Source organism: Harpia harpyja, chromosome 9, assembly GCF_026419915.1.
Source record: "Harpia harpyja isolate bHarHar1 chromosome 9, bHarHar1 primary haplotype, whole genome shotgun sequence".
NCBI lineage: Eukaryota > Metazoa > Chordata > Aves > Accipitriformes > Accipitridae > Harpia > Harpia harpyja.
In genome coordinates this window covers 31,120,950-31,192,251 of record NC_068948.1, presented here as the reverse complement: position 1 = coordinate 31,192,251, position 71,302 = coordinate 31,120,950, and the positions used below count along the sequence as shown (strand labels likewise).

At 50.3% G+C, this 71,302-nt stretch overlaps 1 long non-coding RNA gene across 2 annotated transcripts; it reads right to left on the bottom strand.

Annotated features, from left to right (window-relative positions):
* Positions 1-22,537: 22,537 nt before the first annotated feature.
* On the bottom strand, positions 22,538-34,567 carry LOC128146181 (uncharacterized). Of its 2 annotated transcripts, none has more exons than XR_008236701.1 (3): positions 34,422-34,567; positions 25,571-25,647; positions 22,538-24,111 (listed from the first exon to the last, which is right to left on the bottom strand). It is a non-coding gene; the product is annotated as an uncharacterized LOC128146181 (long non-coding RNA). The 2 variants fall into 2 exon arrangements; XR_008236702.1 differs by lacking the exon at positions 34,422-34,567 and adding an exon at positions 27,306-27,407.
* Positions 34,568-71,302: the final 36,735 nt, after the last annotated feature.

The following is a 71,302-nucleotide window of genomic DNA, read 5'->3' as shown; positions in this document are numbered from 1 at the left end:
ACACCCCCCTGGCCCTGCTTCCCTGTGTGACGGCAGAAGCCACGCTGAGGGAAATACGCAGGGATGAAACCCATCTCCTCCAGGCTGGGGCTTGTTTTCTTCCTGAGAGGATTGCCCCTCTCCTCCCCCGGCTGTGGGTGCTCCCAGGCACTGGCTGGATGCAGCATGCACCGAGAGGGTGGCTGTGACACCAAGCAGCTGGTTTTGGGGGCATATGTGAGCGATATTATTATCACTTTTGTTGATGCCTCTCTAATCAGCCCACCCTCAGCGGGATCGCCTGGCAAAAACACCACGGCTAGCGGGTGAAACGGGCAGCCCCCACAGCCCACTGGGAGCTTGCTGCCCACATCGCTCTGTCTGAGCCATTGCGCACCAGCTTGGCATTCTCCAGCCCGGCCAGCAAGAGGCGAATACCCTTGATAAGTGATGAGATCTCCAAATGTGTTTTTAAAGTCTTACTGTCTCTGCTGGCAGTCCACACACGTGGGAGTCTGGGTCACCCATGTGGGGGTGAATCCGGGGGAGCTGCAGGGGAGCGGGGCTCGAAAGCACCGGGAGAGCAGGCACGGCACGAGGGATTCACAGTGCTGCAGCAGCTCCAGGCGAGCACAGCATTCAGCATCCAGCCACCGACCTCCCCTGGGAAAAATCACCAGAAACTCCTGCAGCGAGCAAACAGCCTCACTGCAGCCCAGGATGGAGCACCCGGGACTCCAGGAACCCTCCGGCGCTGTTGCTGCGGCTGACATGCCTTTCCTGCAGCAGGAGAGGTGTCGAGGTTGCTGCTGGCCAGGTGGCTGCAGGAGGGGAGCAGGCGGCAGCAGGGTGGGCTGGAGGGCACTGTGGGACCCGTCCCTGCCAGATGTGTGTGCCCAGCTGGGCACAGCCAGCAGCGGGGTCCTGCCTGCACCCCGGGACGCTGCCATTGCACCTCTCAGGCTTGGCCATGACTTCTCAGGCGTATCCCCAAGAGTGGGATTAGCCTGTGAAGCACTGCATTGACCTGAATTTCCTACACCTCCACCCCTTATTAATGGAGCCTTCTGAAAACACTTTTTTAAAAAATGTGAGCCAGGCCCCAGATTCCAAATCTAATTGCATGAAATGAGAGGCTTTCAGCACTTCTCATCCTACACAAATAGTTTCCATTTTGATTCCCAATCTACTTGACAAAGTATTTGAAAGTTGTTGTTTTTACTGCAATATGAGTATAAAAAAAATAGCTCCACTCAGTGAACTTGGAAGTCATGGAATAATAATCCAACAACACAAGCTTTCTTGGAAAACTCTTCTGAGAATAACAGTGCCCTTGGGCATGTCTAGAGCCTTGTTTATTAAAACAATATAGTTTAAGAATTAATGCATTTATAAAGCAGGACTTATTACATAAGAATATTCTGCTGCTTTCATCGTTACAAAGGATCTAGTTACTACATTAACGTAACCCATTTTAAAGGTTTTTCTCTTAATCTTATTTGGATTTAGGTAGCTGGTTTCGAGAAAAATATGGAAGAAGGGATAAAAGGAAACCTCTCCACAAATACTCATGTCAGCCAAACTCTTCACAGGTTCTGCTTCTTAAACTGAAGAATGCAAGAAGAGATCAAAATTAGGGGAAATAAATCACATTTCCAGAAAAATCTGTATTCGTGCTGGAACAGAGAATGTCTGACGGAGTAGGGAGATATTGGGGGACTAGGCAAGTTGGGAAGAATTAAAAGCAAATTAAGGTTCCAATTCTGCAAACAATTATGCACGTGGCTAATTGACGTGTGTGAGCCAGGCTGGCTGTTCCATTGCCTGCTGATGCTGAAAGCTGGGCACATGCGTGTCTGCGGGACTGAGCGCTCTGGTGACGCCGGCCGGGTGATCTCATGGGTGCACCGGCCCTCCGAGCAGCTGGGACTGGGCAAACGGCTGCAGGCAGCTCCCTCGGCACCGCTCCCCCGGTCAGCGGGCGCAGCGGAGGCGCGGGGGGCAGTGGGGTGGGCTTGATGCCGCCTCCTCCATCGCCGCCAGCTCCACCGGCTCCAGGCTCAGCCCCTGGCAGGGGGGATGGAGCGGCAGGAGCGTGATGTGCAGCTCAGGAGCCAAGGTTCAGTGAAATCCTGCATCAGTAACTGATGCCGGCACAGCCGGCCCCGCCACCTAGCCAGGTGTGGCATAGGGAAATGGCATTTTTGCAGAACCACTTTTCTGTTCTCGCCTGCCCTTCAAGCCTGTGGGTAACCAAGGAGCAACAACAACAAAATAATCTTTTGAGTCAAGCAGAGCTGCAGGAGTGGTGCTGAGTGAGAGCCCCGAGTGCTGCAGCTCCGGGCCCTTGCTGGAAGCCCAGGGAGAAAGATGCCCCTCGCGATCTCTGCAGGAAGGGACAGCCACAGCCAGGACTCCCTGCCGTGCCTCTGCCAGCTCCCGAGGGTCCAAGGAGGAGCAGCAGCCCCCTGCCAGCCTGTCTGCTGTGGGGCGAGGGCTCATCCTGCTGCTCTGTGCCAGCCCCACACCGCGCTGGCTCGTTCCCTCCTTCCCAAAGGGCCCCAGGGATCGTCGTGCTGCTCTGGGTTGGGTTGGTTGTCCTCCTTTTCTTCCAGGAACTTGGTGTGATAAATCAAAGGAGAAGAGCCCTGCTGCTGACAGCACCTGTAATGAGCCAGCCGAGCTGATGACAGGCTCTTGTTTATAGGTGTCTCCTGGCTCTTGCGGGGGGTCAAGCACAGAGGAGGGATGGGATGGGATGGGATGGGATGGGATGGGATGGGATGGGATGGGATGGGATGGCTGCTCCCTCTGGCACCCAAACCAGTCTCCTGGCCCGCATCACGCTGCCCCACCAAGAGCAGGTGCCCTTTGCTGTCTCCAGTCCTTATGCCGGGAAGACAGGAAGATGGGCTTATTTTAAAGTCCCTTTTGGCTGGGAAAAGTCTGGATTTCATAAGCCCTTTTTGGTGTGAATTTTTTGCAATTTTTTCACAGTGATATCACTTTAAGGTTTTTCATAGCCTCAGAGTTTCTTCCAATTAATGGAAAAAAACATTAATGTCTGTTTAGGAAAATAACTTTTCCATTGCTAAAGAATCTCTTTGCTTATGCCTTAAGCAGCAGAAGCCTTCGGGTGTGGACGTCCTGGAGAGCCCCAGACCCACAGCCCGGAGGACCCGGGCTCTGCCAGCAAGGTCATCCCAGCTCTGCAGCCAGGGCAGGAGCAGGGACACGGGGATGCTTTCCAGACCCTTCCAGCAGAACAAAACAACCCACCTTTCCCCACTCCAGCTCTGATCCCGGTCCTCGGGAGGAGGGAGCCATCCTGTGCAGTCAAAGCATTTGCCATTCGTTTGAAGCCTGGCCTGGCTACACCTCTGTGTGTGTGTTTGGGGGCCTGACCGTGCCTGCACAGGGGCACAACAGAACCAGCCGAGGGACTGGGACAGCCCTGCCGAGGGACTGCGACAGCCCTGCCGAGCCCAGGGCACTCTGAGCCGTGCCCCGGCCCCGTGCCAGCCCAGCTGTGCCGTGCTGCGCCACGCCGTGCTGTGCAGTGCCGTGCCATGCCACCTGCGCCCGGGTGTGCTCCCCATCACCTCCTGCCCGACATGCTGGGGGCTGTGGGTGCCCGGCAGAACAACCAATGGCACTTTGGTTTCTCTCAAAGAAACCATGCTTGCCCTTTGCAAATGTAGGAGTTAATCCACCAATAAATGTTACAGACACAGTGTATGGATAATAAAGTCTGCATTTAGCATCCCTTTTCTCACATGAAGAGCATTGCTGGATTCTGCGTCACATTAACTACTTCAGATCTGGAAACCCCGTCCCGGCTCCTGCAAGGGGTGCAGGGGGTTACCACCCCTCATCGTGCTCTGGTTTCACCGCTGAGTCCCGCTGAGACTGGCAGAGAGCTCTGCACATCGCAGCTGGGTTATCCATGTGCACCGTGTTAAAGCTCTGGGGCAGCAAGGGATGAGGCTGGCTCCTCTCCCAGCCCCAGCCCCAGCCTCTGCGTGGTGCTGGGAATGTCACACTGCCCCGGCAGAGCATGCACAACCAGCAAGTGAGAGGTAAATACCCAGCCTTCTTATTTACATTAATCTTACTTCAAATAGCTGTGTTTCTTAGGCAATAAACCACAGAAAAAATTTACTTCAGAAATGCTGAAATTAAAATGTTTCAAACTAAATACCTAAAAATCTCCGAGTTGACCATGGTACTGCATAGGAAAACATAGTATATATAGTTGCATGGGCAAGTTTCCAAATATTAGGGAAAAGCCACATCCTATTATTTCTGGAAGTTAAACCAGAATTCATATCTAACATTTCATTAACATTAGTGATACTGAGAAACTGTCACAGCAGCGCTGCTTGGTAAGGAGCACGTTGGGCTTCTCAAAAGAGGAAAACAAGCAAAAAAGACCTTTTGCCCTGCTGGTCCCAGCTGGCCAGGGTGTCCCTGTAAAACGCTGCTTACACCTGCACTGCAGCCACAAGCGTGTTGCTGCCTGGCCATTCTTGTTGCTAATGCTGGGACGATGCTCAGTGGCAGCCCAGGGCAGGGCAGAGGCACACAGAGTATTACACCACTGATATGGCTCTCAGTTATAGACATGCTTGCTCTTTGGTGCATTTGTAAACAACGAATGGAAGGAGACCAATCTTTATTGTTTTGTTTCTGCATAATCCACCCTGATCTGGTAAGGGGTACCAGCATGTTCAGGGATGTTATTCAGGAAAAATAAATACCCTATCTCATATGTGAAGTATTACTTTTATAGGAAACATTGTCATATAAAAGCAATTTGAAGAACTTGCACTTGCTGGAGAGGCTGAAGTGGGCAGCAGACACACAGCTCTTGGAAATTTGAGGTGGTTGTGAGAACATCGTACTGCTCCTCCCCATTCTTCTGAATAAGTTTATTTCAGCCTCTGATAGCTTCAGTCAGTCCCCGGGACAGTTAGCAGACATTGTAAACAGAATATGCTTTAACAGGACTGTAAATAAAATTTATGGCTGCTGTAACTTACAGCATTCAGACCACGGGATTCTTTTAAAAACACATGTGCCTTTTTCTTATTCAGAGATTTCACCATTTGGGAACATTTGATCCCCTTTCAGTTTTGGGGATGCTGAAAATTCTATAATCAATGTTGAAAAGCTGAAGAGCATTTTGGTGATCTGCACCTGCTTCGCTTTCCCGTGCCATGTGCTGTTGTATTCTGCATCCTCGGTTCAAAAATACATCCTTTTTCACAGGGCAGAATTCAAGTCCATAGTTAATTTTCAGCATATGTGTTGCGCAGGACCAGGGTTTGACCTCCCAGGGGCAATATTCCCAAGTTAGGGTTCTACCTAGAAATGAATTCACTTTCTCCACTCACTTGTGTGTTGGCATGCAAGTTCTGTGACCCAGAATCACCCTTTAATACAACAGGACAAAGCACCTGGGTGAAATTGTGGGGGGAAAAAAACAGGAAAAAAAGAGAATGACAACAAACGACCACACGGCACATTGCTGAAGGGTTTCCCTTTATTTTCCTTTCCCAGGGAACCTCCAGCTGTTCCTCTCCAGCCTGTGCTTGGAGCAGAGCTGCAGGTAGGAGAGAAAGCGATGGATGGCCCTGCCACCCACCCCACCAGCCACATCCAGACCCAGGCTGTCCAGCCAGGCTGAGATGGTGGAAATTTTGCTCCTTCCAGCTTTGGTTTTTCAGTTGAAACTCTTGGCGATGTTTCTGTTTTGCTTAAGATCAAGTTCCACCTTCTCCCTGCGGTGCAAGAGCTTGGCCCAGGTCTAAGAGATCTTCAGCGTTGGCAGCAGCCTCCAGAGCAAGTGGAAACTCTCAGAGTTACATGAGAAACTGTATGGTCCTGTCAGCATGTTGGCTCTGCTGGGGGGGGCTGGGGGCAGCTGGCAGCAACCGCCTCAGAATATACGCCGTACCTGGGTTGGGCTGGGGCCGTTCGGCTCCGGGGGGAGAGCAAACCCCCCTCCTTTAAACACTGAAGCTGAGCAAAAAGCTTTTCCTGTTGCTATCGCTTAGCAGGCAGTGAGGATTCCTGGGGAAAAAGAAAAGCACGATAGAGGAGGTGAACTGCTAAGGTAGCCTGGCTCTGCAAAGCGGGGTGCCGGGGCGGTGCTCCCCAGCACGGCCGTGGGTGAAATCCCCCCAGGGAGGGGGATTTTATCCTGAGAGCGAGGAAGGGAGAGGATTGTCCTCCCATACCTGAGAGATGATGCCCATTAAATTCAGTGACAGTGAGGAGAGGGATTTTCTCTCAATAAAGACTTAAAAGGTTTTAAAGACTTAACAAAAATAGCTTTGAACTGTGTCTGAAATGGTGTAGCTCTGGGGTTCCAGGCTTGGAGTAGCATTAGTAGGAAACTTTCTGATGGAGCACTTCCATTGGAAACTGCAGTTTCAGTGACATGAGAACATCTCACAGGAATATATTGATTTCAAGTACATTTTTGCATGGATTTTGTTTTGCTGCTGCTGATGATACTTTTCATTTGGGGTTTGTCTTTGTGTTTCATCAAATATTTAACTAGTAACAAGTAATACTTGCTAAGAATATCATATTTCAGAAAACTTCAAGGCCTGACTTCCTCAATTCAAAATATCATTGTAAAAATCATTTTCTGCATAAGATACATCCTGCTTTCTAACTGGTTTTAGTTTCAAAATTAAAGGCTTTGCTATTATCATTATTGTGAATTACAATGACTCATGATGATGAAAGCAATGGCGATGACATCCTTCCTGCTGTTTTGCTACGGGAAGCTCTTGCCCTCAGTGGCATCAACACATGCAATGACGTGGCTGCATAAACCAAGCCGACAGAAGGGGGACGCACCAGTGCCACATTTATGGCTGTTCATTACTATTTTTCAGGTGATAATCATGCACGGTAAGCCAAATGAGCAGCGGGAAAAGCCAAGGGGAAGCAAAGCTGCTGGGAGCCCACGCAAGCCCTGCAAGGCTGTGCCTGTAAGGGTCCCCATTCCCTCAGGGATGGGCTCTGGCGCAGCCCCAGGAGGACCCGCACTCCAGGGCAGGACAGCCCTTCTTCCCTGGGGGTTTATTTCTGGGACTGCTCCCTTGCCATTGGCTGATGAGCCAGGACCTGAATTGGTGTGAATACGGGCAGTATGACTGAAGGAGTTAGGGAAAGGGAGAAGTTACTTAAGTATGCACTTTTTGCAGGCAAAAGCGGTAGGGAGGACAGTTTAAGAAACTTCTATTTAAGGAGAAGTCCCCTCTGGCAGGGAGCTCATTCTGCTCTTGGCTGTAGGGCCAAGGCACCCATGCACCCGGAGGCACCCACAGCACCTGGGCTCTACAGCAGGGCAGAACCAGGGCAAAGACCCCTGGTGCCAAGGAAAACTTCCACAGACGCACGCAACCACGTTGTTCAACTCCTCCACGGATTTGTAAGCAGGCATGATAACGGCAGCGATAGTGCGCAGCCATCAAAGCTGATGGATATCTGGCGCGGAGACTGAATAGGGCGCGGGCTCCAAGAAGCTTTGAGCTTTCCTTTGGAGCCTGAAGGAAATAAAGCCCTTGGTAAAATAAGCGGATCAGATAAGCTGGGAGAAAAATGGAATTGCATAAAGTAAAAATAACTAATCTATTTGGTTTTCACCACATATGAAAAGCAAAAGCTGATCCTAAAAGATACCTGATGGATGCATGCTCACTGGTTCAGAGGCAAGGTTTCTTCCTTACTTTTAAGAAAAACAGGGAGATCTGTAGCTGGGGCCAGCAAGTCACACTGTGCAGTCCTTTCAACCAGCATTCAAAGGCCGTCAGGCTTGAAAGCATTTAAACCAGGAAATGCTAATACTATATTTTATTACATTTTAAAGAGACAAAAATCCTTTGGACCAAATCCGCTGTGCAAAATAAACAGTATTTTAGTTCTGAACGACGCACATTGGGTCTGTAACGTTCGCTCCGCTGTGCACATGGGCGGCTGAAACATAATGCTTTTCTAAGGGCTCCGAAGCTCCAGTGGGGCCCCTGCTTGACTCAGGGAAGGAATTGGGTTCACATAACCCTCACTTAAAAAATAGACTGGCACATTTTTGCTTTATCAAACTCTATTTGCAAAAGACTAGGGCTAAATGATCTGAAAAGGTTATTTTGAAACAGGGTCACCCTTGCTGCCACAGGTCTAATAAAACAAAACTATAGCCAAATTAGAAACATATTTCATCTAATAGGGGAAAATATAATTGGTGAATCTGTCTGGTGTTTGACCTATAGTATTTATGCTAAATGAAAGTTAAAATATATCACAATGCAGCATGAACAAGAAAAGCTGCATTCACTATACATTCTGTGGTTTGATCCTTTCCCCTTAACCCTTAGCTTTGCACGAAAGCCAACATCAGCATTAGCTTTGGCTGCATTGCACAGATGCTGTGAAATAAAAGTGATGGCCAAGATTTGCAGAAGTGATGAGTGATTCTGGATAAATACACGGGAAACCAAAAGGGGCGTCAGAAAACACTGAGTGCTGTCCCTCTAAAAATTAGGCCTCCCGGGGCAGGGATTTTGACATCCAAGCTCCGATGCTCTCAACATGTCAAGTCAGATTTGAAGCCGGTATTTGAGAGACGCTCGGCAGGAGGAGGATGGGCGTCTGCCGTGCGGGGGGTGCTGGCACTGTTGTCCTCATAGGCACACAGAGCACTGTGGGCATGGAGGAGGTAAAATAAAAATACGGATTCTGCATCATCAGAGCTAATATATCACGCCCAACACAGAGAGCATGGCTGAGCTTCCAGGGCTCCTGAAGACACGGGAGCCCCTCACACAGACCCCAGCCCGGCTGCCCTTCAAGCTGCTCATGGAAACCCGAACTTTTCCAAAGCTGCTCCACACCGCACATGGGTGTCCCAGATGCAGCTACGCACAACAGCCGTGCCACAGGCAGGCTCTGGGGCTGATGGATGGTACCAGCCCAGGAGTGTCCTGGGGCAGCTCTCCTGAGAGCCCTGAGCCTGCCCTTGCCCTGCAGTCCCCAGCCCTGGCGCAGGCGCTCGCAGAGAGCACCCGCTGCTCTCATGTGCATTCGCTGATGATGCAGGAGGTGTAATTTGTGGTCAACCAGCTGTTTATAATTCCCATCGCCTATAGAGTCCCTCCCCCTGCCCCCGATAATTTATGTTCTGCATAAAAGCAGGAGGATCCTTCAGCAGCAGTGATGGATGAAGGAGATTATTAACAAGGATATCATTTTAAGAGAGTCTGTCTTTTGGTTCCTCGCAGTTACATAACATTTCATAAATTTCATAACAAATTGGTTCCCAACTCGTTAGCCTGAGAGCAGGCACCTCGGCCAGCCCTGCCAGTGGATCAGAAGGTACCCGTGCCCCGAAACCCGGGCTGGGCAGAGCTCCTGGGCTCCACCCACGCGGATCTGCTCCCCATGGACCACGCAGGTCCTGTCCCAGGCAGTCCTGGGCCTGACTCGGATGCTGCCGTGAAAATAACTGGCAATAACCGCAAGGGTAACATTCTCATGGGCTCTTGCCGATGCAGAGAGGAAGGATTTTCAGGTAAGGTTTTTAGCAACTCAGCGGAAACAAGCATGGTTTATCCAGGTCTAGACATCGGCTGCAAACCCCAATTTCAGTGTCAGCGCTGCAGAGTCCCCATCCAGCATCTTTCACCAGGATGAGAAGCCAGCCCACCCCTCAGCTCCCCTGCCTGCCCCACGCACCAGAGAAATGCTCCACTCTCCCACACTCCCCGAAGCTGTCCCTGCAGTCCAGCACGGGGGGACGGCTTGGCAAGCGGCAACGCACACTGTCTGCAGCCCCTGTCATGCTGCAGCTAACTCTTGTCTTCCTTCCCCCGCCTGCGGCCCCAACCCAGAGCAGCCTTCGGGGGAGAAGGCCTCCCCTTTGCACGGTGGAAGAGCAGGACGGCCGCAGCTGCCGATCCGGGGAAGCCTCTACGCAGGGATATACGGTACTCATTAGGAGTGCTCTTCTGATGAGGGACACGTGCCAATCCCTGTGTTCCCTAGCATTCATGTGTTTCAGCAAAACCCACGTACACTCAGCCAAACTTATGTAGCTGTGATTCATCTCTCACAGGAGTTCAGACTAAAAACAAAAATCCCAACCAAACAATCCTTTAAACTCCAAGTCCCAGTAAACCGACTCCTCCGGCAGGAGGAGGGATGCACGGCTCCTTCCACTGAAACACTTGGGGACAGTGCGGTGCACAGGCAGGACCAGGCTCTGCTCCCCTGGGCTCGGCTTTGTGAGCTGCAGATACACTAAAATCCTGAATAGAGCAGCAAGGCTACAACAATGAGCTGAGAAGATGGACTTGGAAGACAGGGAGCTTTTTTTTCCTTTTCTCCCGTTTTTTTTTTTAAAAGCTTCATGTGGAAGAGAAAGACGCTAATTAAATTCTTTTGCTGAACATATTTAGCGAGTCTTTCAGAGAAGTGATTGCATTTGGCTGCTGTCCAACAGTGAGGAGATAGGATTGTACTCAGGAAAAAGCGAGAGCAGAGCACTGATTTAGGAGGATCCAGGCAGATGACCAGCTGACAGGGTCTGGCCTGTCTCAGACACCGAGGGAGGAAGGATAAGGTTGGCCAAGGTGGCTTTCTCGAATTCCTAGTGCATGAGGTTAACGTGGATCTTGTCTCCACGACATCCTCCAGCGCTTAATTTACAGTATGCCCTGAGCGTGTGCTCGCAGCCTATGCACCACGCTGCCTCCACCAATACAGGTATTATTATTTATTCAGTACCAAGCATCCCATGCATCCAAAAATAAACTGTTTGTTGCATCAGCAGCCCCGAGGCCCCGCTCAGCACTGCACTGACGCTAACGTGTACTATAATTTCCAGCCTTGTTCATGTTCAACAAGCATCGAATACACCTCTGAATTTAGGTGCTCATCTAAGCTGAATTTCCAGGCCCCCTTGCCCAGCTCCGGCTGTCCTGGCACAGTCAGGACCCTCCACGCAGGACTGTGGAAGGACATGTGCCACCCACTGCAAGTGCTGCCGTCTCGGGGCACAGCACCGTGAGCTCCTCTGGAGTCTCAAGGGCATGCTGCAAGCACTGGTGTGCTCAGGATCCCAGGACCACAGCACGGGCATGGCCATGCAGGGTGCCCTGCCGTGCTGCATGTGAGGACGAGGTGCCAGGCAGCCTGGCCCCTAAGTCCCCGTGCATCCTCGTGGCGGGTGGTCCCCCCATGGCGAGCCCCCGTCCCAGGCACTGCAGGGTACCTGCCCCCGCCGCACCAGCTGCCCAGCAGGACACCGGCTCCTGCAGGATGGCACATTTACATCTCTTCAGCACATTTACATCTCTTCACCTATTTCCAGGGCAAATTGCTTGGTTTTATGATGCCTGACTGGCTCCCTTGGGCATATCATTAGGCGGGCAGTTAGTGAACCACGACATGAGGTTTTGCTTTTCCCACAAGGTTCCTGTGAGAAAGCCCTCCCTCCCTCCTTCCGCATTTATCTTATCTCCAGGGGTGGCTGAGCTCAATCCCCTGACCCCGGGGTGCTGGGGAGCCCTGGGGAGCTCCAGAGCACCCACCAGTGCTGTCCTCATCTGTGGCAGCTGCACCCCGGTGCTCAGCTGCTCTCCTGGGCAGCTCTTCCCTTGGATTTCAGCTCTTAGGTACAAGCAGCCTTTGTGCAGGAGGAATCTGGGAATGGCTTTAAAGCCTGAGACACTCCAGATACGATTTCTGCTTTAGCATCCCAGGGATCTGAGCATCGCCAGCCTCACAGACACGGAGGGCTCTGCCGACGTTTGGGTCCAGCAGCCGGCACCGCGCCATTCCCAGTGCTGCTGTGCGCAAGGAAGGGGCCATGGGACCCCCAGACCAGCCCTGCATGGCTTGAGCTTTGCCCTGGAGCAGCAGTGGTGGTGCCTGTGCCGCCCAGCAGCATTCCCGGGAGCGCTGGAGATCCCACAGAGGTCAGAGCCCCAGCACAGCCGGTCAGACGCACTCAACGGCAGCCAAAGTCCTGGACGGCCAGCCTCCTGCACGCATTCCTCAGCACTGGGGCTCCCACACCGCCTTGCTCATACAAGGCACTTTACTGGGAAAATCTTAACAGAGAGAGTTTCATCCCAAGCAGCTGTTTCAAATTTGTTGCTAACCCGTATTTATTTAGACTGATAATAACAGGCAGCCCTCCAATTGTGCCAGGAGTTTCTACAATAAACTCAAGCTCACACTATCAAAACCAAATCAACTAACAGGCGCTATCAGGCCCCACCCGTCCATGCATGGCCAGGTCCTTCCCGAGATGGGAGCTCCCCGCAGCGCTCGTCCTGAACCCGACCAACCTCCTCAGAGAGTCCCCGCAGCGCTGCGCACTCCCTCGTCCCCTTCCTCATCTGAAGCTCCTTTTTAATTGACTTCAGAGAGAGGAACAGTGATGCACTCTAAGGGGAGAATTGATTTAGACAAGCAGTTTTCTCCACAGACTTTGCAAATGGTTGCAACAAGGTCACAGAGAAAAACAATTTTATCCTCTGATTACTGTAACATGATATGAGCTTGGAATTGCATCCACTTTGCCTATTTATTTAGGCATTGCTTGTCTGGTCCCTGAAGAAAACCCCCCAGTGCAGGAACCACATGTGGACAGGGCCAGGATTGCTCCCCAGTGGCCCCCAGCCACCTGCAAGTGCAGCTCCTGGGTGCTGCAATGGAGCTGCCACAGCTCCCAGCACCAGCTGAGCTCAGCACAGTGCAAGTCCTAACCATTAAAAAAATGGGGTGCATTTTCACTAGATAGTCTCTGGATGAAGAACATCTTTCTGCATCCTTTTTTCTTAGTCCAAAATGGCCTATTTAGAAAGTGCAGCAGGGAAACCACACAGCACATCATCTCTTCTTGATCAAGCTAAATCCATACAGAACAATGAATACAGCAGTTGTACGTACCTCACTTTGTGAGAATATTCATCCAGAGTGAAATATTACAAATATTCAGTGAATTGTCAAAATAATGGGAATATAACAAGGTCAAAATACTAAGCCATCTGATGGTAATCAGCCCTAATTCCAGCAAAGCCATGGTTAAAGGAGATCGTTTTGTCAAAGGTTTTTCATGGCCCAATGGCTTTGTAGCACAAGGTTGTTTGGATCAAGTCATTTCTGATGAACATTTATTATGGTGAGGAAATGTCACATTCATTTTATGCTGTGAAAGTTCATAAACTTTCTCAGATAATTTAAGGACTTCTCAGCCCGTAACCTGTTGCCTTAGGAATGATTTAAATGCAGAGGACAGGCAGAGCATGAGGCTGGGACACCGGTCGTGGCACCCGCTGAGGAGTGCCGGGACCGGAGGACATGGGTGCTGTGGGAAGCCCAGGGATGCCTGCCTGGCACGGCCGGTGCCGACCCCCCCCCACCACCCAGGCACAGACCAGGCAGCCGGTGCAGCCCAGCAGTCAGCGTGGAAAAGCAGCCACTGCTTTCGTCAACGTGGACAACACTGCCCGTGGGCGATGCCGGAGGGAGGAGACGTCCCACAGGTCCCCGGGGTGCCAGCAGAGGAGGGTGGGTGCAAGCGGCTGGGAGCTGCTGGGGGAGCAACGCCCTGAGGCGAGGGCCAAGCCGACCCCTTGCAGGGGAGGAACCAGCACCCCACCATGTCCCTCGCTGCAAGGGTTAACTCTCCAGCGCACAAGTGGTGGGGGTTTTGCTGACTTTCTGCTCTTACATCATGGCTGTGCTATGAGGCCTGGCAGGGGTCCGCATTTCAACGCTGCAGCTCGGCGGAGCGCTGTGTAATTTTTGGCACAGGGGAAGGGAGCCTCATCCGGGGCAGCATGGATGGGGCAGAGGCACCAAGCATAGCCGTCCCCTCGCTGGGGCTGGCAGCAGCTCACCCAGAGCCCCGCGGCCGGGGTTCTCCCCCGGGAGAAGGAAGGTGCCAAAAATGCTTGTGCAGCTCCCAGTTGTTAACTGGGCTGGGAGGCTGGGGAGACGTGCTCTGCGCAGCACGGCTCTGCACGGCAGCGTGGCTTGGCATGGCACAGCATGGCACAGCGTGGCACGGCATGGCATGCTGCAGCATGGCACAGCATGGCATGCTCCCTGGGATGCCCTTGGTCCATAGGGACAAACTGCATATCAGGGCATTTCCGTGGGATCAAGCAGCACCGGAGCCACCCCAGCCTGGCCGGAGGTGCCCAGCTCCGGCCCCGCGCTCTGACAGCAAGGCACCAGCCTCCCAGGTCCAGGCTGTGGGAACGAACTTACAGAGCAAAACCAGGCAGCCTGAGTCAAATACTCCCCCAAAATGATCAATTACGCCACGACAGCCCAGAAGAAGAGGAGGGGAAGTCAGGGACATGCTGTGTAGGGGAGTGTGAGGCCAGAAGGAGAGAGCAGTAGTTAAAAAACACGGCTGTGAGTCAGGAGGCAGCAATGGTATTTCCAGATGCACGAAGCCTTGGGTGGGTGTGTAACAGCTGCACAGCTGCCCCACAGCACCAGCACCGCTCACTGGCGGGGCTGCCAGGCATTTCGGGAGCAGGAGCCGGTCGGTCTGCTCCTCCCGCCCTGCACGGGCTCCACGGGAGCCGAACTGGAGCAGCAGGATGAGCCTCACAGGCGGGGAACGAGGTGGGTGCAGTGCTGGCAGGCACTAGGACTAGCGTTGCTTATAAGCACCATTAATACAATGAAGGAGAGAATAAACACACTATCAATAAAGTTTACAGATGAGACTCAGCTGAGATAAGTTGCAAATACCACTAACAGCAAAAGACACAGGACTCGGAAGAATTAGGAAAATGCAGAATACAACCAAGAGAAACATGGCTGGGACACAGCGCAGCCAATACAGCCAGGACACAAGGGAGTGAGAGGGAGGAAACAGGAAAATCTGGATGCTGTTCTGATGGGAGAGGCAAAAAAGATTCCAGACAGAAAATTTGGGATGAGTCTGCAGTGACAGATGAAAGCAAAGATTGTTTCCAACCCCACTATCATTTTAGTGCATGGAAACATGCCGGTCTCTAACAACGACCGGAGCAAAGCTAGGTGCTGTGCGTCGGTTGGGACTCCTCCATGGCAGGAAGGGGCTCTTGGAGGAAAGCAAGAGCCACCAGACACTAAACCAACAACCAGGCTTGATGCTGTCTTCCAGCTCCTCTGGGCAAGGACAGGAGGAGGGGGGAGGTGGTGTGCGGGCTGCCTGGTGTGCCAGTATTTGATGGGAGGTATAAAGAGTTGGACCCAAGCACAGATTTAGTATTCTTGATTTTCTCTTTTCCTGGCAGAAAGATGTACGAGACACCCAAGGGAAGCAGTAGAAACTTTCATTTTGCATGCTGAAAACAGAACAAAAACAGAAATAAGAAGACAGACTAAGTATTGGGAAATACATCCAGGAGTGCAATCTCATCAGGTGACCCAGCAGATCTTCAGCACCTCTGGGTCTAGAAAACAAGGCCAGTTGTGTATCTACCTCTTATTCAGCACAATAAAGTTAATTGGCACATGGGAAAAATCATCAGCAGCAACTTCCTTTCAAAACTTATTTGTAATAAAAATAGTCCACAGAAAAGTAAAGCACAAGTATGCATAGGCCTAATATTAAATTACCTCGGTTTATCATATCTGAACTGAGAGGGAAAAGTAAGGACATCTGGACAAACCATTAATGGTAACAGGCTTACCATTATGACTGAGGGTCACTGCAGTCCTTTCCAGCGTGGCAGTAAGAACGACTCTTGCTGGTCCAGGCTGGAGCACAGGGATCGTGTTTCCCATGCCGGGGGTTTCCGACCTCCACAGGAGGAGGGGCTGGTTTCAGCAGAGCGCGCTGTGCTGGGGAGAGGAGGAGAAACAGGCCACCAAACTGGAAATAATTCCTAACTGGTTTCTTCTTCTCAAAAAGTAGGTTACTTCCCCATGGCTAACATCACTGTCACCTTTTATGTGCCTTAGAAATCCACATACTTGATGGATAGAGAGCAAAACTGAAACGAAATGCTGGGAGATAATGGTGTTGTGCACTTCTCCCCTTTTCCCCATACCTGAGCTGGGGGCTTTGTAAGGTCTGCAAACCCAGGAGCACCCTGCCCTGCCCACCGAGCAACCTTGGGGACACAGCAGCCCCGTCACTGTGGGTGTGGGAGGTGCCCACAAAGAAGCGGTGCCAGAGCAGGGACCCTCTGCAGCCAGCCGTCCCCAGTGCTGGCCAGGGGACCATGCCCTGGAAGCTGGGAGAAAGCTTTTGTTTTAGAACAAGGAAAGGAAAATCAAGTGTAGTTCATGTTGATGAAAACAACCGCTTTCCACAACAGATGCATGAAAAAAACAACTCTTCCTATTCTCTGCACAGGAGCCAGGAGTCCCTGCACCCAGGAGGATGGAGGGCTCTGTGGGGACACACAGGAGTCCATCCCTTCCTACCAAGACAGGCAGAGATGGCACCATCCCAGGGCTGGTTTCTTACAACCAGAGCAGCGTGGGATACCACCAGCAACACAGCTCCATCACATTTGGCAGCAGCTCCAACTCCCCATTTGATGCCATGAATCCTGCAGAGTTTGCCCACACTCTGGTTTGTCCCAGCACTCTGCCACAGGTGACCCGAGGACCAAAGCAGGTCCGTGCAGGGGCTCTGAGCTCCCCGCTGCCCTGGCACATCCACCAAATCCGTGGCAGCCCCGCATATCCAGCGCTCTGCCCCAGGCTGGAGCTGCACAGCCTCAGCCCCGCCAACGTGGGGCAGGATGCTCGTGTGGGAGGTGAGGCTGGACAAGATCATCGGGTTGCAGAGAAAGGTGAAGGAAACATTTAATGAGCCTGGCATGAGCTTTAAGCAGTGTGCTGAAGTGTAGGGAGATGTATGTCCAGGTGCTCTGCTCTAGACTCCTGCATCTAATAAAACAAATGTATGCAGTGCTAGCGACCAAGTGCGTAATTATAGCAAACAGCAGCTCACGGTGGCTGGCACAGGACAGGGACTGCAGAGCAGGAGCATTGCCAGTGCCATGCCACGCCAGCAGGGATGGCCCCACAGCACCCCGACCAGCACTGCCGGCGCAGCATTTGTCCAGCAGTGCCAGATCCACAAAGGATGCTTTCTTTGCAGCTACACAAGGCTATATGATCATCTTTTTATTTAAAACACAAAAATACCCAAAAAGAACCTGCAAGCGTGTTTACTCAATTTAACATCTGGAACATAAATAAAAGATGGCCAGAGAACGGGAGTTCTTTGGAGAATAGGAAACAAAGTACCTTGCTGCTAACTTATTTTAGTAGTTCTCTGTAATATAATTTCCAGTTCATTTGGTTATCAGAAACACTGATTATTTTCACACTGAAGAGGCGATTTCAATGCCCAGCACAGTACATCCCATGTTTGGGATTCTGTGTTAGTTTTTTGATATCCACTAATTTCTCCATGCTGAGGCAAATTTGTCACACGCATGGGTCTGTTTGATTTCATTAAACAGAATATTTAAGCATAAAAATTGTTTAATCGCCTTGTGTCATTATGAGATGAATTTCATTTTGCATACATTTGCATATTTCATCAAAATTAAGGCTGCTAATATGCAAATGAGAGACAGGTTGCGGCTGAGGTGTTTATTGTAGTAGCTGCAGGCTGTTCCACTTGAAAAGCTTCTCGGCGGTGTAGTGGAAGGGGGTGCAGAGACCCTTCTGAATGCCTTTTAAAGTCAATTTGCTGGTATTTTTCCCACGAACGTCACCTGCAAAAATGCTGGGGGTTCGCGGTGGGCATTCAGTCTCTCTTGCCTCCAGTGCCTCATCTATCAGAGCTGCAAAGTCATTGCCTTTTCCCTCCACCACAGCAAGAATCATTGAAATAAAATAACCCCCAACCTCAAAACTGTGGTGGAAAGCAGGGAGGGAAAGCAGAGCCCCAGGGGTCAGGGCTGCCCCCCAGGAAGGTTCCTGGAGCCAGGATGAGCCCCAGAAATGGAGATTTTCCCCCAAAGCCTGGGGAGCGAGGTGTCTCCCCTCTCTCATTGAACACAGTGAAGGTCAAGCACCAAGTTCCTCCAGACCCATTTGAGCAGCCCAGACAGACAAATCATGAAAATCAATCCACAGTGGCTAATTAATGCAGACTTCATTAGCATGCAGCAGCTGAACGATCCACATCCAACAGTTATTGTGCTTTGTGGTAGGCCCAATAAATCGGGATGAATCCAGCTATCCCAGCCGAGCACCAGGCGCTGCTTAACTTTTATTTTCTGATCAATGCAAAGGCCTCCCCTGGCCTGTCACAGTCAGCACTTTTACTGCTCAGAGTGTGAAACTCCAGCAATTGTATGTGATATGGCATCAGTCCCTTACATTTTATTTTTAAAATATATTCTTTGCTTGTTATTTATGAAGAAAGATATTTCACACTTTTAACCCATTATAGAGCCCAATTTTTTAAAAAAGCCTTCTTGTACATTTAGCAACTATTGTATTTTAGAAGCTGGAGTAACAATGTCTAAAATGGAAAGCCCATGATGAGCGATTGGCTACTTCAACTTGTATAGAGTAATTAAACCAAAATTAACTGGTGAACAGTCACAGCCATCCATCCTGAGCAGGAGGCCGTTCTGCTGACTTTGCACAGAACTCACAATGCAGAGGCACAATGTGAACTCTTGCTAGGGGCTATGGACAATGGCTGAGCAGCACAAAGAAAAGAGCTTATGGGAATTTTTGAAAGCTTTTGGAATTAACATTTGAGGCACAATGGGGTTTTTCAGCACATATTAGTCAAACCAAAAATTATATCATCACTTCTCCAAAGAAAACTCTAGCAGTGTCTTTGCTTTAGTGCTCAAAGTGCTGCCTGTATATTAGAACATGGGTATTCCTAGTTTTTTTAGGGTTTTTTAGTAAATATTAGCCCTGAATGGCCACTCTATAGTGACTAATAAGGGAAGGTAACCCTGCATTCCCCCAGCACAATTGCAAAGGAATGCAAATCCCAGTGCTATTCTGAGTATATCTCTTCACACACAGGAAGGAGAATGGGACCACCTTAAGTCCTTCTGAAAGGCTAAGGCTCAAAGGTATGTATTTGTTTAAAAAAAAAAAAAGTGTAGTGATTGCAGAGAGAAGAGAAACCTGAGAGCTTATTCTTGAACAGTCAGACAGGGTCACCAAAACCAGACTAAATAGTCTGACTGCAGGACAAAGCACTGGGGCTGTCTGAAAAATGATCCTCTGGATGGAGGGAATAGCAAGAAAAAACAGGGAAGGAGGGCTGGGTGGGAACACAGAGCTGCCAAAGGAACTGCAGTGTGACACAGAGCCTAGGGCATGGCAGAGCACACCACAGCCCTTGCAAGTGAAGGTACTCCCTAGGGCCTCATGGGACATCAAGTTAAACATTTTGTATTTCTGAGGCTGCTCTTTTAATAGTTCAAATATTAGAGTAGAATATAAAGAATGGGTGTTCTCCTAATATCACCCACAGAGCAAGACCAGCTCTTGCACCAGCCAGCAGGAACCAACCAACTCTGCAGCAGAAACCTGCCCCAAGTGCTCAACTTTTACACCATCTCATTCCACATGCTTCTGGTCAAGTACCTCAAAGCAGATCTTGACCCTGGCAATGGCAAACTCTAAAACCCTCCAGTGCCTGAGGAAGAGAAACAACTCAGAACTCATAACTCATCCTTATTTCAAAGAGATTAAGCTTAATCTAGGAATCACTCAAAAGCTCACTGCATTAGGACTAAGTAGAAGTCTGTGTTCTCCTTACTGCTCACATCTTACCAGTACACACTGCTATTAATACATGCTTTTTTCCTAAAGGGTTACCTTACTCTCAGTCCAGAAGGATCTTTCCAAAACAGTCTCCCAGAACAGCTGCAGGAAAGGCGCTCCAAAGAGCCACAAGCAGAAACTTCACTCTTCAGATAAAGCTGCGCACCATCCCTGCTGACAGAACAGCACACCAGCATGTCACAGAACACAAGAACTTCCCCTCCCCCCCCCCCCCCAAAAGCCTAAATTAAAACTGTACACTTACTCTTTACCTTAAGCTACAAGACCAAGCCCCACAAAACCCACCCAAACCCCTTTTCTTATGGGGCTGATGCCCTTAGCCTTATATATCCTTCACCTGCCCTAGGTTTCCACCTGTGAGGAGCAGGATTGCAGGAACCACCTCCCAACACACTTCAAAAGCCAGGTGCAAGCACTGAAGTAAGATGACAAGTTGCAGCTAGGCTGTAGTGCTTTTCCTGGGGAGCTGGGGGCTCCCTGCCATCTCCTGCTGGGTGCTGGACCATGACATGCTGTGCCAGCTCCAGTGCCATCATACTCCTGAAAGTACTTGCCCTCTGTGTCTTTGTAGCCTGCTGCCCTTCAGGATTTTTTTTTCTGGCAATTCCTTTTGCTCTTCTGAACTTTTGCAACCTTTTCCTGCTACTCAGCTTGATTTTTCCCTCCTACAGCATGGAAGCCCATTTTCTGATTTTCTCTTTAATACTTGGTATTGGCAGTTGATCCTTGTCTCTCTCCTGCTGTACCCTGCTCCAGGTACCCCTTTCATAGCAGCCTTTGACAAATTCTTAGTCTTTCTGTTAGCTTTTGTTTTCATGTAGAAGTTTGTATTTTTTCAGATTTGGGTCTGAAATCTGTTTATTGTGGTGTTAGCTTGGGAAAGCTAGCTGCACTTGAGAATGCACAAGTGTACCTGTGTGCATGAAGTGGGTGCTGGCGCTGGCTGGTATTTCTTGGAGTACAGGAAACTTTGGGACATAAAGGGCATCCCACAAACTCCTATGTTTCCATGGCCAGGACAAAGGGAGCACACAGCAGGCTAGAAAAACCTTCCAATTCAGCTGAATCCGTGGCAGATGACTGAGTAAACATGAGGCATTTGCCAGCTATTAGGCAAGCAAGAAACACACATTCAAGTCTTTTAACTTATGCATTTAATTACTGCTTTTTGCTCCCTTCATAAGCTACATATGGGATTAATAATAATGCTGAATCAGATATGTTCTCTTATTCACCAAAAAGAACAGGGCAGTAAAAATGAGCAAAGGAAGCTCTGATGAGGTAAACACACATGCTGTGGAGAGAACTGTTTTTTTAAGAAGGGGTGGTGATCCCAGAGAAGTCAAGTTGGCCAGTCTGTGCCTGCATTTCCCCATCTGTAAAGCAGGTACCTGCTCTCAGGTCACCCTGGTGCCACTGCTGGAATGTGTTGTGGGTGCCCTGGGGTCTGTTATCCTGTGTCAAAGCCTACAGCACCCGAGAGCGGGAGCCCTGTGCCCGGAGCTGCAGGCTGGGTGCAAGGAGGACCGTGCTCTCCGTGAAGATTGTTTGAAATGCAGATAAAAAAAATGTGCAGCTTTGTAACCCCTGCAGGATAAAGACATCTAAATGCTGGAGTTATTCAAAATTACCCTGAATATATTCATATAGAGTATCTCCCAGCCTGCAGCTAGAGGCAAACAGATAAGTCACAACATAAAATATCTCCTATGCTGGGTACGTGGCATGGTGCTGGCGCTCATGGCTGGTGCAGGGACGTGGGGAAGGGGCCGAGGTCTTGGCTGTCCCTGGGACGCAGCAGTTTAAGCTGGTGAAATGGTGGTTTAACTGGATGAAGTAATGTGAGAGAGTCAAAACCAAGAAATCAAAGCAGGGTTAAAAGGGGTTTGAGGGATGATGGTCAAAGCTCCAGTGGCCTGTCCGATGGCGGTGTTTGTTCCAGCTGGAGGTGCTGAGCCCCTGCAGGCACCGTGGTGCTGGTGGGTTTGTTTAGCCGGGAACCAGAGGAGGAAGGGGCTCCCTCATGCATTTCACTTCACTCCATTGATTATTATGGGCTATTTATCTGGGCATGCCAGTGGGTGCAGTGCTCAGAGACACTTTAATAGTGGGAAAATTTAATTCAAAAAGCCCAAACTATGTGCTAGGCGGTGTTTGACTGTTTACCTGCTAATGTTTGCCAACTGCTATCTCATTAACTGTACAGAAAATATAATTGATATTTCTGTAGAGACATGACACTTGTGCCTCTGCTGAAACAGGAAGGCTTTCTCAGTGCTTCATATCACTCCCGTTTGCCGCTTTCCATAAGCGATACTGCCTCATTTTGGGAAGGAATCCAAGAAATAAGAGCTTACTAGAGAGGCCTCTTGAAAGTATGGGCAGCTTTATGTCAGCCTGGGAGCTCCCTCGGACACAAATCTTTTGGAGGAAAGAGTGGATTCTCTGCCGTTTGCAAAAGGGCCACAAATGGGAAATAAAATGTTTGTGCAGCTCTTTAATGTGAAAAACATCTATTTTGGAGCACAGATTCTGTGTCCAATCTGGGTGAGACTGAGCAGGCTGTGTCTAAGGGGCTGGCTAGAAGAACGCAAGTGGCTGTTTTCAGAGGGATCTGCAACCCTGACCGCTGAGTCGGGGCATGGACTGCTCTGAGCCCTGGTAACCGGGAAGTTCCTGGTCAATGCAGGGAAGCAGCATTCTTGTCTGCAGTGCACTTCTCCACATCTGACCCCTGATGTGCTGTGACTGAGGGCCTGCATAATGCAGGAGGGTGCAGAAGATCCTCTCCTGCTCTTTGCCTCTCTCCCATCCACCAGCAGGGCACTGGTGAGAAGCAGTGCAAGTCTGCCATTTTAATTCCTGCAGGGATAACAGTTACCAGCTAATTACTGCCAATGCTGCACCTGAAATCTCACTGTAGGCAGTGTCATTGCACGCCTTTTGAACAGGTATTTTTGCCACTGCAGTCTTTTTCTTCCCCACACCCAGTCAGTGTCCACCAACAGATGGGCAAACACCGCTTTCCTTGAAAGATGACCCAAGGCTGAAGGCATCCTGCATGGCACTGGGGCATTAGGGTGAAGGGGCATCTCAGCTGGTTAAGTTCTGCTACCAACAAGCAGCAGAAGACATGCGGAGCTACACAACAGGGGGTAACCAGAAAGAAAATAAGCAGGATTTCTGCCAGCAGAAGGAAGCAAGTATTTAGGGGAGAGCATGCTCTGAGGAGCCATCCTCAACCTTCCAAACCTGAGTTAAGCAGATATTTCTGTATACCTGTCTACAAGAAGAGCTATCCCCTCAGGACACATTGCAAACCTACAGGAAAGAAGAATTTCTGGTTTGGTGGCTTTGTGTCCTCATGCATTTCTGTTCTTTATTTTGAGTAGATACTGGGCTCCACTAAATAGAGGAAATCTGTGCAGTGCATTACTGTGTGTTGGGGATGCTGTGAAAAATGGCTTTGCTGACATGGCCGCTTCTACTAACGCTATGATTCCTGGTGTTATTTCTTGCCATAAAGCCCATTGCCTCTCTTTTGAGATTTGCATATAGTTCATACATAACAAGGCTTTTTTTTCCCTGGGATGAAATCTCTTGAAATCTGATCCATGAACACATCTAAACAGTAGCACTAACAGGAAACTCGGAGATATGGAAATGTAAATGATTCCCCAATCAATAAAGATAATTATAGTAAGAGATAGACTGACATACAGTATCTTGAGGCTTTTTTCCTTGTCTTCCAAGGGGCTCCCCAGAGGCACCACAGACACTGGTGAATGTCTTTCCAAGGCTTACTATGGTTGGGGAAAATTGTTCACTGAAACAGGCGCACGAGTGACACTGCCAAGTTAACAATGTGCATGTTGCAGCTGAAGCCAAACTTCTCCAGCAGACTGGGGGCAAGGAATACGAGTGCAGTCATTACCAAGGGATTTTCAATTCTGTAGTTCATTTTTGCATTGACATCCTATTTTTTGCTGTAATTATAGACAGCAGGATAAAGAGATCAGCATTATTCAACTGTCTTCCTACCTTTTAAAAGATGTCACTGATTTTGTCCAATTAGCCTTGGGTTTTAGCAGACTCTAAATACAAACTGCTGTCAACTTTTGCAGAACCCAGGAGAGGTTGATTTCCCCCCCCCCCCCCCCATTGTTGACTGTCAGTGAATACCTTGTTTGCATGTTTCTGGAAGGGCTGATGGGGCAGGTCACACAGGATTTTATGATGTGGCCAGCTGGTCTCCCTCATGGTACTGGGAGCAAGAGAGTGGTACATCCTTGCAAGAAAGTGCAGAAAAGCCTGAAATGGGAACGGTGGAGATGAATCAATTAAACACACAGCAGCTTTCTCCGAGTCAAGAGCTTCCTAAGCTGGGTCACCATGTCCCTCTAGCCCATTCTCCCCATGACACCCCTGCTCTCACTCCTGTGTCCAAAGGGGTTTCTGTTGAACGCAGCACTTGCAGCTGCCGGCACTCGACTGATGGTGGGGAACATGCACAGCCAAGTCCAGTTTGCACACAGACCAGCCGTGACTTTTCAGTTCGATCTTGATGAAGTTGCTCTTAAGTCTGGCTGCATTTCAAGAATATTGTCCCTTGTGAACAAACTTCACTTACTGTCTAGCGTTCAGCTGATTATCTTTACTTGGAAGAGGAACTTCTAAACTTTCTCAACAAAGTTCATTTTGTTTGAACTAGTGAAATAATTCCTAGTGCGAACTCCAAGAAAGACCTTTTAAGTTTTCCTGCTTGAACCTCTGTCCATCACATGAGGCCTGATGGACACTTACGAGGTCATCTCCCCATCTGCTTTCAGCTCCTTCAAAAGACACATCTGACAACTTTGACGCAACCCAAAACCCAATGCATATCTTCCTCCATTGCACTAGTTTAAATATATATATATATATGCTTGGAGAGGAACGAAACTGTGAATATGGTGGTTAAGGTCATGCCATTAAGGGTGGTTAAGGTCACACCATCTGACACATGTCAGATGAAAAGCTCGAGTAACATTATTCAGCCAACTGCTCGGTGCAGTTTTTCATCCTTTCTGTGGAGGGAACAGCCTGTTTCCCATGGAGCAGCTCTCAGTAGAGCGAGTCCAGTCTTCCCCAATTGTGGAGCAAGGGAATGTGTATTTCACGTAGTATGCAGAATAACTATTCACCGTTAACAAATGTGGCACATACGAAAATGCCAAACTTCACTTTCCCTTTCTTCCAGCTCGCAATCATATTTAATGGAGGAAGAGAGGAAATTGCTTTTACCCATGCTCACTCGCTTTGTGTTCTCCCTGGGATGAGAGGGTGCTCTTGAAGCTTGCTTTGGAGCAGTACAGACCTTGCTGTAAGGGACCAGGCTCTGTTTCACAGGTGTTGCTCAGGGTCAGCCCTGTGCCCTGGCATCGGCAGCCTGCGCTTTCTGGGGTGTGGGAGAGGCTGTGCCCTGGCCTGCTCCCGGCTGGCTCCAGCCCTGCGGGGTTGCTGTTCTGATGTGTTCATACCATGCCGATAGCAACTGATAACTCGGAGCACACTCCAGCGTGTGCACGAGGCTTGCACTATTTCTGACTTCAAAGTACAGATGGCTCTGGGGTGGCTTTTCTTGGCACCTCCCTGCAAAACCTAGAGAGGGCATCTGCTGAAAACAACTGCTTTGCAATAGCTGATTCCTCGCCCTCTCCCTCGCAGGTGCTCCCATCTGGATTGCCCACTGACCTCACAGACTGCACTGTGCTGGGTTAAATGCACTTACTTTAGTTATGTACCTCCAACAGCTTCAGGCAACAAATGTATTTCATGCGCAGTCCTCCTGTACCTCTCCTTGATGTTCTAAGGCAATGAGAAAGAAGTGTTAAATTTGTTCTTGGCTACTTTTCCTTGCAACTCCCAAAGGCACCGGTTACAAACTGAATCAGTTATCAGCTAGTTAGGCTGGCAGTTCCCGAAGGTACTGCATGAATACTGATAGGGACCCATGCATTATTCAGTGCGAAGAGCAGAGGAAAATGAGCAACACGTCCAAAACAAGAACAGCAGTGGCAGTAAGGGAATAATTAGCGAGCTGTCACTTGTCCCTGTCAGTATTCCCTCCCTTAACACATGAGGGAAAATAATAAAAAAGGGTAAGATCATCTTGCAAGCTCTGCTCTTAAATATGCAGCTGGTAGGTTAAAATACAATGATAAAGGGGAGAGGATAGAGAGCTCTGATACAGTTTTCAAAAGATATGGCCTCCATTTCCATGGAGACTATTTTTTTTTTTTTTTTTTTTTTTTAGTCCCACAGGCACTGGGTTGTACAATAAGTCCCTGCCTTAAATATCAGCCCATGTGCAACAGCATGAAAGGGATGTGGCTCTAACATGGGGGCCTTTCCCAAGGAAAATATTTAGGGTTTTTTTTCCCCTCCCTTCCTACAAAACACAACTGAAGTGAATGTATTTTAGAAAAAAACAAGTTCACTGAAATTGGCTCTGCTGAACAAGTCTGCAGCTCCAAAACAAAGCATAGGAGTGGAGGAATCCTGCTAGCCAGGGCCTGTGTGCCCTGTGCTATTCCCCCAGCACAACCCCATCACTTCCTCAGCTCTCCTGAGAGGCTGGATATATCGGGGAGGCAGCTGAAACTACAAACTAGAGAGCTGAAATCAAGTTTATCTGGAGTAAATTATTAACTAATTAAGCAGTTTGTGGATTGATGAGAACAGAGTCGTTCTGCTGTAATCTATTAAAGAGCCCCCAAAGCTTCTCACGGAGAAGCAGAGACTGGAGCCGGGCGCTGACGCCCACAGGGTGCAGCTGCCCTGCTGCGAGCAGGGCTCTGCCCGCGGGTTAGCAATGCCGGGGGAATGGGCGCCCGTGCCCCGTGCAGCCTGCGGGATCTGGGTCCCACCGGGTTTCACAGCCTGGACCGCAACAGCAGAGGATCACTGTGAGCAGCGCCTGTGCGTTGTGCTGGTGGCAGCCTGCGCCGTGCTCTCCTCTGAGTCTTCCAATGCCTTGGCCCTTGCAGGTGCCTTGGTTGGGCTTTCGTTAGGACAACAGCGAAGATGCTGCTGCACAGAAAGTCTCTTTCTCCGCAGACCTGAGCGGGTCCATTTGCCTCTGCAACAGGCACTCCATCTTTGCCTGCAGCAGCCCTCAGAAAGCTCCAGCACTGCCATGCTAATTCCAACCAGGGAAGGGATTTGTGCAATGCACAGAGAGATTGTATTCACAGCAACGTTAGCAGTGACTTCCCTAAAATATCCTGACATGGATCCCTCCAAACAATCTGCCACATCACGGCAAAGCTGCAGAGCTGATCAGAACGGGGAAGTGAGCAGGTCTTCAAGCATGTGGCCCACCACGGATCTGAAAGTGTCAAGATTCGCCAGCAGATTTCAACCCTCTCACACAGAAAACTACCACGGAGATCATTGACAGCGACTGCAATGTTTAGAAAACCTATTAATGAGCCCAGCTTATTTCAGAGATCTGTAACACTTACATCATTGAGGACCCACTTCCCTTGTTCTCTGCCCTGATTTCTTAAAAGGAAATTTTTGGAGAAACCGCAGGCAGCAGCAGAGTTCTGCAGGGAGCAGGGCGGAGGGGTGTGGGGTCCAGGGTCCTGCAGGAGGGACAGGGGAGCCAGCTCTGAAAATGGCGCTAAGTCAAAACGAAGGGAAAGAAAACAAGGAAAGGCTGGAAAGGCGTTATCAGAAGCATCTGCAAATGGCGCCTGTCCAGCTCCCCAAAAGCCAGGAGAGGTTCTTCAGCAACCCTCTTCCCGCACTGGGAGAATGTCTCCTTTGAAGTCCCCTCTTTTTCCCAAAACATATTTCATTGTTTTTCCCTGCTTCTGCCTAGCAGCCAGTGGGATAACAGCTCTCTGTATATAGTCTCATGCTATAAAAATGCATGCGAAGCAAAGCGTTTTCATGTCAGGTTTTTATAAGCTCTTTCTAGCTCCTGACTAATCTGTGCCCAGCCCAGACTCTGACATGCCAGAGTTCCCTTTGAGATCATGCCACAGATTTGCACAGATGACTCTGATTGACACAAGATGGTATAGATAGTCCCCCATTTAACCATTATTCCAGCACAAATTCATGGGAAGTTTTTTGCTCATCAAATGTCTGTCTTGGATGTCCTTAAACCATTGCCTAGGTGGCCATTTTCTTTTTCTATCACATGCACTGTGCGTCATTCTAGGTCTTTGATGAATGATTCGCTGGATAATATATTTCATTCCACAAAGCCTGTGTGTGTACTGGGAGAAGAAAACTGGAGAGATTTCACATCAACTAAACAAGCATCTTTGGTGTCAAGTGCCTGTATTTTTGCATAAGCACCCACAGGTTCTTCAGTCTCCCTTGCTGAATGAGATCCCCAGCACAGATGAATATTCATAAGAAATAACTGGGAAGAGCTGTGATTTTCAGCAAAGCAAACTTTCCTGGGGGAGGAGGAGTGTACTTTCTCTGATGCTTCTCTAGTGTATGTTCAGCCCCAGGTGATACCTTCCAAGCTCCTAAGACAGGGTTAAGAAAGCTGCTCACCGCCGGCACGGAGCTTGGCCCTGAACAGGACCACGACCCATTGCAAATCAGCACTTGTCTACCAAGGCAAGAGGTGTTATGCTGATCTGTCTCCCTGACCTCAAAGGAGCCATGCTAACTTGAAACCAGCCCAAAATCAGACGTGTTATTTTTAATTCATCGCTGCAGGACAGACCCTGAGCTCCAAAATCCAAATTCTAAGGGTAAAAGAGATTTCTGCCCTGCTCTAGGTTGGTTTTGGTTGCTCAGCCCTTTCCATTCAATGCAGTTCATTTTTCCTCCCATATTTCCCTGCTGCGCAGACGGCAGGGCCGGCTCTGCTGACGGTATCATTATTGCTGTCACATACCTGTTACTGACAGGCAGCGGGGAGCACCGGGAACCTGATGTTCTGCCACTCCTTGCCCAGCTCTTTGCATACCCACTCGGAATTACAGGACCTTTGTTTTCCACCCACTGGAAGCAGCAGTGGTTTGACTGCAGGAGGATGTACGATTTAGCCAGCGGAGAGTGAATAATTTGGCACGGAGGATTCCTTGTTATTCTGTCAAGGAGTCTGTGTGTCAATCGATGGGCTAACAATTATGATCAATGTCAACAGGAAAAAACAAAAAACCACCATTAAGCAGTCAGTAATGTGCACAGGCACGAAATGGCCTCGCTGCTGCCTTCCTGCGGCTGCCACAGCTGGGTTTGCTGCCTGGGGAGAGCATCCAGGCAGTGCAGGCTGGGGAAGGGATGGAGGCAAGGTCACAAACCCGGCTCCTCCTTCACCAGCTAACCCTTTGCTAGGTCCCTTCTTGCCACTGTGGATTCTAATTACCAAGATGCCGGATCTGGAGTTTGCTGGCAGATCCAGCACACCCTTTGAATGTTGCACGAAGGCAGTGCGTGCTCCTGGACAGAGTCTGGGCAGGCTCCAGCGCGTGAGCGGGCATCTGGGCACTGACTCCTCTGATGGCAGCACTGAAGCAGCTGGTTCATAACCCTGCTAAAGCCACTGTGACTTCGCCAAAGACACTGAGCCATGACATGCTCTGGCATTTTTACACTTGTGATCCAGTGCCTGAGACACAGCCAGTATGTCAACAGGCTGGAAACCCTGGGGAGCGCATGGTCCTGGCAGGACAAGGGGACCAGAAGGGCTGCTCAGGTGACCCTGCTTCAGCAGAGCTGAGCCCAGGCTGGTACTAGTGTCCGGCTTTTGAAGGACTGCTCCTCTGACCTCTCTGCGGGTGCCTGCAGCAGCCAGATCCCTCCCCAGCTCCTACGAGATGTCCTAGTGCTGGTGACCGCAGCAGCTCGCACAAGCGATGGTTGCTCCTGGGTTTTTTTGTAGAGCATGCCCTCTGTCTACTGGCATCCCAAGCAGCTGAGGCTCGATGGGAGCGTGCGTGTCGTGGGCTGGCAACACCTCCTGTAATTAATGCAGCTCAGACACACCTGATGTGCCATTTGAGGGAGATGCAAGAGCATTTCAGAAGAATGCTTGATGCCCTCTGTCACTCAGTGCCAGGAATAATGCTCCTCTCTGCTGTCACACTACACTCATAGGATGTTGAATTAAACAGTGGGTCTTTTGATGCTGCTGAAGTAACTGTTGCATTAATTATCCATAGAATTTGCACATGCACCTTACATAGTGGAAAAGGTGTGCTTCCCCAGGACTAATGCATATTTGAGTTCTCAGCCCCCCTCCCTCCAAATTGCCCATCAAGTTGCTCGGACTTCCAGAATGCATTGTGCCGACTCGCTTTCATATTGTTTATTAATGAACTGAACCTTGAAAGTATGAGATCTTTGCCAGAGGTTATTTTTACTACCACGTTAGTTAAGGCTGAGAGTATTATTTTACATGCCAATGAATAATTTACCTGCCATTAAAAAACTTATTCCAAAACAATCATCAGCACTGGCCATCCATTACCTGTACAGCTGCATGCATGCAGTGAGAAGATGCTGAAAGTGGGATTTCATGTGTACAGTGTGTTTCCTGCAAAGCTGCAGTGGAAGGAAGGTCTCAAATGGCTGTGTAAAATAAAATGTCCACAGCACCAGAGTTTTCATGAGGTGTGGCTGAATCTTGAAGTTTATAGCTTAGAAACAAAGAATAATTGTGATATCACATTTTTTTTGCTTGTGCTTTTTCTGAGATCTCTATTTTCCCCTTAGATTCTCCACACCTACTGATTATTTATAGCATACCAGAACTCGAGCCTTATAAAATACCATGCATGACTTCTCCTTGCACTCAGTGCTAACAGAGACTAGGCACTATTGGTAAAAGATTTAACTTATTAATAGAGTAAAGCTAGAACAAAGCTCCGTAATTTGGTATTAGCTTTCCCAACCTGATTGTGTTTATTTAGAAAGCAGCTAAGACACAGGCACGTGGGGCTATAAATCAGCAGAAAATCAAATGCTAACATGTAAATAAATTGCAAATCAGCTGAGAAATTGGTTTCATTTTGAGACAATAAAGCATATTTCTCCTGTACTGATTTTATAAGGTGCCCCTTAAGAATTGTAATATTTCTGTGTGGTAATGATAAACATTAGTGAGTTGCTTTAGAAATGAAAAAATGGCAACCCTGTGGGGATTTGAAAAACATATGCACTTCAAATTTGAAAATCCAATTTAACTGTCCATTATATGGAGAATAAAAAAAGGTAAGGATAGGATAATTTTGCAGTTACACAGCATTTGACTAAATCTGATTCAGGGATGACAGCTACACTTTAAAAGCTACATGTCTGAATGTAAGGAGACAGCAAATCATTTATTTATGATTGTAATCTAGCTCCTGTCTAACAAGTTAACAACTGTGCAGAGTGCTCCCTGAGTGGAGGCAGCCTGTGTAGGCTTGTCAGTTAGCACTTTTTAAAACACTTTTCATAGAATTTCTGTAAAAAAATAAAATAAAATAAAATAAAATAGACAAAAGAGAGTCCCTGTCAAATTTACCAAAACAAGCAGATGTTAAAATTGCAAAAGTTTGAAGAAACAAATCCTGTTCTTAATTTCATACAAAGCACCTTTTGCAAAAGGTATACGATAATCAGAGAGGCAAACACAAAAGATCCAGTTGCTTGCACAAACCTGCACTTCGCGCCAGCTCTGCCGTTGGACCCGAACACCAACCCACCGCTCCCATCTGTGGGCTCCTGAGGGACCCTCAGCCTGCCAGGCACTGGGCTGCAGCACCGCGGGGCTGCTGTGGCCAGGGGTTCCGTGCCGTGCGTGCCTGGCTGCTCCATCAGGCATTCCTTTGCTTGAGGTGTCACTTTTTTGACATCGAGGTCTTGACTCCTGTACCCATGTCCATGGTATTTTGCAGTTGGTGGTGCCCATAACATACTCTGTCCACCAGTTTCCATATGTCTTGACCTCGTTCCAACTGGACATTGGATCAGTGATATGTTTGTAGTTGTACCTGTCTCAAAGTGAAGTGTTGATGTAAGGAGTTTTAAGGCAACTAAATCACCTGAGCAGCTATGAAGAACTATGAACGGGTAGTATTTACCCAAGAGCTCTAATGTGATATAAGTAATCTAATATTGATATTATATATTCTCTCATTTTAAATCCTCTTGGTACCGAAGGTCTAGAAGGCGATTAATGCGACAAGTTTTTCTGAAGAGTGACAGGGAAGAGCTGTTGTCCGTGGCCCCAGTGTCCACATCAGGCAACCTGGTAGACATGATCACAACACCTAAGACTATCTACCAGCTGGAGAACTGGGACAAACGGGGATAAAGCCAGTATGGCATTGGAGGAGGGCATGCTTGGCAAGACAAGCCCTTTGGGTTTCTTTAGGAGAAGCTGACAAGTGCGTGATGGGGAGGCATTTGGCAAGGTCTTCAGCAAAGTCCTTAAGAAGGAAACCGGTCCAGCTGGAGGCAGTGGCTCCATGCGGCATGGCTAAAAGACAGCATCAAGGAATCAAAATAAATTCCTGGCTTTCAGAGGGGAGATTCATGGGATCCGTGCTGGAGCCAGTGCTGCAAGAGGGGACAGTAAATGATCCAGAAAAGGGGTGAGATGGCAAAGTTTGTTGATAACACACCCTGATCTGTCTTTCTAAAGGCAGGGACAGTTGCAAAAGTTGCAGAGATATCTCGCTGGAGTGAGGGGCTGGGCAGAGGCGGGTGACATTCAAGGTAGATAAATGTAAGATCTTGAACTCCATGGGCGATGTAGAACTGGAAATCTCATCTTTATGTGCATGGAGGAAACTATACTGATGGCCAGCACTCAGGAGTAAAAACTGAGGCCTGCAATAAATAACTCTATGGAAACACTAGCTCAACATCCAGCAGTGGCCTAAAAACAAACCAAATACTGGGAATTATTAGGGGAAAACAAGGGACCAAAGAAAGAGCACCATGCTGCTGTAGACATCTGTATAGCCCCTACCCTAAATCCTGCATTATTCTGTCTCTACCCCGTGACACAAAAACAGTGATAGAAATAAGAAAGGTCCAGAGCAGGGCCCCAGGGATGAGCAAGGATAAAGGCAGGATTTCCTGGGTTAAGGCTTTTCAGCCTGGAAGAGAGATGTCTGAGGAGGGGTACAGCAGAAACCTGTAAAACTGGGACAGTGAACAAGGATTTGCTGCTGGTTGCTTCTTACCATACAAGAACAAGGGGTGTGAAGGGGGATCGGCAGTTCGTTGGAGCCAAGCAGTAAGGAGGGCCGGTCTCCCATGCGTAGTTAAACAGGAAATATCTTTCACCGATATTGTGAAAGCTAAAATTTACATGGGTTCAAAAAGTTACTGGACAAATTAATGGCAGAAAAATCCATCATATATCCATGCACAGACATTATTTCTGGCTCTGAAAGATCTTGAGCCATAAATTACTGGAGGTTAATAGAGTATCTGATGAAGTATCATTGTTCACTTGCTCTGTTCTTATGCTCTTCAGTGGGTGTTTGCCATTGCTTTCTCCCAGAGACGAGCCACTATAGCTATTTTTATGCTCTTAACATGTTCTTTTACCAGTTGGAGACATATCTAATGTTCAACATAAATCAGACGTTCTTGTTTGATGTGACTTGTCTTGGCCTCCTTGAAGCCTGTGGCTACATGCCCATTTGTTTCAATGGGGTCTGGATTGTACCTGTTGCGCTCAAATGCAAGCACATACCCAAAGGCACCCAGTGCCATGCTCCTCCAGGCTGTCCCCTCTCTCAAAGGTAAAGGCAGCCCTTTCCTGCACCCTGCTGTCCATCCCACTTTAGGGACTATTTCCATAAATGGGTTCCTCTTCTCAACTTTTTGAAAGAAATATCCTTGGTCTGACAACATCCCCTGCGAGTGTGAGCCGTCAAGCCGCCCCAGGGATGCTGTCACAGGGCAGTGTTGTCTCTGCACGGAAAGCTGGCCAGAGGCGGTCAGGTTTTTGGAAGTCTCATGCTCATTCTCTGTGTGTTAATGGGAAACCAGCCATAAGACCTGGTTTCATAAGCTTCAGTGATGGCAGTTTAGACCGGACTGCCCCCAGTTTAGACCGGACTTTACACTGCCATATATGTGGTGCAACAGTGGCTTCTTGTCAGTCAGAGGGTGTGTTGGATCCGACCTGTGGATGCCTGCGGGGACTTGAGCAGGTCCAGTTCCACAACCTGCTGTGCCACCTTCTGGTGTTGGCTGCCTCTGTTATTGGAGCGGGGAGGGAGCACACATACCCCCAAGCTCCCCGCCGACAGTGCTGCTGGTGCTGGGGCGGCTCCGGAGGTCACAGGCACCCCAGGGTGTGCAGCCGGGCAGGCTCATCACCCTGACCCTGTCCTGGGCAAAGGCCCGAGGGAAAACACCTTCGCATAGGAACATCTGCGTCTGAGAGGTCAGGCACACTGTCCTCTTTAAATTCAATCAGCACTTCTCGCTTTGAGAGGGGTTGGGTTTTTAGAGCCGCAGAATAAGGCTCACTCCTTACTTTGTGTTTTCCTGACTTTTGTTCAGTTTTTAAAAAGAATAAGGCTAACCCCCCCCTTGTTCTGATCATGTGACATTGTGTGAAACCCCTTCCTCCTGAGCAGAGGAAAGCTACTTACCTTTGCAAAGGTGTCTGTGCGTTTGTACGCTGTGCCCTTCTCCTCCGCTGACGGAGCAAACCTCCCTGGGTGTCTCCCAGATCACAGCAGAGCTGTCCTGCAGGTGCAGAAAGCCGCTCCAGATGTGTGCGCGGAGGCAGGCTGGCTGCAACCCCAGTGGGAGCTGGTTTGTTTATTGTGCGTGAGAATTGCAAGCAACTAAACCAAAGGGGGAAAGTCTGAAATGGTGGTTGTCAGATAGTATCACCCTCACACCCTCTGCTGAATGTTAATAAGTGTAAGTAAACACAAGAAGTCTCTGCCTGTTTATTTATCTTGGATTAGGTCAGTGGCTGAAAATACACAGTTTTGCTTTTTCAGATAAAGTAATTCTTTTCAGATAGAAAATGCTGGGTTTGTAATTCATGGTTTTCCCTTTTTTGATGTAGGGGGAGAAATGTAACTGCAGAGTCTTAGTGATGCAGGTAAAGCTTGGTTGTTTTTAAATGATATTCTGCCAGTAAGATGATATTTGAAATACGCTGTGAAAATAGCCATCAGCAGAGTATTTTGGAAAAAACCTGCAGTAAAAGAGTCAGGGCTGTTTACTGCACTCTTGCTAGCCACTTGCTGAACTGATTATTCTTCTGTTGGAAAGGAAAGCCTTCAGTGTTATTTAAATTAGATTAAAAGTAAAAGTGGTTTAGATAGTGCAGGAGTGTGCCCCACTCTTTTTTCTTAAGGGAGGGAGAAGAAAATTTCAGAAACCCATGTTTAATTAGGATCGCTGAGGTCTTAGGTAATTGCAGTTTTGCCTCCCTGTGTCCTCATGCTTTCTGTGTCTCAAAAGAACAAAAAAAATTGTTATTACTGTGTTTTTGAAAATGAACCATTGGTTGCTATCATGTCATCGTGCAGAGGGGACGTGTCCCTGTTGGTAATTACTACAGTGGATAGACTGGAAATATCTGCATGGCTGATTGACAGCTTTGGCTAAGCAAACAGATCCTTCGGCAGTCGCTCGCAGTCTGGACTGGGGCTGGGCTTGGCTGCAGCTTGGCAGCAAAAGCCAGGAGGCCGTGGAAAATGGCACTGTTAAACCAGCCAGCAATCTGTGGGGTCTTCAGAACCTTATCATCCATGCGAGTCAACAACTGTGCTAAATTGAAATTGTAGAGTTGATTAAACGACGTATTTAAGGCCCCATAAAAGAAAGCAAGCAAGCCAGGAAGGGAGCAGTGCGAGCACAGCACGGGGGGAGCAGCAGTGTTGGGAGGGTTTATCTCACCACGAGCAGCAGGCTCAGCCACTGATCTAATCAAATTATTCAGCATTAAAAAACTGCCAAGGCATTCCAGTGCTACAGCTTCCAGAGGCCCAGCTGGGATCAAATGCTAATCAACATCTCCACGATATTTATTCCCACTGTCAGTCTGGTACGTGTTTGTTTTCCGAGCACTGCATACTAAACTGAAAGAACAAGATGAATCGGTGGAGATGGGAGATGATGAGCAGCCAGGCTAAACATGTAGAAAAAATACTGGCTATCATCAGGAAAGGGGGACGGCAGGAGATGACTGGAGGGAGATGCGCAGCTCTTGCTGGCAGAGGGGCCGTCCATCCCCAGCCATGGCACGTTGCAGCCAGAATGCACCCACTAGCCGGCGGTGAGCACTGTGCTGGCTGCTGCGGCAGCTACACAGTGTGGCTGGCATGGGTGCAGCAGGGCAGCATGCCTCTTCCCCTTGCATCATAGCCTCCTGCCCCCCTGACCCAGGTGCCGCTGCTGCACCGAAGCCCTTTTCGTCCTCGCAGCATCACCGCGCTGGTCCTGCGCCGGCTCCTCAGCGTGGGGGGGGAGGATGGCGCCCAGCAGCACAGGGATGGTTGCACCGAGCGGTGGCCCTCGGGACCCTCGAAGGCCACATGCAAACCAGCGAGGTCCTCCTTAAGCGCTAGCCACCAGAGCGCTAGGAGACTAATTAATTTCCTTTTTGTTTTTCAGAGTTTCATTTTTAAATTACAGTCTTCCCTCCTCTCTAATAAATACTCAACAATTAAAGCTTTTTTTTCCCCGACATGCGATTCCAACATCTCAGTGTCCCACCCTCCTGTCACCTTCCCTGCCATAAACAGATTCGTAAAAACTGCTTTTGACGCCCCAGCTGCCATTAGCCACTTAAAATCCCATAATTATCATCCTATCATGGGCCTGTTAACGAGCAGTAAAAATAAGGCCATTGAATATGGTAATTTATTCGTAAATTAGCCTAATGAGAATAGGTTTCAGACACTGTTTACTTTCTATCTGCCTGTTTCGGTGCAGTGCAGGCTGGCTGCGCTGGGATGGCAAAGCTGTTTGTCAGTACGGGAGCCTCTGCCTGGGTGGCAGACGCAGCTCCCGCTCTGGGAGGAGAGCCGTTACTCCAACACCAGCTTCGCTCCCACGCCGGGCTTCCCGCACAGCCTTCCCATGGCTCTCCTGCTCTTCCATCAGCAGCAGCGCTGTCGGTGTCCCCACCACCGGCACTGGGCATTGTACCATGGCAGTGCCACAGGGATGCCCTGGGCATTGCCCGCTCCGGTGCGGCCCCACACGCAGGTGCTGATGATTCCTCTCCACTTATAGCACTAAGGCTGGGAACTGCACTGTCGGCTCCCCAGGAGACCTCCCAGCCTTGTCTGCATCATTGTCTTTTGCTTCCTCAGCCTCATAATTTGTGGAGGTTAAAGATACGCCGCATGAAAAGTGCAAGCCAGCTCAAAGCAGCAAACCCTGTCTTGTCACAGAGCAGTTTTCTGCCAACCATCACGGCCTGTCCCTGTGCTTTCCAGAGCTGGGTAAAAATACCAGAATAAGTGCAAATAAATGCAACAGAACAGTATTGTGCTGTAGCCTTGCAATGCAAAATAATAAGACCTTGCCAGGGTCCAGCTTTAAGAAAGCAAAGAGTAAGGATTCAAGGGGAGGCAGCAGTGGGAGGAAGCCTCAGCACCTGCAAAGATGATGCAGAGGCAGAAATCTGCGGGTGCTCTTGGAAAGCAGGGAGAGCTGAGGCGGGTCCATCACCCGGGCCAGGAGACGCTCCCTGATGGGTTTCAGCAGGGCTTCCCAAGCAGCAACTTGGGCCCAGACAAGCAGCACCGAGGACCCGGCCACGGGAGGGCAATGTCACCCGCTGCCTTGGGCACAGCCAGGCAAAGCCCCAAGGTGTGCTGCTCGCCCTGCTCTCTGCTCAAGGGAAACCTCTCCCCAGAGCCACCCCAGTGATGCCAGCACCCGCAGGGGACGCGGCAATCCCTCCCGCAGGCTCCTCACTGCGTTCCCCAGCCCCTCGGGGTGCCAACTGGCCAGAGCTTTGCTGCACACTGGCGAGAGCAGCAGCCGTCCCTGTGCCAGCGCCCGCCTTGGTGCCACGTGAGTCCAGCCTGTGCTCGCATCCCTCGTCTTCGGCTCAGAAAGCTTTAGGTTTAGCCAGGGCTTGTCCAGCTGTGCTGGAGGAGAGAAACTCCTGTAGAGCAACGTGCCTGGCTCGCTCAGGGCTCCTGCCTCGAGCAGCGGTGGGCAGGACACATCTGGTCCCATTTTTCTAGCTACTTTTGAGTGCTAATTCCCAGCAAAAGAAAAAAGGGCATTGCTCACAACCTGCTGTGTTTAGCACCCCAAAACCAGGAGCTAATAAAGATGCTCTTGATGGCCAACCGTCAGCTAAAGCCACCACCTGGTCCTCTGAATTAAAATGCCCATCAATGGGGCTAAAAGAAGGAAGAAGAGACCCAAACTGAATCTGCTTTGAATCCAGAACTGACAGGTCTAAGCACTCCGGCACCTGGGTAGCTTATTTTTTCCAAGCTCTATCTTTGCAAACAGTTATTCTCAGGCAGTGGAGTGGTAATAAACCCCTGAATGAATGAGGATGAGAGGTCCTTTCAGGGAAGAGGTGAAGAGCTCTTGACTATGAGCCTTTCACCCTCTAGAGTATTTTCATTCCTAGGCTGGCTAAAAGCCAGGAAATAAATCTGCACGGCCAGAGCGTCTCGGCTGAATCACTGAGCCAGAGCCTGCAGCACCCCCGGTGCTGCCACCCACCCTTCTCCCGGTCCCCCCCAGGGAGGGGGCTCAGACCTGCCCCTCCGCGGGTCACTTCCACTCCGCCAGCTCCTGCAAAGGGCTGGGCTGTGCCAGCGTGTTGGGGCTCGACTGCAGCTCAGGAGAAGCCTTGTGTGAATTAGTAATAGCTCAGCATGCCCTCACGGAGGAAGGAGTCGAGTGCATGCACACATCAGCCCCTCAATGGCAAGGGAAGCCTAGTTACGCCAAGCCCGGTCCCACGAAGGAGCAGTCCTTAGTGCGACTGTGAAATGGGGTGAGTTTGCCAACCCTGGTTTCCGACTGTCTCACCCCAGCTCTTCCACCGAGGCTTTTACCTGGGAGTATATGGGCATCTGTGGCACATCTGGAAGGGAGTGCACTGCCTTGGGAGAAACTCATAGTCATACAGAGGCTGCTGCCGCTGCCCAGAGGCAGAGCCGGAGCGCTGGGCTGTGCCGGAGCATCCTGTGCCGTGGGGCAGCAGTGCCCTGCCTTGGGTTCACTGCCTGGCAAAGGAGCTGCCAACAATCCCTGACTTGTGGGAAAATGAGTGGCCAGCAGTGGGGGTCTAAACAGACGTGAACATCAAGGACACTTTTCAGGAGCCTGCGCATTGGTAAAAGTGCCTGCACCCCTGGGTGCCCCACTTCCCCCAAGCAGCAGGTCCTTCCCAAAAAAGCCCACTCTTGGCTCAAAACAAGGGCAGTCACAGCCCTCAGCACCGACTGCAGGTGCAGTGCCTGTGATGGGACCCTGCAGCACCAAGTGCTGGAGGGGTGGACCAGCCTCTTTCGCACCGCCAGTGCCAGCCCCTGCTCCCATGTGCCGGTGGGGACTACAAAAATCAGATGCCCTGGGAGCAGGAGACTGTTGTCATAGCAAAAGTCCATTCCTATTGAAAACCCTGACTGGTTTCCAGTGCCTGATTTCTGCGTGGTGCAGGAGGAGCAAGGAAATAGCAAAGTCTTCATCATGGTCCCGGCTGTGCTGCCTCCGACTGCTCCTTTTTGCCAGACAGTAGCTCCCGTAATCGCACTCCGTGGTAGCTGTACTCCTGCCTTTCCAGCTCCTAATTTAATTACAACTTGTTTCTTTACTAATTATAATGCTCAAATCATAGAAGAGCTTAAGGCCACTGTAGCAGGGAGGCTGGAGGCTGTCTCCTTTTTGCTAAGATGGCCCCATTATAATTTTACTTCCTTCTGATGGAGATTATAAACACTTTGTGTCAAACCACTTCCCAGCAGTTCTCACAGTGTGAAAACGATCGAGGTCAGGAGATGCACACAACCTACCCATCAACTCAAGTATATTCCTCAAACACTGACACACAGTCTAACTGCAGGGAGGTCACCTCTGTAAGAAACAATCCTTCCAGCCACTGAGCAAGTACCAAATTGCAGTGTTGGAAAATAATCATGTGGAACACATTGAAAATAGCTCCCTAGGTAATAAATGGTTAACAAAAGCAGTCGCTTCCACCCAGCATAAATAGGAACATAATCATTGTAAATAAGTTAACCTATTAGTGTATTGTAATAAAAGAAGCATATCCCATAGCTAGGCACCAAGTACACTCTAACATTCAGCTCTTGGAAGAGCCCTGTCTGGAGAGCAGCGGGTGTCTGCTGGGTTGGAAAACCTGTGCGGGCTCTCCCCTTCCCCTCTTCCCTCCCCGCACATCCTCGCGTTTGCAATTTTGATTTGAATAGAGATCAGCTCAGGTATGAGACTTTCTTTTTGCGGTTTCTTACAATTTCCATGTCTTGCCTATGAACACACGTGGCTGCTCTGGTACAGGGCAGCAAACTACAACCGTGTAGGTATGTAGTTCATCAGTGAGACACAGAAAGACCACCTTCGGCTGTTGGTTTTATTATGAACTTGTTCCTTGTTACCAAGAGCCTTGCATGGGTTTAGGAAATCATCTCACACAGACATGGGCACACGCGCACACACGTGCTACCCCTCCACCTCTCAGACAATTTAAACCCACCAAATAGAAAGAGTTTAAATAGGATAAAAAGGCTTTCGGTGTGACCTGCCCGGAGCATTCAGAGAAACAACACATCTTCCAAAACAAGGAGAGTTTTATAAACAAGGAGATTGTTTATAAACAGTCAAACAAAGGGAGAGATGTTTAGGAGAGCTCTGGTTTCAGCCTGGCCAGAGCAATGGGCAATGAGCTAAAGTCCCTGCCAGCCCCTTCCCTTTCTGCTCCAGGAGTGCTGGGGGGCTCCAGGCAGTGAAGCCCCAGCCCCTTGGGAAGACGGAGGGCTCTCCGTCGGGAAGGCGGGGGGCTCTCCATGGGGAAGGCGGGGGGCTCCTGCTCCCTGCCGGTCCTTTGTGGAGCCGCGTCTCCCTGGGGAGGAGCCGTGGCATGCTTCACAGCTCGGCGTTTGGCGGTGATCCAGCCCCAAATGAATGCATGCAAATAAATGGATCTTAGATCATTTACCGATCACATATGGGCCTATTTGCAAGTTTGTAGCAGAAGTTGCATATTTTGTAGATTTGGGGGCTGCTTTTCTGCTTCCAGGCAATTTTTTCATCTCTCCAGTTATCAACCATTAAACCAGTTCTGGAAAAGGCAGGGAAGGCAGTCGCGTACCTTTGTCACAACGCGCCCGTCTGGTGTCCCAGCACCCCTTTGTGAAGGGGGATTCACTGCGGCAGGCAACACGGGATTTAGATGACTCCCAGCCACAGTTTGCTGAAGTTGTTTCATTTGAAAACAAAGGTTTTCCCCCTGGTTTTTCTGTGTCAGATGTCTGTGATGTTCTTCAGCCCTTTTACAAAGCAGGGGCCAGCACCCAAAGCACAGCGTGGGGAGGAAGGGGCAGCTGAGCAGTGCTGAAGGGATGCTTTCACCACCCCCCCCCCGCTCCCATCTCTCCCGGCAGTGGGTGGGCAGTTTTTGAAAAGCTGTTTGAAGAAAGTCTTGAGTCGCCCCTGCTCATTCCAGACTCTTGCCAAAATTAACAGATTTATGGCACAACGCTTAGTTTGAATCAACTTTTTAAAATGTAATTTACAAGAGAGACATTTTTTCCTTGCTCAGACATGTTATTTGCCCATTAATATGCACCACAATTTCAGATGCCTAATGACTGTTCAAATCTCTTCCTGCTCATATAAAGTGTTGCTGCTGTTGTTGTGATTAAGGGCAATGCATCGCTTTGCAGTACAAATATCCTACAGCCATAAGAAGGACAATTAATTCTTAGAAGAGGGAACTGATCTGCCAGCTGCGAGGGGACCAGCTCCTGCCACTTGTGCGCTGCACTGTGCCCCTGTGGCTGCTCAGGACTTTCCCTCTGGGTTAGAATTTCACAAACCTAATTCTAACCAAAAGGCATGTCTTCGGCCCTACGCGCTGCCCACGGCCAGACCACCACGTCCCTCCTCCCTGGTTCCTCTCAGGCAGCTGCCTCGGCAGGAGAAAGCCCTGGAAAGGGCTGATAAATCCTTCACCTTCAGGGGTTTTCGGGGCAAAGCAGCAGGAGGCTGTTGCCTTCAGGGGCGAAGCTCTCCCCGTGGCGGGGATGAGCGAAGGCAGTTCAGGGATGGGTGCTGGGTGCTGCTGCCGTCCCCGCTCGGGCTCCCTGTCCCCACCGGCTGCTCAAGCGCAGCGCTGCTTCATTTCTACCACCGATACTAAAACCACAAACAGCCAGAAATCTCCTTTTGATGGCCAGATGCGAAGTGACTACTATCACTGCTGTTTGAATGCCCTTACGTATATTGACATTTTGGTACAAAGGTTAATTATAACTGGTTATTCTTAAATGAAACCACAAACACCCTTTCCCCATGTTTTATTACTTTATAACTCACCATATAAACCTGATTCCTATAACCATAAAACAAAGCTGAAACGAGTTGGACATGTACCAGTGAGGAGAAAAAGAAATAGCCGGAGGGGCCTCTCAGCTGTGCGGTAATGTATATCCATGTGGATTTCTGCGTCTCCTACTCTCGCAGAAACTTAATATTCCAATCAGCTACTGAGCTACTGCATTAAGAGCCAGCGAGCGCATCAGTGCCCCTATAGCTGAGGGAATATTACTCACCGGGTCATGGTCGGCTGAGTAAAATACAACCCTCATATATCATCATAACTGCCAGCAAATGACAATTATAATTGAGACGGCAATAACTAGGAAAGAGTTCTTTAATTTAACATCCAATTATTACAAGTTATCACTCCTTAATAAATGTAATATAACAGACAATCAATGTTGCATGCGACGGGCCAGGCTGCATTGGGATGGGAAATTTATATCCTGGGGAAAAAATACTGTGTGTGTGGGTTCTGCTTTTAAAAGTCTGCAGTGGTTGTGATAAGTGTAGCAGGAACTCGAGCTATAAATAGCTGGCTGCCATTGCCACATTTGCATATGTACAATAGCTCTAGGCCAAGGGGAGGAAAAAAAGATTACTTCTCCCCTGTGTAGTAAAATAAGAACAACAATAGAAAGCAAAGCATGTCGTGTGAGCGCGCCTTCCCTGCTCCAGCTCAAATGAGCACTTTAAAAGGAGAGTGCAGCAAAACCTGATAAAAATCACCTTAATAGCAAAGGACATGATTCTGATCAGCTTCAAAGGGGAACCACGGTGAGCAAGCTATTTAAACCTTCGTGAAATCAGATCATTTGGGTATTAATTTTTTTTCCCGTGCCCTTTCTGAGCGTTTTCATGGTAAAATAAGCTGTGCATTTTAATTGAATCCCAGAACACTCCCAGATGAGTGTGGAAAGCAGCGGATATTTTCAGTGGCGAGTGTGGGAAATCCAGCTCTGCTGTTTCCACGGCCGATACAGGAGCCCTTTGTGCGCTGGGTTGCAGGTGCCGAAAACCTCCTGCCCCGTCCAGCGCCTGCCTGCTCCCAGGTCCAGCTGCCGCTCCTGGGCAGGTTTGCCGGGTCCCAGCTGTGTGGGGGGCTCCTGCCTGTCCCCTCCCCGGTGCATCCCGGCCGGCCAGAGACTCGGCACCACTGACGCTGCATTTTCAGAGTGCTGGAAATACATTTCCATTAAAACCTACCAGAGGCCACATACACAGGCTGATTGCTTATTGTATATGGTTCTGCATCTGGAGGGAAGGGGTGCTGTTAGATACTTTTTTTTTTACCCCCAAAATTAAGTTTTCAGTGAAATCACGTTCATATTTTTTTCTGTTGTCTCCATTGCCACAGATAACATCTGTTTTCATTTTGGTAATCTCAAGGTTTTGGGCAAAAAGTTATTTTTCTTTTCTCTGTGAAGCTGAAACCTCACACAGGAGAAAATCCAAGAGATGAGAAGGGGTTGGGCCAGACCTACGGCGTACCCTGGCCTGGGAAAAGCCTTTCCCCATGACATTGTTTGGAGCTGATCCTCTGCAGAGGGGATCTGGGGGCTGCCCCTCCTCAGCCAGCCTCTTCAGGCTTCAGTGCAAATTTTCCTGCACCGGCCCCAGATAATTGTTTACGTGAGCTGACCACAGCGACACAGCAGCCTTTATTTCTTTGTCTCTATATGAAGCGGATCTGCAGTAAATTGGAGAGGCTGGTTTGTTTGGTTGCTGGGTTTTTGTTGGGTGTGTTGTGGCTTTTTTTTTTTAACAGACTGATTGGCTGACATCTATTTCCAAGGAGATCATTGACAGGGAGAGAATACACAGTTTATTCAACCACGGTGGAATACAGAACCATTTGCATCAAATAAAAAAAAAATTAATTCTACTTGAAATGCATGTATATGTCAGAAACACTTGACATATAAAGTAGAAATAACATTGCTTTGAATCTGTAACATTTATTGTACTGCACGTGCTACACAAATAAAATACGTAATTACTAGACAGCACAGGTAAATTAGCATCTTAAAAATTTCACTTTTTTATCACGTACCATTTGCAACCTGGAAATTTTGTAGCACCAACCTGTATTTTCAGGTGTCTGAGGAAAGCAGAAGGCACTTACATGGTCCAGAGTCTGGGAGGTCTCAGCAGCGTGCAAAGCCAGGCCGGCTTCTGCTTTGCACTTGCCAAGATCAGAGTCTTGGCTTGTGAGTTTAGCCATAAAGTGTTTTTAATAATGTATCTTAATACAAATTAGGGCAATTTTGCTTTTTCGATTAAATTGCTTTTAAGTAGTAAAACACAAACTGCATCCAAACCCCACTGGTAATTAGAGTCTCCTTTCAAGTTGTGCTCCTCTCCCCACCGGGCAGGTTAGCCGAGGCAGAGCAGACGAGCTGGGTGCCCATGGGACACACTGGGGATGGCACCCCAGGAAAGGAGCAGCACTGGGGCTGGGCTGCCCTTCCCGGGACGGGTCTCAGGACCCTCAACCACAGCTCTGATTTCACTTGCACATTGCACATGCATGTGGAAATCCCACTTCCCGATGGCTTCCCTCTGCCAGCCGCTGGAATCAAAAGCCACCTGCATTGCCACCTATGCTCCGCCCCAGAGCTTGTGTTTTGGTGGGGGATACAAGCCGACCTGGCCTTGCTCCCACTGAGGGACACGTTGCCTGCTCTGCCTGCGCATGGTCGGAGTTAAGGGATGTTTCTCCATGATTAACAAGGAGCAGGAGAAACAGTGACACAAGAAAATTAGTTGTTACTTGAGCAAGATTGCCAGCCGTTGTGTCGAACAGCCCCTCCATGGCAGGGTGACAGTACTGATACCAGCAGCCGTGCTAATAACCACCAGCTTACACTGCTGCAGAGCCTGAGGTCCTCAAACACAAACAAAGCCCTGGACAGCTTACAGGTTTTCTCAGGACAAGACTGTAGAAGTGGTTGTAAGAAGCAATAAGGGGAGAAAAAACTGTTGATCCATGTAGCTGCCTGAGTGAGGTCAATGGGATCATCGACAGGTACAGGCACTGTTAGGAGGTGTGAAACCTGGAACCAGTCACTTACCGTCAGCAAATGCCTCAGGGCACTGCCGCTTTGCTGGAAGGAGGCAGATCCCCCTGCAAATCTCTGCATGTCCCAAAGAGGGATTAGTGAAAAACAGTTCAACTGGCTTTTGGCTGTCTGTTCCCCAACTAAATTACACGTTGTTTTAACTTGTCTTTAGAAGGGATTCCTGGTTTCATTTCCTCTCATTCAGCATCAATTATAGAGTGCCTGAGCTACGAGACGAGAGGTGTAGCCCCCTCCGCACGCCTCTGCTTCCCTTCTTTGAGAGACAGACCAGGTAGGCTGGTGTCTGCTGCCATACAGGTTTCCCTGGAGTTGTCGAGCTCTCAGGGATTTTGCATTTTCTGCTGCAGACTGCAGAGCAAAGTGGCAGGCAGGAGGCCAGGCTGGCGGTGGGGAGGTGGCAGCAGCGCTGCCTGGCTGGCCCTGAGCAGCAAGCCAAACCATGGGCAGCACAGGGCAGCCCATGCTTCATGGAGCCCTACCACTTTCCCAATGGCACTTCAGCAACAAAACGGTTAAATGCCACATGGGAAGGTTTCCTCCTCCCCAACTCCCCCCAAAATTGTAGTAACATCTTAAGTAGAGGCATCAGACAGACAAGATAAAGGCAAAGCCCTTCTGCAGGAGGATTTGTCTTTCAAATCTAGATTAGCAATTGGTGTTTGGGGAAGATGGGACCCTAATCTGATTGAATAAGGGGAGTTTGTGATATCAATCTTCTTGGATCCCATTGTCTTTGTGCTGCTTTGTAAATTAATATTCATTTTCATCTCTATGTTTATGCCGAATCTGTTGTGCTTCTTGTCTCTCACTGTTTGATGAATTGCAGTCCTCTGTATTGGATACTGTGCACCAGAATTAGCATTATATTGTGTTTTACCTTTATACATGTGCTTAAGTGGCAATGAAAAGAGGTGCAGCGTGTGCAGGCTGCAGGCTGGGGAGCTGCAGCTGCCGGCGGGTCCAGAGCCAGGCACCGGCTCTGACGAGGGTCTTTGCAATGGCCCACCGGCTCTCAGCTGGTGTTGGTGACTGCTCCAGCCTGGGGCTGCCAGAGCCACCCATCGCCTGGCCGATGGGGCAATTCTGGCTGCTGCTGCCCTGGGTGCTCCCCCTGTCCCTCTGGGGACTCAGCCCCCCCTCCCCAGGTCTGTGCTGGATGGGCTGGTTCAGTCTCCAGCACCAGCTTTCCCCCAGCCCGGCCCACCGCCCGCTGCCGCTTCCCGGGACTGTGCCGTCTGCCCGCGGCACTGTGCTCCTGCAGCGCCGCAGTGGCTTTTTTTGCACAGTTCACTGCCAGTGCCACCTTCCCCAAAATTCAATTTTTTCCCCTTCCCTTAGAACATTGCATCTTGCTCAATCCTTCCCCTGTCACACCAGCTCCGGCACTGTTTCAATTGGATTCCAAAAATAACCTCTTTATTCACACGGCTCATGCTATTATATCGTAGTACAGCTCGGGCAGGCGAGGGGTCATTCCATTATCCAGGAACGAGATAACTGAGTATTAGGGCAGCCAGGCTCTTTGACTCTCTGCCCTGTGGTAATGGGCCTTTTTTAAGGGCATTAACCAATGTTTCTACTTAGGTATTTGACAAGAGTAAAGGTAACATTGCCATTTAATCCTCTCTTTTCTTTTTTTTTTCCTTGCCTACAGACAGCACTCACACATTTACTTCTCTTCAACTGTTCAAACTTCAGCTCAAAACCACAGAGCTCATTTTCTCTAAACCCTTCCCCTGAAGTTCTGGTTACAGGTCAGATTAAATATTCCAGGCACTAGGACGCAGGTAATCATTCCCGCTTCAAATGCCACTGCCAGCTCTCCTCCCTTCGCCGCGCCGCGCTGAGCCCACTGCCTCCCTGGGGAGACTCACGGGGGTCCTTCCCAACAGCATTCCGCGCTCCTGTGGCACTGGCTCTGGCCACCCCTCCTGCACACCCACGTGCCACCAAAACGCGGGTGATGGAGGAAGGTTTTCCTGACCCGCTGGGCGGTGGCTGCGGGGGGGGACAGTGAAGTGTCCAAAGGGGCTGGCAAAGGGACTGGCCCCTCTGCACAGAGGCTGTGTCCTGGCTGTCACTCGCAGGCTCTGGGAATGCACGCAACACAAAAGGCTCGTCCGTGAACACGGGCTTGTCCAGCAAGTGCTGGGCAGGCGTCACTAATGAAGAAATACCAGCGCACAAGTGACGTTCTGACTCACACTGGTCTCGCGCACGTGTGCGTCTCACCCTGATGAGGCTGCAGCCTGCGAAATACGCTAAAAAAATTAAGGGCGAGTTCTTTGCAACCTCTCGCTTTGTCCAGGTGCGGTACCTGGAAGTGCTGCCTTCGACCCCTGTTCACAGCAGGAAAATGCCAGAGATTTGGAAGAACATTAATGAGCACGGGGTTTGTAACATTCCATCCGTCTCCTCCTAATCCAGACCAGAGAACAGGCAGCAAGGGGACTGAAAGCAGGAGGGAGAAGCTGGAGAGAAGGGCTGACAGAAGAGACAGCAGCAGGATGGGTAGTTAGTTGTGAGTCAGTTACTTACTAGGACTCAGAGCACTGCAGGAATTTAAAGGACAGTGTGAACTGACCAGCCGGTGTGTTTGTGAGGGCAGGAGCACCCAGCACAGCAGGAGCCTTCTGCTGTCCTGGGCAATGCCACTTCCTCTGGATTGATGAGAAAGTGTCCCAGAAATCCTGAGAGATGTGGAAAAAAAAACCATACTGCCACTTTAAAGTTTTTTTAAGGAACAAAACAAGTGGGACACCAGGGTGTCCAGACAATTCATTTGAGGGGTGCACTCCCTGTCTGCTTTCGTTAGAGGTTTGTTGCTACACATGTGCACAGCCTCATGGGCAGCAAGGATCTGGAGCTGTTGGTCAGGGCAGAGCGACGACTCCGTTTCTTACTCCAGACCGGCCACAGCCCGACTGAAGGCTGCAGACAGCTTTAGGATGGTTTAATTTGTGAATATCCCAAGCACTTCTTTAGCAACACTTCTCATGCCTTTCTCTTCTGAATCTCTCAACTCACACACAGATTTTTCCAGGCAAGGAAGGTTTCAGGCTCTCCTCCAGCACAAGCATGAAGCCCTCTGTCAGAGCAGCAGTGAGAAAACAACTGAATAGCCCAGCTGCCTCTCTGCTCCCGTTCTTGTGCAGTTGTCCAGGTAGGGCACCTTCAGCCTGGCAACAAAGCAAGTGCGGCTGAATGTTTCTTGAAGGACTTGGTGCCAGCTATAAATTGGCATTTCCCGGTGCTAAGCCTGAGTGCTGTAGCTGTGAGCCAGGTCTCAGCTGCCCGCCCCCCGCCCCGCTCCGGGGCTGGGGCTCTGCTCTTCTCCCTGCACAGCGCAGTGCCTCACAAGCTCAGAATGGCCCTAGCATCTCACCGGGACCAGGAGCTCTGCAACAGACACCTGCTTGTGTGTCCAAATGAAATGCTGTCCCTAAAGTTTGTAATGCCGTCCCTAAAGTTTGTAATGCCAGCATCTCACCTCTTTAAGAGTGAAAATGTATATACCAAAGATTGTGGCTTAATTGATTGATTAATAACAGAAACTCTAATTGAATCCTCCCAGCTTGTACATAAGATGTCTTAATGTTAGAGCCTAGGGAGTAAATGCACAGCATGGAAGTATGAACTGCAGCACAACCAGTAACACTTTCAATTTAAAAGTCAATCTCATTATACAAGAAGCTGTTTTCTCTATCCCTCTGGAAAGGCAACAGCAATCTCCCATCTTCTCCCTACCAGAGCCACATGGTTTGTTAGTGTCTGTGGGAGATGCAAATACAAGCTTTTTTTTATTTGTTCCCACCGCTGCATATCTGAGCAGTTCAGTAAATATTCATGAGGCTGCCATTGTAGGAGCTCTGAAAACTACAGAAAATATGCCCTCCGAGGTGACATGTCATTTGGCACTTCCCGCACGGAGAGGCAAAGGATATACAGCCAGAGCAGAAATATCCTAATAATTAAATACCTTGCTACAACCTAATCTTTTCTGTTTCTCATTAAACACAAGACACCTCAAAGCTTTTCCATATGCAGGGCCCCCTGTAACACAGAAGTTAGCAGGACTAACAAAGAACGGTAGATTCGCACACACCATCCGAGAGACCAGGCAGCATCTAGGGCCAGGAACACCTGGAATCTCTTTCCAAATTCACACTTTATGGTCATGATGCCTCGAACTGTGGAAAATAGAATCACTCCATGCTGAAATGCCTCCAGATCAGAACAGTCACTTGCACTCAGTGTGCCCCGTGTTTTCCTTGTCCATAATGGATACTGATCCTGCTCTGTTATCTCGCCAGACAATCCTGCATGTTCCTGGTTTATGCTTCCTGACACACCTTGAGCTGAAGATGGTTTGAATTCATACTCTGGGTTTGACTATTGCAAAGGCTAAAGCCTGCTTGCTGCCTCCTGGAGCTTTGCAGTCCCCACCATTTGATGTCTATGAAAAAAGCCAGATAGTGCCAGAAAAATGTTAAATGAAAAAAAGCACCCCTTCAAGCATTCTCCATGTTTTGCTCCAGTCCATCATTTTGGTTTCCAAGACTCAAAATCTCAGAAGACTGGATCCTTCATGTTAAAACAAGGTAGCATCCCTGAGCCAACGTAAACCCAATGTCTCTCCCATCAGGTCCGCAAGGTCATTCCAGACTCTTCTCTGCCATGAAAGCAAGAAACCAGCTGGAAACGAAGTTCCAGCCTTTTCCTCATTTTCACCTTTTTTCCTATCCATTTCATTAGCTTCCTTGTACAGAACATCTGCCACCTTCTAGACAGCTGTAATGTGGCCCAAAAGGTCAGGGTCCAGAGTGGTGTGGAAGGAAACGTTGCTTTTGGCCATTCTATTAAGGAAGTTGATGAACTGCTGAAGTGGATTGCTCCCAGACACTCATTCTTGGATGTCTGCCTGGGGGAGACCACTGCACCTCTGCCCAGGAGCCAAGTGCCTGCGAGGGTCCAGCCTCTCAGTGCTAGACATGACATGAGGCAGGTGTTCGGTGCTGGACGTGGTTTTTCACCCTACCCAACACAACCTCAGGCAGTTAGTGGCTCGTCAGGGAGCTGGGCAGACCTGTGTGACATGACCTGCAGAGAAGCTTTGGGTACTGGTGGGGTGTACAGCAGAGGTCCTCCCATCTCCACATGCTGCAGCGAGGGCTTGGCCATGAGGCACACAGAGGAGAATGGCTGAGGGCTTCAGACACAGAGCCTCTCGGACGCCCTCCTGGCCCAACGCTGTCTCCCTACCTGCAGAGTAGATGTTCAGGATGTTGGTGCACATCTGGACACTGATCCCTGGAGGGGGATCTCTGCAAGAGGGTCTCTGTGCGGAGATGAGCTCCCACCAGGAGCTTGCCCAGTCCCCCATGGATGTGGGGGCAATGGGGGGTACTCTGCACCTTGTCCATCCAGGTCCTCAGTTTGTGGTGCAAAGGCAAGCACATACTAATGGTGCCACGTGGTGATGAGACGGCCTCAGAGGATGCTTGATTGAATACCGTCTTGCCCCTGCTTGCAGGCTATGTCTATAACATCTCCTTTATAGATTCACCAGCCAAGAGATGTCCTGCCTGCCGCTTGTCCTGTTCCCTTTAACTACACCATCATTGGCATTTCAGTGTCATTCACGCCGTAATCTCACAGATATCTGTTTCCTATTTGGATTCCCACCTGTCAGAGCACCTCTTTCCCACTGGCGGTATGGCTAGTGAATGACCTTCAGCCAGTGAATGGTTATAGCCTTAAGACAACACAATTAAACATGTTTTATTGCTTAACACACTGTGTCAGGAGCCTTAGTTGTGTTTTTGTTCCAGTCTTCTATCGTTTTCAGAAATGCCTGGAACTGTGACAGCTCAAAGCGCCCGTGCATTTCTGCTCCCAGGTAATCAATAGAAGGCCTCAAGGTATCTCACACTTCTGTCAAATATGGGATTTTTAGCATGAAAGCATTTCCAAGACTTTTTTGGTCATTGCAAGACTCCCCCCTCCCTCCCTCTCCAACAGTTATCACGGCAAGGACGTGGGGCGGCAGCGGAACAAAGCAGCCTGAGCCACTGGCGGGAGGGTCCTCCAGATGATTCCCAAGGAGAAGGGCATGGCAGGCTGCGTCCTTCACTGGGGGCTCTGATAACGCTTGGGCCCCTCCGCCCGGGGGCAGGCGGTCACGCTGTGGGGAAGCGCCGGGATGGGGCGGGACAGGCAGAGCTGGGGACAGGCCAGGGGCACGTGCCAGTGGGAGACGAGGCTTACGGGATATTCACAAGACTGATTCAGGCTGAAAACCAGTTATTTTCATTAGTGGAGATACTCTGGTTTCCCTTAACTTCTGGGTTGTTGTTCTGGTTTTACCTGTCTTCCGTTGCTTTTTGAAGAATCCTTGTGAATTAGATCCCAGCAGTAATTTACCTGTTTTTCAGAATAATGCCTGTGCTCACAGGAGCAGCATTCCAGGATGAAATCTTAGTTTCTTTGGGTACAAAAGTATCTTTCCACTTTAGAAAATTATTCCAGGTGAAAATTCAGCATTTTTATATTTTGCAGTCTCACAAAGCTTGTTTTTTCTCAAATGAAGAAGGCTTTCCACTGTTACCCCCGTTTGTATCATCATGGGCTTGGTTGCCATTTGTCTTGCTTGCTGGACCTCTGCTGCTGCCGTATCTTTTAGCACATGGCTCAAAACCTTCGGTTCAAACCTCCACCAGGTTGAAATGGAGGCTGTGGACATTTTGAATAAAATCTGATTTCTTTGTAAAGAGTCCACTTTCCATTATGGCCTCTGTGAATTATTCTTTGCTATTTCTTAAATGCCCACTCTGTGCAAAGTCAGGCCATGTGATTTGTGTGAACTTTTTAATAAGCCCTGTCTCAGACTGTCTCACATTTACGTGTAAATGACCACTCATTTCTTGAATCCCTACCCAACTGGCTTGTGCAGTTGGTGTCATTAGTGGTTTTAACTGCACTTAAATTGTCATGATCTGCCTGTGAGTTGTATTGGTCAAGGAGCAGTTGTTGGACACATCCATCATTTCTGTCTTGATCTAACCTCCAGATCTCCTTTGTTGCCAGCGGTAAATGCTTTCGGCAGCGACCAGCAGGCGCAGCAGGGCTCTGCCGATCCTGCGCGAAGGTGTGAGGTCTGTGCACACAGGGCAGTTCCCACAGGAATTAACAGGTTTTGTTGCTGACCAAACTTTTTTCCTGTTCCTCCTCCTGCAAGAGCTGTTTGCTGCCTCTGTGGCAGATCTCTCTGAGTGAGATGACACTTGTTCAAGCTCAGATTTGGTGGGAGTTTTGTTTGCAGAATCCAGAACAAACTAACCAAAAAATTAAAGTGAAATTGCTAATTAGACTGAGATTGTGCAATGCTGGCTTTGTTTAGAGGTTTCCTGATGGGTGAGGATGTCCCTCACCCCAGGCAGGACCTCCTTTGCAGTGGTGCCCATTCAGATCTGTGCCCAGTGCAAGGTGTGAGCCATCCCTGGGCCAGACTCATTGCAGCAATGCAGGACTGTGTGCATTTTGAAACCGTTTGCATTTCAAGAATTTCTCCTGGGGCTTCCGAGGCTCCTCTGCAGCTGTGGGGGACGCAGTGCCTGGAGGCGGATGAGGCAGCCTGCACAGAAAGCTGCTAAAAACCAACGCACTCCCGTCTCGGGGCTGTGGGGGACTGTCCTCCGCAGCGTGGCATTCTCCTGAAAAGCCAAGGTGAGAATCCCGAGGTGGCACTCGATAACAGGAGGCTGGCACTGCTGGACATATTGCCGCACTTCATTCCTGGCAAGGTCTGGAGAGCTCTGCCTGGGATGAGGAAGACCAAGCCTTCCTCCTTCAGACATGCAAAGCCACTTCTGCAACAGAAGCAGTGACACTCCCAGTGACAGACCAAGCCGAGGGCAGCTGTCATCACTGGCCCACCTGCAGGTCTGCTGGGTACCCCGCTCCAGGGAGCCTGATTTTGTCCACTTCTGTCATCTCTCTGGAGGTGGCTGCTGCCTGCCTACTGCTCTCAGCTGGCAGCGGGCTCCACTGGACCACAATTGACCAGAAGCCCGTCAGGCTGCATTTCCACAGCAAGCTTCTCTTATACTGCAAATGCCACTGTTGCATGGCAAGCCAGTTCCCTTTCTCCTCCTGGCTCCGAGTGCCCTCCCTGGGGCCAGACCAGTCGCTACCTGTGTGCGGCTCAGCATGGCTGCAGAAAGCAGAACCCGGGGCCCTGGCTGGGCACGGGCTCCGCGGTAGCACCGGCCGGCGGCGAGCGGGGAGGCCATGAGGAGCCAAAGCCATCGTCCTTGATTGGAGAATCCTGACACAAATGGCAAGAGAAAAACAAATAGGGAGGGAAATGAACAAATTATACCGATAATTGGTTTAAAAAATGCATCAAAGAAAAATGATATCCAATAATACTGCTGGTTCCTAATGAATGTGTCTGTAATAAAATCAGGCTGTTTGGGCCGTGGTTAGCCCTGCACTTCACATCCCCAGATTAAAAATGGAACATCTGTGATGATTTAATTTACATGTTAATAACAAACAGGCCTCCAGAAACCAACGAATAAATGCCTTTTATTGCCGGCGTATCTTTTCCACTGCAGCTTGAATGAAAACTCTGGTAATTAATTGTTTTAAGCGATTCTATTAAAAAGTGTCTGGAAGTGCTGTGTGCCGAATGTTTATGTGGGCAGGCAGACGAGAAGAATACAGACGAGGAAGCAGCCTGCTAATTATGTGCCTTTTTAAAATTCACTGCCTTAAAGACATGGGATACTTTTAAACATGGAAGTCGACCTGGGCGCATTTATGTTTCCCCATTGTTCCTTTCCAGTTGAAAAGTTTGCAATTTAAAATAAATAGCAAATCCTGATGTTGCTGTGTTCCTTCACAAAGTGAAATGGAAGCGAAAGCACTCACTCTGCCCGGAGAGGCGGGTGCTGGGGGAGCATCGGGGTTTGGCTGTGGGGTGCCCATGTGTCCCTGCGAGCATTGCCACATGGTGCCCTGGGACGTGGGACACAGGATGTGGCACCCTGACCAAAGATTGCCCGTGCATGCACCAGCTCTGCAGCAGCAGCTGAAGCACGATGAGATAATCACATAGTAGCTTCAGCCTTTCTCTCAAGATGTGTTTATTTTAAAAGGAAACTCTTTCAGATGCTCTGTGTTCAGAAACAGAAGGAAGGCACTTAAGATGTCAAAATGCAGAGATAATACTGAAACTCTTCCATTTCTCAAGCCTTGCAAAATTCAGGATGAGGGCTTGGGTATTCAGTATCAGTCAATCCTCTTCTCCTTGGCAAGCAAAATTCAGTATGTGTTTGCAGTGACCACTCCTCTGCATTGTGCCAAGCACTGAGTTCCAAAGATGGAGAGATGCTGAATCTGCTGCAGTGGTGGGCTCACCATTGGGAGGGTCCCCATAATGCTAGATGCAATTCGAGGCTCTGTAAGGAATAAAAACTAAGGAGAGCTATCCAATACAGCAGTCGCACACTGAAAGTTTACTCGTTGCTAAATGCCGAACAGGACAGTGTAGGAGATGGTCTTGCCAAAGTGCAAATCCTTTTGTCTGGAGAGCTGCTGTCCTGCAAGGTCTGCGCTGCAGCAGCTGGGGAGGTGTTACTGCAACGCTGTGCTCAGTCCGCAGGCACCACGGGGCTGCTGCCATCCCCCGCAGTGCTGGCAGACCCTGCCGCTGCCGCCGCGGGCAGCCTGCCTTGCCGCTGGCAGGAGTGGAACGAAGCAGCGGCTAATTATTGTAGGGATGCTACAGGCAGCAGAGCTGCTCACAGCACCTTGAGACGAAGCCGTGCCCAGTGCTAAGATGCACCTGGGGATGGCACTGGCTCTGCCGCCGGCTGCTTGCTGGTTCACCACCAAGCTTTGTTTTGCCACATCTGCCACGGGGATGGGAGCCCGGCTTGCAGCAGAGCTGCCCTCACTGCTCGCTTTGCAATGATGGTCTCTGGGACTGGAACATCTGGGAAAAGCATCACAGCCCCTAAAAAACTGCTCCACAGCTACAGACTGAATTAAAGCCTGGAACCAGAACGAACCAGTCAGGTAAACACGGCATCCAGGTGGCCTGTCAAAGAGCCGTGCAGTGTAGCAGCCCCCCTGCAGAAGAGCCAGTTTTGCCAGGAGGCTGGGTAGGACCGGGGACTCTAGGCAGGCAGCGAGGTCTCTCGTGCATCCGAAGTGCCAACATGTGGCCTTGAGAGCAAGTGCTGCAGTGGAAGTCAGTCACCTCTGCAGCCCGAGACCTCCGTGCACTACCTTCTGCTGGGGGCAAAGGTAAATATTCTCCTTTTCTTTTACCTCCCATTAGTTTACATTTCATCTCTGACAGAAGCAAAGCAAGCAGAAAGCTAAAGAAATCAAGAAATGTCCTTTTAACAAAATAAAACAATGGCAAAGTGTCTGGATATTCATGCATGAAAAACATTGACCACAATGCCTGCAGCAGTTCCCTCCACAAGACAGCTCACCGACCTTCAAAAGAAGATGACAAGTATGCAGGGGTGTATTGCAGCTCTCCTCGTTATCCACTGAGATGAGAGGAGGACCCGTCCTCAATATTGCTAATTAGGAATAATCTGCTTGCTAACGTTTTGCTTTCTGATATGACACATGGCAGCCAGATTCACAGATAGATAAACTCTGGCCTGAATTTGTTTGCTTTTAGTTTGAGCATCCTTTGTATGAAGAACAAATGGAAGCTCCCAATGAAACTTTTTGCTCTGATTTGACATTTTTAGGCCTTTTTCTTGTCCTCAGGTAAACCAACACTACAGAGAAGCAAACAAATGTAAATATTCCAGCACAAGCTTTGCTCCCATTGTTATTTTTGCACTGGAAAAGGTCTTTTCCTATTAAATGATAACTTTCCTTTTCTCTCTTGATGGTGGCTCATACCTGCAGATCAGACAGAAACCGCCCCTGTTCCTTCCCTCCCTCTCTAAGCACTGTTGCAGTGTAAAGGAGCCGTGTCAGAGGCCGTATCCCTGCACTTACAGCTTTCCACATGGTGTCTGCAAATGTGGTAACAGACAATATCCCATCCCCATGGGGTGGGTAGGTCCAGTTCGTGTAGCATATCCATATCTGCTCACAGAAAACCTGTCTGTGTGACTCTGTTACTGGCTTTGGCTTCTAGAAATGCCCCTTTGAATAAACAAGCTGTTTCCTCAGCTCGCTGCGGGTAGTGAGGATCACAGGCTGGCTCCAGGCGATGGCAGGGGCTGCATTTCCCTTCATTAAAAACACTCTGTACAAGCACAAATGATTGCGCCACAGATGATTACCATGAAAATGAAGGGGAGCTGCAGATTCAGCATCTCCAAAGCTCATGTCCAGCTGCTTCCAGGAGGGAGAAGAGCCAGTGGCCAAATCTCAGCTGCTCCCCGGGCACAGAGGGGCATGGAGCTGCAAGCCAGGGGTTACCGGCACCCTCAGGAGCCTGTCCTGGCCACAGGCAAGGTGCAGGCTAAGGCGGCTCGTCTTCACCCCGTGCTCCACACGTGACAGCAAACTGTGGCATGGACCCACCACCTTCACCGGCCGTGCCGTGGCGTCACCACAGACAGACGGACGGGGCTCGCTGTGCAGACACCTGGGTGCCAGGCGCCCGTGACCATGGCAAGCCTGAGCTCAGGTGTTTGATTGCCAGCCTGGCTGGTGAGGAGCGCCCGGCGGCACAGCCCAGGCATCCCGGCTTTGCTGCCACCCCGACCCAGCCCGCAGGTGGGCAACGGGGAAGGGAAGGCTGGGCGATGCGACGGCCACGCGGGGCTGAAACGGATGCGCAGGTTATTTATAGCGGGTGGCAGGAGGACAATTCTTTCAAACTAAAAATTACTCCTAAACCACAGCATAAATTTCAGCTGACAGCAGACAGCCAGTGAAGTAAATGGGGAGGAAGCTGAGCGGGCTGCAAGATTTCTGTTGTTGTTTGCTATTAAAAGATAGAGGCAAGGGAGACAGAAAAAGATATCTGCAAGGTGTGGGATTACACATTTCTTGGAGTAATTACATCCACAGTTCTACTGGGGTGACAGGGAGCTCCCCATAATCACTGCCAAAGAGGTTACAGACTAATGTGCTCTAATGAGAAGGGAAGACTTTTTTTTTCTCCCTCCCTCTCTGCCTTTCATGTCATGATTGTTCAGAGCTGAGAGCTGCCCCTCTTCGCCAGGGGTGCGTGGCATTCAATATATGCTTCCTAGCATCACAGAAAAGAAAAGCCCACTCTCCCCCTTTGTTTTGTAGATGAAAAGCTCTCTTTCCCTCTCTGTCAACTGAATTCCATAAGACAAGGTCCTTCAGCACATGCAGAGTTTGGGCAATCCTTGCCATCGCTGGCTCCCCCCGGGGTTCTCTGTGCAGGACAGCATTGAAAATAAACGTGGAGGAAATCTCCAGTTCCATTTGAAAAGCACCTGGGAGCGTTTTAGGGAGGCTCCTCAGCAGGAAGGAGAAAGCCTTCCCTCCTTCCTCCCTCCTCCTTTCTCTTTGGTGCAGAGTTTTCTGCTCAGCTCCACCGTGTTTGCTCCCCCGGGGCTGAGGCAGCTTTCCTGAAGATTTCTTCCCCCCAGGAAAGAACAAGAGGAGAGCTGGTTAAGCAAGGGAAGCAGAAGGAGGAGAGGGAAGCAGTTCCCTGGGGATGGGTATTTGCAGAGGAGGCAGCAGGAGAGAGGGTGCCTGCAGGCACTGGCTGTGCGGCCAAGGGGACGCGGTGAGAGCGGCCGCAGTGCTGGGGCAGCACGTGGTGCGGTGCTGGAGGGGGCTGCCAGCGACACCTCGGCTGCACCTCGTTTGTGGTCCCCTGGGATGAAATCCTGGGGTGAAATCACAGCTCAGGCACTTCCCCGGGGCCAGGATTTCACACCCTGCAGAGGAGCTTTGCCAAAGCAGCAGGAAGCACCTTGCAAAAGGGAGAGGAAAAGCCTGGGATGGGGAGCGACGATGGGTGCCCAGGGTGGTGGGTCACAGCTAGGTGCTCCCATGTGTGCTGGGGATAGACATAGACCCCGGCACCATGTGCCAACCAATGGACCCCCCAGCCCAGGATCTGGCTGATGCAAGCAGGAGAAGGCAGAGCACCGGTGCCCACACCGTGCCCTCCCTGCCCACTGCTGGCTGTCCACCTACGTGGCAGTGGCATGCTGGCACCCATCACTGCCACGGCACCATGCCATCCCCGGGACCACTCGCTCCCCGGTGCCTTTCAGACACGGCACTCATCTGGCCACATCCCCGAGGCTGCAGCAGTCACGGCTCCAAAAAGCAAAATTCCCTCCCTCTGGCCCAGCAGGCAGTGGGAGCGGCTCTGTCCCCACATCGAACAAAAGTAAAGAACCACTTGTCAGCTCTTCAGTCAGTCAATATTTCACTGAACTTTGTTTTCCCTATTTAGTACAATTAAAATCCCAAGGAGAAGTCTTGTATAAATCAAAGTTCTTTTAAAGTGTACTACGCAGACACGCATATCGGTGCCTCTGCACAGCGTGTGCCAGTAAAAAATATGCAACCCCCTTTGGCAACACAAGCAGAAATAAGCAATTTAGGATCTTAAAAGATAAAAGATAATAAAAGTAATTAAGATAATTAACCACCCCGAAGAGAGAAGAATTTACTGCTGTAAATTTTGTACTTAGTTTTAGATGGCAATATCGCAGCTGCCACTCCACTTAATATACAACACATCAAGGCGTGCTGCCTCTGCTGGCATCGTTAGCTGAGAGAGGGGCTCGTTGCAGCACAGTTATCAGCGGTCACACCACGTGAGGTTTTGGAAAGTCTTGCCCAAGATCTGAGATGCTGGGACTGCAGGTCACTCGCCTTCCACCTGGAAAGTGAACAGCTCTGGGTGATGGCAAGGCAGTCGAGCATCGAGGACAGGATGGGACAGGATGGGACGGGACAGGACAGCACGGGGCTGCTTAGCTCTCAGCCAGAGCCTGCTTGGTCCCAGCTCACGCTGGGGCGAGTTCATTTTTCGCACAGGACCGGGGATAGACAAGTGCTCCTTTTCTCATCAACCATTTGCCGGGTTTCCAAACAAGTGTGTTGTCTCATGCTGGCTGTCATGCTTCAGACGAACCACCTGTGAGTGTCCCAAAGGAACCGAAACGTTCCTCGAAATTCTCCTTTGCTTCCAAAGCTAGGCTGCTGCTGTGCTTTAGTGAGCATACATCATGCTACTGGTATTGCCTTGTTGTTCCCTCTTCTCCCCATCCGTCTGTATCCATCTGTTGCGACCCAGCTCTACTAACAAGCTTTCTGGGATAAGGAGTGGGTTTAGCTCCATGTTAAGTAGTCCCTGGCACAGAGGGAGCACAGCCACAGCTAGGAGCGCTGGCCAGCACTGAAGCACAAACCCTCCTCTTCCTCCACTGCCCTTCCTAGCCTTTTACCCAGTGCAGCTTTGCCCTGCGAGATGCTGCACAAGAGGGGTCGGGAAAGCCATCCTGCCCATGTGGGCAGGGACCGCCACAGGCCAGTGCCACCTTTGCTCTTTTTGGTCTCTGTCTTTTTGCAAGGAAATTCTTTCATTACACAAATATCAGCAGTCGCATTCTCCTCACTGGGGGGACACCAAACCTTTGCAGTGTGCGCTGTTTCTCTGCAGGATCAGCCTATTCTTTCTCCAATTAGCTACACCAAAATAGCCCTGGCTGGTTGGATGCTGAGGCAGTGGCTCTATGTATCTTTGTGTTTATTCTGCCGAGACACCACAACCCCAGTGCGTGCATGGTCTGATCCACAGCCCTCTGCTTGGTGCTTTGCAGAGCACAAACCCAGATACACCCTAGTCTTACCACAGCAGTCAAACAATTTCCTTTTTGATAAAAAAACCAATTTGAGGAGCAGCCCACTGGTGACAGCCTCCCGAGTGCACACTGCAGCGCTGGGCAATAGCTCCAGGTTTTGCCGTGTCAGGCTGCCCGCTCTCCCTTCCCCTCCTGCCGGGGCCCCTGCTTGCTCCCCATCATCAGTCCAGCCCACCTGCTTGTCCCTACATATCCATGCCGCAGTACGCAGGCAGCTGAGCCAAGCCCAGGGGTCTCTGCTGCTGGCGGGGGGATCCCCTCTGCTCCCAGGGCTGCTGCTTTCGCTGGCATCACCTCTAGTGCTGCCTGGACTTCTCCATTGCCACTCATTAATGTGGCAGAAAACTAATCCAGGGAAAGATCCAGGTGAGAGCTGACTTGATTCATTAACAGGTAGAGAACCAACAAGCTCAGCGCCTGCATCTGTGAAATACAGGGGCCTGTGGCAAGGAGCGAGGGCAGGACGGTGGTGGGAGGGCATCCCCCCGCCCGCTGCGGTGTGAGGCCTTCGCCAGGGAGGGCTGGCTCTGCGGACGCACAGCTGGCAGCGGAGCCCACCAGCCGCCTTTGGCCGTTGGGATGCTCCCGCGCCCACCATGCTCAAGCGCTTCCGAAGAAACCACATCCCGAAAGCACCATTACCACACACAGGAAGGGAGCCCAGCTGTGGCAGCCGCGCAAGAAAGATAGAGAGGGAGTGACTTAGCACACGAGCAGAGCAATCACCTGGATGTAAAAGCGAGAAAGTTGCAGTTGAAAGCATTCCCTGGTGACACGAGGAGGCTCCAAGAGGCAGTAGACTGGCCGTCACTTGTGTTAGGTGATGGGCAGTGGCCTCGCAATAGCATCAGCCCAATGGCCTACTCCTGTCATGGATCCAGCCTCCCTCTCCCCCTCCAAAACCAGGCAGTATGTGGACAGCGACCCCAAAAATCATCAGCTGTTCAGCCTTTTCTGCACTGTCCATCACCACACCATGTCTCCCATGCAGCAACAGGCTCACAGCTTCTCTGAGGTCCCCTGGCCACCAGCAGAGCCACCCAAAGCCTGTGGTTACTCCTCATGCCCCTCACTGCCCTTAGCTCCACATGGGCTTTCACCTTCTTGGGTTCATCCCTAAGGACCTAAGCAACGGTTTCACATTCCTCCTCCGTTGCCCATCCTTGTTTCCGTTTCCCGCACACTCTCTTTTAGCACGTTCGCTCGTTAGGAAGCCCCTCGCTCAGCCAAGCAGGCCAGGCAGAGCTGGCCCCCGGCAGGGCTGGCTGCTCTTTGTGCATGGGCAAGAGCTGGACTAGGAAGAGTTTAGAAAAGAGTTGGAAGCAATTACAGTTTATTGAAACCAGTCTGTCCAGTGAGCGTAGACACAAAAAGTGGGAGCGACACCAGGGCTCTGGGGAGAGGAAGATAAGATCCAGCATGGTTTTAGCTCAGTTTTCTAATGAAATGCAATTTATGTGATCAGGCTGTCCATGCCTGTCTGTATCTCGCTACATGTCTCCTATAATAACTTTTTAATCTCCTGGCAGATTTCAACCAAATCTGACAGAAGTGTGGGGACAATGACATTCCTCCACATTCCATGACAAAGGGCTCCTGTGTGGGGAAGGCTGCCCTGTCCCTGCCCAGGGCTGGGGCAGGCGGCTGGCAGGGCTCACCCATCACCACAGAGAGGAGAGCAGGCACAGATGAAGGCTCTTACAAACCACCCCAACCATGGAGAACCTTTGACAGAGGTCACAAATGATGGTGAGAGACAAACTCGTAAGAAACTAGGTCCAGTTCCCAAAGCCACTGGTCCCTGCGGGGCTGCGGGAGGTGCTGGCATCACGGATCCAGCACGGCCACCCAGCCCCAGTCGCCCTCCCCACAGTCCAGCACATCACTCCTGGTTTTCCTTATTTTGTGCAGGGCAAGGTCGGCAAAGACTTTTGACATGCCAGTCCAAGGGGAAAGCAATGATTTGAGCAGGACTGGGGGCTCAAGGGGGAAGGAAAGCAGTGGGGAAGGGGGATTGCAGCAGGGCTCGGCATGGGAAAGCCCCTGCCACGCTGCCCCACATGAGCTGGGTGAACACAGCCGTGTGAGATATGAGGGATATGGGGGATGCTGACATGCAAACGGGGAACAGCGAAACACTCAGGGGCTTAGCCCAGCCCTCGCCGGCTCTGCTGGGTATCGTTAACCTGAGAGTAGCTCTTTGCAAACACACAGAAAATGTTTATTTGCCAGAGAAAACCAAAGTCCCAGATCTTCTCCTCCTTGTCTGCCATCAGTTAACCCAATTTATTGTATTGTAAATCTTGGGAACAAGCATGGGTGAGCCCCCGGCAAGCACCCCCATGGCTGGGGACCAAGCGTGCCGGGCTTCCGAATGCAGGGCAGGTACATTGCCAGAGCCAAGGCCCTGGCCAAGAGCAGCTGGTACGGAATTTCTGTTTGCAACGGGGGGGTCTGGACTGAGCGCGCAGCCCTGTGGTGGAGGGAAGCAGGAGGGTTTATGCAAGAGACCCTTTTTGGCTCCTGCCTCTGCGGTTCTGCATAGTTCCTGCAAGCTGCAAATAACAACAGGGGAAGCCGTATTTCCATTAATAACATATCAAGCACTCCGTCTGCTCCATCGTTTTTCCTCTCTTGTGTATTTAAGCATGGAGGGTCTGCCTGTGGTGAAGGGGGATGTGGTAAGAGTAGGCACCTGGTGCACCCCGCACCCCCTACGACAGAGAGCCGGGAGGCCTGCAAACACCCATTGCAGCCCCAGGGCCACCTGCAGCCCTTCAGCCCTGCCTGTTTCGTTGTCTCTTGAGATCTGCATCTAATCCTCAGCAGTGCAGATATCCAGCAGAGATGGCCCTGGAAATGTGAATATTCACCAACCCACCTTGAACTACACAGTCAGCTGTAAATGGACAATTAACTTTACTTTTTTTAATGGCATAAATAGTAGAATTAAGAGAGAGAATCAACCCAGATGCTTAGAAGTTAACCAAAAGTCTGACAAATGTGTATTCACCAGAAAACAGCTATCAAGACCTTGTAAAGGAGGAAATTTTGTGAATGTCACAAACTTTCTGTGACTATCTTGTAAAGGGGCAGTATCTGGCTGTAAATTATCCACTCCATGCTAAAAGACATGCCTTGCATAGCCAAAAAGGAGAGTTTTTCCACAAGAGGAAAACTCATAAAATGTCTCTTATTTTATAATACAACACAAACCCAGCAAAACTTTAATTACTAAATTTGAGGTTGCTGTTAGGTGACAGAAGATCCCCAGGAGCAGCAGCACGCCACTCCAGGGGCTGACTGAGCCCCTCTCCCTGGTGCATGGGCTCCCCATGGCCATGCCATGTGCTGCACAGAGGTGCATTGCAGAGCCCGGTCATGTTGTGGCACCCTCCCACCACCCAGAATGCTCCGCTTGTTTGAGATGGTCAAATTCTCGGGGTCACAGAAATGAGGTGAGTGCCTTCACCCTAGGGTGAAAGAACAACAGACCTCGATTGCTGGGTTTCCCCTGCTCAACCACTTGTGCTCTTGGGGCTCATCCAGCAATGCTGGATGTCTTCCATCCCATTACCCCTTTTCCTCCAGCAGAGAGTGAGAATCCTTCAAGTATTCCTGAAAATGCAAATGATACTGTATTTTGCTAATTGTCTCCTCATCCACCCTGCTCTTGAGAAACACAGAAAGTGTTGAGGTCTATCATCTCTCTTTAAAACACTCTTCAGTTTGGGGCTGATGAAGAAGGGTGAATGTCTGTATTGTGCACACAAGCAATTTCTGCAGCTTGGGAGCCTCCTCATTTCTTTTAAAATACAACCTTCAAGTATTCTTTTCTTCATTTTTCAAATCCTTTTGTAACTGTCTGTTGTTCAGCACAAGAAGCTCTTAGGAGCTGAGGCTGAGTCTCATTTAATTACTGAAAAGCAGAGTGAGTGGCGGTGAACGCTGCCCGTGCCGGTCCCCTGCCCTGCCCTGCGCGCTGCTCCCTGCCCACCCGGCGGACACCCCCTGCTCAGAGAGAGGACACCCCAGAGAGTGGGGCAGCCCTTCCTCAAAGGCATCTCCAGGACCTCCGAGCCCAAGCCCCGTGTTCAAAAGTGACCTTGCTCTCATTGAAAATCAATGGCATTTACACCCCTGCGAGCCAAATCAATTTTTGACTGTGGTTTGAGCTTTTGCATCACTTAGGAGGTTTTGAAAAAGTATCTTAAGAGCTAAAAAGTGGAAACAAGTTGCAGGTTCCTGGGTGCTGGCTGAGCTCAGCAACTGTGTCCATACGGAGAAGGTCAGAGGAACAGCCGAGGTTTTTTTCAGCGGGGAGAGGGACGAGCATTTCAGGCTCCAAGCACAGGACAGATACACTTGCTAACTGCACTGCTGCATGGAGCTGCTAAGCACGGAAGCGCTCTGCATCTCAACAGGGTGGAGATGAAGCGAAGCAGCCCTGGAGCAAGCATGTGCTTTCATTTACCCTTTGCAAATCTTTGTCCAGCCATTCCAGTATCGGAGCTGCTTGCAGGGAAACCTGAGAGGGAGGAGTTAAGAAAAAACCAGCATAATAATCAGTTTATTTTATTCCAGAATGACAAATGTATTTTGAAATGAAATCCAGAAGTGTTGCCAATGAGCCTTTGTTTGCTCTTGCACAAAAAGTCCCCCAGCCGGGCTCTGAGGAGCAGCGGGCAGGAGGAGGAGGAGGAGGAGGAGGGCAGCACTGCTGAGGCCCTTCTCAGCTGCATTCCAAGGGGCTTTCTGAAAAGAATGAAGTGTTGAGCATTTGCCAAATAAAGGAGGGGGGCAAAGGTTGCTATTTATCCCAGAAAAGTAGCCAACATTATGTCTATTGATGGGAAGGAACCTGAAGAATTGTGGGAAGGAAGAAAGTTACTTCAGCTGCCAATCAAGGGCCCAAATTTCCATGAGCTGCCAATCATAATTAAAAGGAATGTGGCAGTTCAGGAAGGTCGCGGCAGCAAGGATCTCCCTGAATAAACACCGGGTCCCAATTGAAAACCACTCCAAAGGCTTCAAGTGATAAAAACTCTAACATCTACATCAATAATTGTTGTTGTTGGTCTCTCGGAGAGACTACTATTTTTCCGGGACGCCAGGGATCGTCCCTGGGCCTGAGCAGTTTATTTACACTTGTAGGGGCACAGACCCGCAGTGCAGGTGGGCTCCCCAGGGCTGCCCCACTGCAGGGGGGCTGCGCTTGATGCAGGCACCCACCGCCCCATCAGCATTCCCGCGGGAACGGGGGCTGCGGGAGGGACAGGGACTGGGGGCATCACTTGCACGCGCCGGGTAGCCGGTGAGGGAAGACCTGGCACAGCCTTGCACCGGGTGCTCCTCCTGCACCGCGCACATTGGAAGGAATGGATAAACATCAGCAGCACCCATTGCATGGCTTTACTCTCTGAGCCACCGTGCCCCGGCAGCCCTGTGAGGCCAGTGCACTGCATGGGCCATGCTTCGGGTCCCCTTGGCCCTCGGCTCTGCCGTGTCCCAGGCGGTGCGGGCGGCTCTGCCTGCCCTGCCCCAGCAGAGCGGGGGTCCCCTTCCCTGCACCTCCCGTGCCTCCTTAATGCACCAGGGACAGCTCGCAGCAGTCCAGCCCAGCCGCTCCCTTCCCAGGAGGATTTTGGGGTGGTTTTCCCACTAAACTGCGAAGCAGGAAAATGCTTGTATTGCCTGGCTAATGCAAACCTTTCCCAAAAGCGGCTGTGGCCGATGCTGACACTGTCTGAACTGCTTGCAGCCCCGGTCAGTCCAGCCTGTCAGCCCTCCATGTCATCTTAGGCTGTTTTTGAAAACAAGTGTAAATCCTCTCACCTCCTCTGTTCAGCATCAAGGGTGACTTTCATCATGAGAAAAAAACACAGATGGATACAACACAGGCCCCACACGGCCCAGCAGCGCACTGCATGATTCAGGCTATTTAGGCTTTGCTTGATATCATAACTTTTCTAACTGACAGCAAAACTAACTGGAATAAAGACAGCTCAGCATCCCAGGAAAGAGGAGGCTAAAATCCACTGTGAAAGCCAGCTCTCTGGAGGGTCTAAGGCCACCGTGGGGTGGGAGCTCCTCGAGGGACCGTGCTGCTGCTGCAGGAGACAGCGGGGCAGGACTGAGCTGACTCCATGCGTCTGCCCATGGGATGATGCAGACCCCACGGATAAGCAGGCGTCCTGCCCCGCAGGGACAGACAGGCTTTCCCAGCATGCCACAAAGCTCATCTGTGAACCAGCCTACATCCTGCCGGCCGTTTGCAATCCCTGTGCCGTTTGCATGCACCGAGGCAAGGTGACCACCCTGTTCTGCAGTTCCGCTCACAAGATTGGACCGCAGTGGCCTGACAGCAGCTTTTCATACAGAAGATGTTTCCCACCTTGCTAATAAGGAGGCCAGTAATCTGGAATGGGATGGGAGAAGTACCAGAAACAAGCAATGAAGCTTCCACCCCTGAAAGGGTTTAAAATGAGACAGCGGGAGCATGACACCAGCTGCCAAAGCTGCAACTTCCCACCCAGAAGAGCAGCCCCATGAATGCAGCCAGGGCTGGGAGCACAGGCAGCCCTCAGCCGGCACACCAGCTTTCCAGGAGCTGTTCTCTTCCAACCACAGACTGGTAAGGAGAAAATTGTTTCTGGGCAGGGAACCAGCACAGGGCCCCCGAGGCTGAAGTGGGCTGTAAGGGAGGCACAGACGTGGGCAGGACCCCCTGCCAGGAGTAATTCCACCCTCACCAGACAAATTCTTTTACACATTCAGGCTTTTTTTCAGTACCAGCCACACACTTCTTTTCCCCCAGGACGCCGCTCAGCACCCAGTGATGGCAAAGAAAATCTCTTTTACATCAACCAAACCGTTTTGTTCTGGTCTGCTCTAACATACCCAACAGTAAAGCCATGCAATGGGTGCTGCTGATGTTTAAATATTCCTTCCAGTATGCACGCAGCCACCCAGTTCCAGTGTATGCACATCTAAAAAGGCCACCAAATACCAATGGACTGGACAAAAAGACAGTATGTAAGCTGTAGGTTAGGCACTATGCAAGACATACCAATGCTTGTCTAACAGAGCTGACAGTAATTCCCTCAGCTTGCAGACATAATGGACAGGCAACTCATATATAGACAGTGACATTCACAGCAGAAAGGAAAGCTCCTTTTTGTGTTTCTCCTGTGGGCTCTTCCAGCCTCCACATCCCCTAAGGTGAAATTCAGTGCTGGACATGACTTTTCCTGGTGTGGTAAACTGGGTTTAGTGAGCGCAGCCTGCAGAGCACCATGTCCAGCTGCTTCTAGCGCAGGCATTTGTATGCAGGCGTGTGCGTGAGTGTGCAAGGCTTCTTCAGGTCTTCCCTGGGCTGTTGGAAGCACTTGACACGTGGTGATAATGCAATGTGACTTCCAGCTCCACGCCGACTGCTGCAACATGCTCTCCTTCAGTCTGGCACAGATGCATGATATTTCACTCAATGCCTTCAGAGTCTTTTTGTTCTAAATGTATTTAAAAATTAGATGTTTAACTGCCTCTACAGAGATGGGGCTTTAGAGGCAAAAATGAAACCTCTAACGCGTCTTTAACAGAAACAGTTATAAAATGCAACTGTGAGCTTGACTGAAAAAATATACTGTACAGTAATTTCCTCTGCAGCCATAATCTTTCAAATAGCCTGGCACTGGCATGATAATGTTTAAAATAAATTGAAGCAAACAAAATGCATTTTATGCCCACTCCTATCTTCAGCTGTGCAGTTTCATGTGTGGAGGCACCTGCCAGAAATCTTACTGGAGAAAAGGACTTTAGGACCATTTATTGTACTGCAAAAATGTCGAGCAAAAGCCCTAGAATTTAAGTTAGTGGCCCCCCGTGACCTGTCAGCATGGGAAGAGCCTTTGGCTGCTGCAGCCAGAGCAGGGTGGGCATCTCCCGTGCTGGGCGAGGGGCTCCCGCTGGGCAGGAGGCTGTGCTTATCAGGGACTGTGTCAGACCCATCTTGTCTGCCCTCGGCGGGATGTCTCAGTCTGCAGAAGCTTCCTTGGGATGTTTGCAGGCAAAGGGGATGGATGGACAGCTTCCAAGGACAATGCAAGTGACATCCTCCCAGCCTCCCCAGTGCCCGGGGTCAGCGCGGAGGGTCTCGCCTCACTCCATGGGGATGACAGGGAGAGGGTCTGGCAGGACCCTGCCCAACGACGTCCCTGGGCCAGGGATGCCCCTCAAGGTGGCCCCGCTGGGGGTGGCACAGGGGACTGGTCACGTCCCCTAGGGTTGGCAGCACCGCCGACCGGGTGCTTCTACCAGTGCCCAACTAACTCCGCGCAGCGCTCATCCGTCATGCCCTCGATGTTTAATTAGGAGGAAAGTCCGCTCTGTCTTACTGCTCAGCTTGCACCTCGGCGGGGCCAGGGAAGATAAGCTCTATGACATGCACATGATAGAGTACCAATAGTGTCTGTCACATGATGTATAGAGCCATCTGCGCAGCTCCCACTCTCCCTCCCTCTCATTCACTCCCCTTCCTCTTTCTCTTTTTATGTTCATTTACTCTGTGGTCAGGTGCCGGGTGTGTGTCTGGAGGTGTCTAATTTGTCCATGTGTCAGCGCTGTTTAATGCGCAGGGGAGCACTGGGGGAGCTGTGGCTGTACACCCATGGCTGTCCCAGTCCCTGGGCTCCCTGCTTCCCCACCGCTCCCCACCGAGGCTGGGGTGGCCCCATGGGGACAGGGAGCTGTCGGACACAGATCTGGGAAGAGGTGCCCAATGAGGTCATCTGAACGAGGCAAGCCTCAGGGTAGGAGCTGTGTTTCCCACAGGGGTCTGGGGGAACCTGTCCCCTGTGTAACACCCCTGGGGCCACCCTGGGGTTCACCTGGGGACTGCGTCCTGCCTACAGGTGCCCATGCCCATGCCCTGACAAGGGGCACCACATGTGCCCAGCATGCACAGGGCCTTTGCAGCACTCCCAGGCCATCAGATGGGGCTTTAGGCATCATTTTCCTGTGCAGGTGGAGAGCTGGTCTCAGCATCCCTAGCCAGGCTGGACAGGTTGGTGTGGAGACCATGGTTATCAATGAGCTACATAAATCCAAGGCCGTGCAATACAAGAGTCAAGAAGGAGCTCATCTCAAAAGTGTGATTGTCTGAGCAGTGTTAACCCCAGCCCATCCTGGGAACAGAGCTCCCTGGGTGCAAACCCCGGACCCCCGGGAGCATGGGCTGCACTGGTGTGGAGGGGCCAGCCCTGCACCCACTGCTGCGCAGCCGCTGGCGCCGCTCCCAACACGCACAAACCCCCTCAAGCAAGCGCATTTTCGGGGCATGCTGTAATCTCGCAGGCTGCCCTCCCTGATCCCCAGGGAGGTTTCACTTTGCTCCTCCCGCAGCAAGTCGGTAACAGCCCTCCCCATCCTCGGGTTCTGCAGCTGTGAGCTTTTAGGGAACGCTTAACATGTAACAGGACCCCTCCACCACCAGCCTCGCGTGGGAGCGTGGGTCAGGGACGGAGGCAGAAGCAGCCCCGCACCCCGGCTGTCCCTGCTCGCCAAGGGGTCACCCCCCCACGCACCCCCACATGAGGACACCCGTGTGCTCACACCACGAAGGCGTCAAATCTACACATGCCTGCACTGCACCGGGGTCTGCTCTCCCTCTGAGGTGCCAGAAATGGCGTTCAGATAATCAATACCAGCAGCGGTCAGGTTTACAAATCCTGTATCATTCATGCAAATGGCAAATGATGAAAAATAACACTTAACTACCCTTTGTGCAGAGACAGCTGGAAAAGTTTGCCCTTTTCTTAGTGTTAGTTAAGGCTAACATTAAAATACTCTCTACGTTCTTGGTGCCTGTTCAATATATTTTATATAAGTTTAATAAAAAAAATTGCTAAGATCATTGGAAGGGTAAATAACTGCCATGCTGACATTGCTTCTATTTAAATCAGCTACACACTGTGTGCGTACATCGTTTGCATAAAACAATATTCAAGTAGGGTGATTTTAATGTTCTGTGCTATTTCTGACTCTCTCTGGATTGCTGTTTGCATATATTTGCATACCCTAGGAGAATTAAACTAGGAGTATGTAAATGAGCTAGCAGGCTCTGTGGTGGAGGAGTTTCTTCAGTTCTACAAAGCAGCTCCTCCAGCCTCCCCTGCTACCAGGCTGCCCTGCTCCCCGGCCAGGGCAGGCGTTGGAGCAGAGGGACCACGCAGGCAGTATCGCAGTCGCTGGGGGAGCTTGGGCAAGCCTGGCCAGGGCAGAGGCAGGAGCTGCACAGGGGAGGTGCAGGGCGACAACCACCCTCGGGCTTCTCCCACTCCTGCTCCCTCCTCTTGTGCCCCCCCCCTCCCCCAAGGCTCTCAAGTCTCCCACATGAGGCCCCAGCTCTGCGCCTTGCTTCTCCCCTGGGACCGGGCTCTCATTCCCAGTGAGGGCTCTGGACAAAAGGGCAGGCACACATTGGAGAGTGGCAGAGCAGACCTGCTCCTTGGCATTATCCCGAGGGGGGAGCAGGAGAAAGGAGTGATGATAGCTGTTTCTACAGGGGTTGAGCAAACGGTTCCCATCAGAATAAATCCGCATCCCTTCTGCTGGACTGGGCTGCTCTGCACCCCACCACCCTTGCCGTACAGCACAGCGGTACCAAACACTGGAGCATCTCTGCAGTTCCCAGTTCCTGCTGAGACACTGAGCTCCAAAAATCCTAAACAAAAGCTCTTCTGGTGCTCCCTGCCCTTCCAAGGGGAGTGAGGATGGCGGGAACAATTTTCAGTGCCGTGTGATGAATCTCCAAGAGGCCACATGGGGGCTTAATTAAGCAGCCTGGTGAAGTCTCAAATTTTCCTACCGATAATTGCTGAGCAGCCTTTATACAGTCTGCCTTTCCCCACTGGCACGACTGAGGAAACATAGCAAGGCTCTTGGCCACAGCAGGGTCTCCTCTGCAGCATCGACAGCTGGACGCCTGGCTCCTCCGGCAGCACTTCGAGAGCACCGTGGTGTGGAGCACGGCACCGG